The 72089-nt window shown below is 28.3% G+C and overlaps 2 protein-coding genes across 2 annotated transcripts; both read left to right on the top strand.

The window, feature by feature from the left end:
* The first annotated feature begins 17974 nt into the window (after nucleotides 1–17974).
* Nucleotides 17975–52144, top strand: LOC136072157 (solute carrier organic anion transporter family member 4C1-like). The gene is made up of 8 exons (XM_065820816.1): nucleotides 17975–18070; nucleotides 23094–23928; nucleotides 24034–24427; nucleotides 24547–24727; nucleotides 36585–36732; nucleotides 44106–44266; nucleotides 44397–44582; nucleotides 51605–52144. Exons 2-8 carry the CDS (start codon nucleotides 23239–23241, stop codon nucleotides 51750–51752), a joined length of 1908 nt encoding a protein of 635 aa, XP_065676888.1. The 5' UTR covers nucleotides 17975–18070; nucleotides 23094–23238; the 3' UTR covers nucleotides 51753–52144.
* Nucleotides 52145–59038: 6894 nt separating this feature from the next.
* LOC136071969 (hatching enzyme 1.2-like) lies at nucleotides 59039–64933 on the top strand. The gene is made up of 8 exons (XM_065818661.1): nucleotides 59039–59187; nucleotides 59332–59472; nucleotides 59547–59664; nucleotides 59941–60044; nucleotides 60146–60217; nucleotides 60375–60462; nucleotides 64498–64643; nucleotides 64728–64933. Exons 1-8 carry the CDS (start codon nucleotides 59118–59120, stop codon nucleotides 64859–64861), a joined length of 873 nt encoding a protein of 290 aa, XP_065674733.1. The 5' UTR covers nucleotides 59039–59117; the 3' UTR covers nucleotides 64862–64933.
* The last annotated feature ends 7156 nt before the right edge of the window (nucleotides 64934–72089 follow it).

Genomic DNA, 72089 nt, shown 5'->3' with positions numbered 1-72089 from the left:
GGGTAATTTATAAATTTAATTTTTTTATGTATAAATTTATTTTACAAATTGAATCAATCACCTAACAAAAGGGCGAATTAAAAAATTGTAAGATCTAGATGCCGCACTCTTTCCTACTCAAAATTTATCAAAACTATTTTTGTTAAAACTATTATGAAAAGATTATTCAACTAATAACTCAGACACTCTTAACATGCTTTGCTCAAAATGTAGATTAGTATATATATTAGAAAAATAATAACTAGAAAATATAATTATATATTTTATAATTATTATTTCTTTTCAGTCTTGAAAATTTATTTAAATTGGATGCTTTATCCATTAATCTACATACATTTGAGAAAATTCTTTCTGTTTCAATTGTTAGAAAACTAAATTTAAGGCATATATTTTCAACTTCTCGAGTAAATTATTGTTAACATTCATGAGCAGAGCTTGACCCTTTGCCTTTAGCATCTTCATTTCTGCGTACATTAAAGCAATATTTTACAACATCTCTTTTTGTAGATATCATTGCTCTTGGAAATTTAGAACCTTACCCAAGTGTTAAGTTGTCAGTATTACTGCGAGTATGAAATGCAGCAATTATACAATGAGTTGCTTTTTATCAATTCTATACTATTTTTAATTCCTAAGAACTAAAATATATACATTTATATTATAAAATATAGGGGAAAGGCGCCTATGATGGCATAGCGCCTATGATGGCATACCGGTCATATTTCCATTAAAACTGGTTTTGGTAAAAAAATGATTAGATCTACATGACTATACTGACTTTACATTAGTTTTAGTGAAAAAACGTCCCTTGTGCACAAATATTGTTTTTATAATCAACAAAAATCGATTTTGGGATGTGCTGTTGTTTTATTTCCTTCATATATTTAAGATTGTGATTTTACTATTAACTGTGCAGAAATGAAATTTTTATGCATTTTATATTCAAGTTTTGTGCATTTAGTGGAATAGTTACTTTAATTTTATCTGTTGAACAAAGCAGACACAGCTTGTTTTAATGAAAATGATGACTTTTACCCATGATGGCATACTGACGAGATGGGGGTCTTGAAATATTGACGAGTTGGGAAAACCTTTTTTTTTTATAAGAAAAACTTATTTTTAAGTAAAGTTAAAAGAAAGCGATGCTCCAAAATTTTTTTTTGGTCCAAAAAATACGTAAAACGCAATATATCCTAAGCGCATGCGCAAAATTTTACAATGCTGGTATGTAGCATGAAATGGTAAATTAAGATAGTTTCGAGTAATTTCTGGCTTTTCTGAGGGAAGACTCTAAGGTTAAATGAAATCATTAAGTTACCCTCGATCCTAACTAGCCCCATCCTCCCCTATGCCATCATAGGAGCAGTGGTTGCCTATGATGGCATACTTGTGCTTTTTTTTACAATAAGAATAACTTATAAAAAAGATAAAACTGATGAAAACTCCCAGGGTAATTATTGTTCTAGATGTAACAAGGAATGTATTCATATCAAAACTTTTATTATTGGTGTTCAGGATACTGAATAATGAAGCTTCAAAGTTAAGTATGCCATCATAGGCGCCTTTCCCCTACAACAAATATAGAGGCTCAAAAGAATTTAATCAAACAATATTAAAATTTACTATAACTTGTACAAATTGTTTCAAACCAATTTAAATTTAGTTATAGCAAAGAAATGTTGTTCAGATTAGCATAGGACATAAAACCCTATATTAAAATTACAAAAATAGAAAAATACATAAATAAAAACTAAAAATTATTACAGTAGAATCCCGTTAACTCTGACCTTCGATAAGTCGAACTTTTACTAAGCCGGACAGATTTTCAATTCCCCTTGAACTTTCTATACATGCCGAGAGCTTTGCATAACTTGGACATTCGCTAAGTCAGACTATTTATTGATTCCCCTTGAGAGTCCGACTGAGCGGGATTCTACTGTATTACATAAATTAAATTAAATTGTTAAAACATTTAATACAAGATATTTAATAAATTTTTTTTGATTTGAAAAATCAAACTATGCAGTTAAGTGAAAACTGAACATTATTTTACTTTAATTTTTCACCCCCTAAAATACAAGTACCAAAATTTTATAAGGTATTTTTAACTCACTTCTGTATTTTTGCTGCAAAACATAGTTTTACCCAAAATATATGTTCTTTAATATGTTGTACCTTTGATACCTTTCATTCAAATCAAAATCATTTTTATGTTTTACGTTCCAATAATTATTCTAATCTATTATTTTTCAAAAATTATATTGATGTTTTACGATTCAATAATTATTTTTATGTTTTACTTTTCAATAATTATTTTCATATTTTACGTTCTAAGAATACTTTTTTATGCTTTAAGTTCCAATAATCATTTTTATTCTATAAAAATTCCGTTCCAATAGTTGTTTTTGAAGAAAATTAAAGAAAAGCAGCAGCTAATACGCACAAAAAATGATAAAAAAAACTAATATTTTAGTGCGGCCGTGACGCAGTGGTTAGAACGCTTGCTTGATAAGCAGGAGATCCAGGTTCGAAACGAGCTCTGGATATATTTTCGCGTCACGGTAAGGAAGGAGGCGTGAACTTCCTGGTTAAATGCATTTCCGCGGTGCTGTGTGACAAGACCGTTAGGACTTCTTGGGGCACCTAAAATAAAAAAATAAAAAATAAAAAATATTTAGTCCAATTTAAATAAATAGAACAGCCACAGCGCAGTGGTTATAGGTCTGCCTCAGAATCAAGAAATCGAGGTTCGATGACAGCTCCAGATTAATAAGCGACATTATTAAAGAAGGTGGCGTGAGTTCCCTCGTTAAATGGTTCTCGACGGAGCTCTGTGATAAGACCGTTATGACTTAGAGCACATTAATAACTTATAAAAAAAAATTAATTAATAATTTTTTGAAATTCTAATAAAAATAAAAATCTATCAGAACTATAACGACTATTTAAAATAGAATATTTAATTGTAAATTGTTAATAATTAAAATATTATGAACTAATGAAATTTAAAAAACAATCATTTACCGCTGTTTAAAGAACAACTATTACCGCCGTTTAAAAAAGAAACAATGCCGCCGTTAAAGTGTAATTTTAGCATTAAGTAAATCGAGCTAGCATGTTAGAATAAACATCTAAAATTCTTGAAAGTCAAGACCAATTTGATATCGACAAATTCGGTTATAAAGATTTATTGGTCAGATTATTTGCAATGCTTAAAGCAAAGCGAAATTTTTTTTTCCTACTACTTTTACAAATATCTACAAACTATTAATTCATCGCGGACGACCGGTTCAACTTTTTTCAAAGTTTTTTGTTTACATTAAGTTAAATCCAAAAACCTTGGATGCGATCAACTCAAAAAAATAAAAAATAAATAAAAAAGAATCAAAAGTTCAGTTATCTACATATGGGGTCAAATGAAACAGTTAAGAGTTTTAATTTTTCTTTTTACAGAAATAAGATTAATTTAGTTTTTTTAAATCAGAAGAGAATTTTGAGATATTTAAATATTTTAGAACTAAATTAATACCTTTTTAATTTTTTAAAAAACATTATTAACTAAAATTAATTAAAAAAGAAATTTTTTTTGAAGCTATACTAAAGAGTATTGAGCCTAATTTGATTTCCTTCTTTAAGCATTGTAACATATATTTATAAAAAATTAAAATCATAATGTATATTTAATTGTGTATAATAATAATATAACACAATAATTATTTTTAAAATTTATTATAGAATAAGTAATGTATAAATATTTTTCCGGTCACTTTGAAGAGAATAATTTCAAAACAAAAAAAAAAGATAAAAGAATTTTCAAAATAAAAATTATGATAATTAACAGAACACTTAGTTTTTTTAAAAAAAAACAACAGTTCATTCCCAACAAGGCTTCAAGCAACCACTATTAAGTTTGGAATTACTACACCTTTTCAAGATGTAATTGAGAACATGAATGTTGTATTTAAGAAATCTCAATATGTAATTGAAAAACGCAACATGTAATTAGATATCGTAATATGTAATTAAGAAACACAACATGTAATTAAGAACTCGTAGTATGTAAATGAAAAACACAACATGTAAATAAGAACTTGTAATATGTAATTAGAATGTATATCAGAAACGGATGTAACCTAATTTGGTGAAATAAATGCTGACACGGATTCAACTTAGTAGTAGACTTTCAGATCATAGTGTATTGACAAATAACACTACGGTTTTTCAATTTATTATTGCTGGTGCTTACATATGCTTAATTTGACATTATTAATTTATTCAAACCCATGTTTCAGAAAACCTTCTATAAGAACCTGTAAGCTTACATTGTGAATTTGCAACTACAAATTATTCTCATTTGATTTTTTAATTACAGTTTATGTATTCTTAATTACATTATACGATTTCTTATTTACATGCTGTGTTTCTCAATTACATTTTACGATTTCTTAATTACATATTGTGTTTCTTAATTAAATATTACGATGTCTAAATTGCATGTTGTGTTTCTCAATTGCATATTGCGGTTTCCTTATTACAACTTTCTGTTTTTACATACTCTCAATTACATCTTAAAATAGTGTTTTATGTTCTCAATTACATCTTTTGATTTCTTATTTACAAATTTTATGTTCTAAATTACATCTTACGTCTCTCAATTACAGCTTTCATCTTTTCAATTACATCTTACGTTTCTTAATTACAAATTTCAAATTCTCAATTACATCTTGAAAAGGTGTAGAAAAGAAAGTATAGTGCTAAAGGAAAAATAGTGCATGGAAACAGTTGGGATGGAAACGGTTGACAGAAGATCCGAAAAGTTGTTGGTTGTATGTGACAGAAAAACATGAAGACGGGAAAAAGTTTCAATGTATTAAAGTGCGGGAAAAAAATTAGAGGAATAAAAGCTTTTAGATCATGAAGGAACACATTAGTAAAAGGATGCTACTTTGCTTAATGACAAATCAAGTGAGAATGAGTTTTTGTTGATATAGCTTGTTTGAGCAGCGGTCATGATTGTGACTCAAGCTTGGCAGATAGAGCGGGTCTAACTAAATTTACAATGCGTTTTTGGGCTTTATCTAGAAGAAATTGATTCAAGTATGACAACATTATTCCATACAGGAACGAATAAGAGAGTTGTAGAGGTAAAAAATGGAAGCAGTAGTACGAACTGATGGAGATTTTTGTTTAAACTGTTGACGAAGTTTAAGAAAGTGGTAAGCACTATAAAGAGAAGCAACCTTCGCAGGTGCTAACTTTGCAATGGATTGTATATCGTTTCTATGAGAAGTCAGTAGTGAATGATATATATATCTATATATATATATATATATATATATATATATATATATATATATATATATATATATATATATATATATATATATATATATATATATATATATATATATATCTATATATATATATATATATATATATATATATATATATATATATATATATATATATATATATATATATATATATATATATATATATATATATATATATATATATATATATATATATATAGGGGAAAGCGGGCAAGATGGCGAATGGGGTAAGATGGCTTTTCATATAGCAACTCAACAAAAAAACTTAAAAATGGGTGAAAACGAAACTATAATTACACTTTGTATTTTAAAACGTCAAATGGTTTTTTTAAATACTGCAATTTTATCCGCATAAGTTTACTTTTTTCTTTTCAAAAAAAATACTTTGCTTTCAGTTATTCATAACGAATGGTGTCCTTTGAGTGTAACTTTTTTAAGAATATTTTTTTTCGACGCGTGTTTATTTTATGTTTCTTTAGTTAGATTAGTTGGTAATTTTTAAATTTTGACAAAGCTGGAGTCAGAAATTGCATAATAAGTCATCTTGCCCCGGTCACGTGATCAGATGACGTATTTATGAACTTTTTATTTTAATTTTTATTTCAAGTTTTTCTACTTTTAAACTAAAAATTCATGTAGGCAATGAATCATTATGATAAAATGAACATACTTACAAAGCATTATTGCTTCATTACTGATAGTTTTGCAATAACTTAGGGCTTTCAAAACGTTCGCCATCTTGCCCCGCTTTCCCCTATATATGCACACGTTATATTTTTAAAATTTTATATTATTAAAGACACAAGAAAATCGAAAAAAGTTTGTTAATTTAATAACACAATCTAAACAATTTTAATTTTTATCCTTTGGATTGAAAATGTGGTTTTCAAACGAAAAAAAAGCTATTGTTCCACAAAAAATTTGCTTTGTTACCGGGAAAACAATATTTAAAAATTTGTGTTTTCAAAAAATTCATTTTTTCAGAATATTCATAAACTACTAAAAATGTCCAAAAAGTCCGCGAACTTTCTAAAATATTTTAAAACTTTCTTAAAACCTTTAGAAATAATTTTCAAAACTTTCAAAACGTTTTCAGGAAACTTTTTCAGGAAACCTTTTAGCGAAACTTTAAAAATATTGAGGGCGTTCTCGTACTGTCCAAAAGAGGTCATACAAGTTTTAACCGGAATTAATATTTCATTTCGTGTTTATGGTGAATAGAGAAATAACGAATCGCATTAGAAGAGCAATTATTTAATTTAAATGACATCAAACAGTTGTTTGATGTCATTTAAATGACATCAAATGAAATCCATGAAACGCATAAATTATTTAAATGACATCAAATGAAATCCATGAAACGCATAAATTATTTAAATGACATCAAATGAAATCCATGAAACGCATAAATTATTTAAATTACTATTTTACTATAAAAGTTCTAAACAAAAAGTTGATCAATACATGTGTACCATTAACGGCTGATCACTATATTTTGGCGCAAGTACAAAATTTAGTATAATTTTATTATTACACATTCTAAACGAAGAACAATAAATTTTTCTACACACTCTATGCAAAAAAGGAGGCTTTAAAGATAAACTGTACAACTTTATAGTTCAGAATCCTGAAATGGAAACAAATGAAATTGCAAAACGTTTTATTAGACCTTTAGCATCAAAACGTGGTACATATGTCGGATCAAGCAAGTAAAAGAAACTAGTAAGTTAAAAAGAAAAATTGCTATTGGTCGTCCAGTGAAAACGGTATATAAAAAAAATTTAAAAAATATGTACAATCATAAATCAAGACTTTCTCAAAGAATCTTTCTTGATTTATGATTGTAAAGAACAGCACACTATGCCTCAGATTGATCAAAAAATTAAGCCTGAGAATGAACAAAAAACCAAATTGTGCAAGTTGGTGCAGCAAGATTTTTTTTTTATTGCTTTTGATTAGTGTAATGAGCAAACTAAAGTTGGAAAAACTGTGAGATCATTTGGGATATTTTTTATTTTAGAAGAAGTTGATAAAAAAAAAACTTTTATTTAGATAAAAAAGAATCCTAAAACAATGATACCTCAAACATTATTTTGAAGTGTAAACAAAAATGTTTACATTTTTCTTTACATTTCAAAATAATGTTTTCTCTCCTTATGCACACTGAAAGCTTTTATATCTATACCCTCAATACCCTAATGTCTATACCATCAATACTCTAATATCACTAATATTTATGTCTGAGAGTACGAAAAGAACGTTTTAAAAAAAGTAATTTATAACTTAAAATTACCACTTTATTGCTTCTCTGAGTCATAGCGTTGTGGCAAGAAAATTTGAATCCTCTTAACCGTATATTAACAACTTTTTAGAAAAAATTAAAATACAATTTTGAGCTGAGCAAAAAAAAGAGAAAGTTTGACCCAAATGTAGACAACTTTTTCAGCATTAAGGAAATTGCAATTTTTTAATCGATGATGAATCGTACTTTACAGCTTTCAGCTTTCTACACCGACAACCTGAATAAGACACCTGAAATGTTAAATCCAATTTCAAAGAAAAATACCCCAAAATGCTGCTTGTGACTTGCTATATCACCAAAAGGATTGACAGAACCTTTTTTTTACAAATATGTTAATTGTGAAAAGACGTCTTCGGAACGTCTGAAGCCCGACAATTTAGGCTGGGAACTTATCATTTGTAAGTAGATTCCAAGGGAAAAGTAATTAATTTTTGTTATTTATATTTGTTATCTTAAATTTTTATTTTTAAAATGGAAACTAACCGATTATCTATGAATATTTCTGATAATAGTGCTTTTAATGATATTGACAAAAGTAATCTTGAACCTTTCCTAATAAACAAAATATTACTATAGTTCAGATATTTTAAGTATTACTGCTGATATAAGTTCGACTACATTATCTATCCTATACCCTAATATTTGGACCATCCAAAAAAATCTTGAGAAATTTAAACAATTGTTTATTGTGAAAATTAACTTTCAAATTATGTCTGACCGAAACATGGTTACGGGATAAGGAAATTGAAAATAATTTTCAACTTGATAATTATAAAGTCTTTCATCAAATTAGAGACTCTGAAAAAACTGGTGGAGGATTGTTTATTTTTATCTACTACTTTTATCTATTCTTAAGATTTCAAACTACGCAAAGAATATTTTGTTGTTAGGCATGATTTTGAATTGTTATCAATTGAAGTTATAACTTCCAAGAACGCATTTGTATACGTCATATATAGACCGCTTTCTGGTAATACAGGGCTATTCATTCTTCTATGCGCGTCTTTTCATTTTTATATGCATGTCTATTTATTCTCGTATGCGTATTTATTCATTCTTAGATGTGTATTTATTCATTCTTATATGGGTATTTATTCATACTTATATGCGTGTTTATTCATTCTTATATGCGCGTTTATATGCGAGTCAACTACCCATAAAATCTCTAATTTTATGTAAACAATAAATAGGCTTCTATGTTTTTATATGGATATATTTAAAATATAAATTATGTTGTTGCCACTGCTATTTATTCTTTTTTCTTTCTTCTGGCACATGCACAACACGCTTTCTTGATAAATCCAAGCATTTGAGTTTTCTTGAAATAGTAGGCTGAGACATGTTGAAGCCTGCTGCAGAAAGATTTTTTTTTATTGCTTCTTGTGTACAAAGATTGTTTTCTTGTACGCATGATTCAATAATATTTTTTATTTGATCGTTTATAGGTCTTTTACCTCGTTTTTTATCAGAAAATGACTTGAATGCAGTCATGTCGTCAAATTCTCCTCTGTTTAACTTAACAACAAGACTTTGAACTGTGCGCTTAGATAAATTAAGAGAAGTGGAAATGCTTGTTGTAGATTCATTTCTTTCAACTAAATGCTTAAGCATTTCAATGTGCTCTTTTGTAACATTTTTCCTTGTTTTTCGATTGGCACTACTATTTTCTCTTCCATCCATAGGGTAAATATTTGTGTATTAATAATAATTATAAATAATTGAATTTAAATCTAGAAAAATGAATAGTTAGGTAAATAATAATTTAATAAATCAATAAATTTAGTTTTAAAATTAAACAAAGACCTAATACTTAATTAAGTAAGAAAAAGAGGCTAGTTTGTACCTTAAATAAATCATCATCGAGTGCAAAAAGTCTTCGTTTTAAGTACTTTTAATTCATGTATTTTCAAAACAATTTATTTTGAAAAAACTGTGCTTTTTTAAAACGCATATAAAAATGAATGAATACGCCAATAAGAATGGACAACTACGCATATAAGAATAAATAAATACGCATGTAAGAATGAATAAATACGCATATAAGAATAAATAAACACGCATATAAAAATGAATAGACGCGCATATAAAAATGAATAACTCTGTAAAAAAAGCATTAAACAAAAAAATTAAAAGCTCAACTATAAGCGAAGAACTAGTGGCAAATGCGTTTACTCTGTAGGCGATCTAAATTTAGATTTGCTCGAATACGACAAGAACAAAGATGTCTGAACTTTTTTTTATATTATATTTCAAAATTGATTTATTCCAACTATAAACAAACCTACTCGAATAACAAAAAATACTTTAATTGATCAAATTATAATTAATAATTTCAAAAACACAAAAGTTTAAACTGGAATATTTATTACAGACATATCTAACCATTTTTCGGTTTTTATAACCGCATACAAATCGGTAAATCAACTTTATGAAAAAGTAAAAACTAAAAAATGAGTAATTAAGGACGCTTCTCCAGCGACTTTTATTAGCGAACAAAATTTTATCGATAAAAAAACTGGGAATTTGTTTTGAAAACTAAATGTTAATGAAGCTCATGATAAACTTTATCATATATTTGAATGTCACTACAATAAAGCATCCCCAATAACAACTAAATTAATCAAAACAAAAACTCTACAAAATTCCCGGATAACAGCTGGAATCATAAAATCTTTCAAAAAAAAGCAACAACTGTATAAATAGTTCATTAAAAAAGAACATTTGAAAATGAAACAAACTATAAAAACTATAATCGTCTTTTTGTGACGATTGTAAAGCGCTCAAAAAAGTTTTACTATAGTAGCCAATTAATAAGATACAAAAATGACATGCAAACATAATAAAAGAGGTTATAGATAAAAAACATATGAATGTTAGTTGTTTACCAAAAAAACTAATTATAAATGACTGTAAAATTATTAACGATGCAGTAATTGCTAATTCGTTTAACCATGCATTTGTTAGCACAGGTCCAATTTTAGCATCAAAAATAAAAAAAAGTAAAACTTTCTTCAAATTATACTTAAACTCTAATAAAAAATCAATGGACAACAATATGCTAATAGAAACAGAATTACTTGATGCTATGCACTTACTTAAACCAAAAAAGGTAATGGAGTTGATGATGTAAACAGTAATGTAGTAATTAAATCAATGCCTTATTTAAAAATCCCGCTTTTGTATATAATTACTCTCTCTTTAGAACAACGAATCTTTCCTGATAAACTTAAAGTTGTAATGGTAATGCCTATACTAAAATCAGGAGATGAGACTAGTGTCTCCAATTACAGACCTATCTCCATACTAAGTATACCATCATGCTTTTCAAAACTATTAGAACACGTTATGTATAAAAGATTGTATTACTTTTTAAATGCAAACAATATTCTTTATAGTAAGCAATTGGGGTTTAAAAAGAGGCACTCTACTGATCAGGCTATTTTTCATCTTGTTCATGATATCTTTAAATAATTTGATGAAAATAAATATACATTAGGCGTATTTATTGATCTCAGAAAGGCTTTTGACAATGTCGATCATTATATTTTATTTAAAAAATTAGAAAACTATGGTATTAAACATAAATATTGCGTGGTTTAAAAGCTATTTGTCAAATAGAAAGCAATACATTTCTTATAATGAAGGTAAAACTACCAAAATGAACATAAGATGTAGGGTTCTTTAGGGGTCTATATTAGGACCACTCCTATTTCTCATTTATATTTATGATTTAAGCAAAGCTTGTACTGAACTAGATACAATTTTATTTGCAGATGACACAAATCTACTTTATGCACATAATGATATAAATATTCTGTTTAAGCCAATAAACAAAGAGCTATTGAATTTTACTGAATGGTTTAATGCAAACAAATTATTTTTAAATGCAACCAAAAAAAAAGTATACTTTTTTCCATCGTTTTTATGACCGAGATAAAGTACCTTTAAAACTTCCAAAATTTTGTATTCTGCGTACTTTTGAATTTGCGTACTTCTTGATGAAAATGTGACGTGGAGAGATCACACACATTATCTCGAAAATAAAATCTCAAGGAACATAGGCCTGCTTTGTAGAGCAAAGCCTTTTTTAAATCCAACTTGCTTAAAGCTTTTATATTTCTCGTTTATTCAATGCCATCTTAATTGTGCAAACATTGCTTAGTGCAGTACAAATAAAAATAAAATAAAAAAAACTATTTAACAAACAAAAGCATGCGATAAGAACCATTTCCGATGTGGGCCGTTTTACACACTCCCAAGCATTATTTGTGAATTCAAAAATAATGAATGTCTATCAAATAAATGTTTATCATCTTCTTATATTTATGTTCAAAATTGATAAAAATATATCCCAGTGGACACGGTACGTTTTTATTAGGTTTAAACCAAAGAAAACTTCCAAAGAACGTTTAAAAAACGTACCGTGCCTATGGGTTTCTTCTAAAATATTTTACCCGCTATTTAAAATAAATCAGAACAATTATAAGTTTGTCATTATCGGCTTGACGAACTTAGAAAAGGATCGTGCCACTTGTTATTGCTTCAATTCTTTTTTTATAAAAATTTATTATTTATAAGAATTACTCAGATATTTCAAGGTATATGCTGGTGTAAAAAGAAAGCTTCAGTATTAAATATTTTTTTTTTTTTTGTATTTAAATTTTTCTTAACCAATATAGAAATAAAAAGTTTAAGGTAAGACATTAAGACATTAGATTTTTATCGTATAAAGTCTTTAAAAAAATGTTTTATACAGTGTTACGTTTTTTAATTTTTGTTGTTTTATATTTACTAAGGGGCTTGGTGATTAGACAAACTATGTCGTCTTCTTGCCCCTGCTATTTGTATTTATATTATGTTTTACGACTTGATTAAATTTATATGGCAAAGAAAAAAAAAAAAAAAAAAAAGTTCATTTTAAATTTGTGCCAAAACTTTGTTATCATCCGATATGAAACTAGAATAAGAATCAAATTAATTTAAATAAATTATAAAATAAATTAAAAGATAAAATAATAAGATTTAAATACTTATCAAAAAAACAAAACAACAAAATAATTAACAATCAATGATGGATCTAGGATTTTTGAGCAAACTTTCAGACACGGAGCAGATTTCAAACAATTGTATGTTTATACTTATGACAAATAATGAGGCTTTGCAAAAAATTACGATGATTAGAGGCTGGGATCAAAAAAGCCTTATAAAACGTAAGGGGCAAGAAGTTGATAAAGTATTTTTTCTACTATTCTCAACTAGACTTGTATATATCAATAAATTTCAAGTTTTATAGTATTATCTCTTAGCGTTCAAAAATTATGACCATATAAAATTGTAACCCCTTAAAAAGCCTCATTATTTGACATAAGTATAAACATACAAATGTTTGAAGTTTGCTCCATGTCTGGAAGTTAATCTCAAACACCAAAAAATCCTGGATCCGTAACTGCAAGCAATCTATAAATTTATGTACTTAATTGTCCTAAAACCTCAATAAAGTATAAAATAAAACTACATACTAAAATTTAAGAAATATTTTTGTTTATATTTAACAGAAATTTACAAATGTTACACAATGTAATAACATTATTGTATATGTACATCTTTCAATGTTTCTTACTAAATTAACTATGTTTTAAGCAAGTACCCTTTATTACATCGTTTCCACGCAATTGTAAACTTCCTGTTTTTAAGCCACCTCCTGATTGACAAGAAGTCGATGAATGCGTAAATTAGGTCTCAAATCAGAGCTTTTAATATCAATTTTGAAGAATTAGACTTCATCAAACTCTGTACAATATAAAAGCACCAAAAAAAGACATGCGTAAGTAATTATACTTAGTTCTAATGCACTTTATTATTTCAATGATATATATAATTCCTTGGTAGTTATTTATTTGATCACAGTTCTAAAGATTGGTGTTTATTACTTAATAGCTCAAAAGAAAGTCTTAAACAGAATAACTTTAAAAACTCTTTTCCATCCATTCTATTCACTCCACGGTGGGAAAAAAGCTAGAGGCTATATAGCGAATAGCTTTATAGCGATTTTTGAACAATTTTATTTTTCTCACATTGTTATTTCAATTTGCCTTTTATGTTTTACAAAATTTTATTATAAACATTATAATTTTAAATTTCTATCTAATATAATTGTGATAACGGTTGTACATTGCGATTTTATTTTACGACATCGCAAATCGTAGTAATATTGATAGCTACAAAGCTTGCTATCGCAGCTTTGTAGCTATCTATTGTAGCTATATTATTACAATATATTGTTAGCAGTAGTATTTTAACCAGCTACAACATAACAATAAATCTGCTGGTAGTCGATGGATACATACTGCAACTTTGTAATTAGCTACTACATTACGACAATTCTATAACTACTTATCGCTGTTGCAATATTTATAAACGTAATCATAATATAAATACGTGTAAACATATGCAGCTGCGAATGCAGTATTTTTTATGTTTGAGATGTTAACTTCCCGACATGGTACAAAATCCAAACATTTATATGTTTATATTTAAAATGAGGATGCTTTGCAAAAAATTTTTTGCTTCATTTGGCATTTTGTAAAAAAGTTTCCTGTAAATTTTGTATGTTTAATTTTAATCAAAGTTCAAAACAAAACAACACTTTAAATTTCGATAAAATTATAATGCAGTTTTTAAAAACAAGTTGTTAACTCCAAATCAGAAAAAATTAAATTTGAAAATATTGATTTTCATTAATAAGTATAAATTAATTTTTCTCCCGCGGACGTAATAGTTTAAATTTGGAATCTGTATCAATGTGATCATCTATTTCCGTACTACCATACCTCAAAATGTTTTTCTCGGAACCAAAAGTATAAATTAATTTGCATTTTGTGACACTATGAGGACGTTTGTAATAATTTAAGTTGTTGAGAATTTTTTCGGATTTTGAATTTGGTTACACAAAGTTTAAGTTAGGCAAAGTATTTGTATTTTACTTTTTTATGAGAAAGTAAAACACTACTTTGCGAAAGAAAAAAATCCAATTAGGCATGTCTCAAGTCTGATTATTTAAAGTCTAATAATTATCAAGACAAATTTTGCTGTTATCACTTTTTATTGAAAAATTTTTCGTTTTATTAGTATATTTCAAAAAAAAAATGTAGAAAACTTAATGGGATTCATCGATGATGGATAATTAAATCTGGTGTTTAGCATGTGATGATTATTTATATAATATTTATAAACATAAGTTTTGTTTGAGAGTTCGCTTTTGACTGGAGTTGCAAATGATTTTTTTAGTGTTTTAGTGTAATAAATAAAGAGTATTCTCTGATCAATTAGCTTTTGCAATAAATATTTTTCCCGAAATGATTAATGATTAAAACCGTGCAGGTCTCTAACAACAAACATAGTTTAAGCACTCTTGCATCTGTCGTAGGGCATGGAATTATTACCGTTTTTCATAATTACCGGTAACGGTAAAACCCCGGTTTTTGCCATTTTTATTACCGGTAATTTAAAGTTTTTTCAAAGGAATAAAAAAAGGCTTGAAATGCAGCAAACCGACTTATAATTAACACAGATTTATATCACATAAAGTTAATCTCATATTAAGCTCAAAACAATACATCCACTTTCAGATATTACAGTTAAATATCACAAAAAATTAAACTTAAACAGCTTTAAATAAACTCAAAATCTTAAAAACTTAAATTCTTCAAAGCTTAAACAGTTTAAATAAACTCAAATTCTATAGATTGACTGATATAACATTTAACACAGTTGTTAGGCATTCGATACAGAAATTACTGCTGATTGCTGAGCTTTTTTCAACAGAAAATAAGCTCGTAAAATGCATAAGGCATCAAGAGTATTATCATTCAAGCTTGATCTAAGTTTTGTAACAAAAAGACCACTGGCTGAGAAAGAACGTTCAGCTTCTACACTAGTTACTGGTATAACCATCAATGCATTATACAGCAAGTTGTTTGTGCGAGTTTTTGTCAGCTCAAAAACGGCCATTTGCTTCAACAGTGATTTGGAACTGGTGCCCACTCTCATCCTCTTTGAACTAGAGGGACACTTCAGAGCACCTTTGATAGACTGTTCCAATTGTTCTGCCAAGGAAGATTGTCCTTCATCAATATTGGGTATTTCTTGACATTCTTCTTCCGATTTATCTTCATCTTCGTAGCTCTCCTTAAACAGACGACAGAATAATTTAGCAGCAGTATTTGCAAGGGCATTTCGTTTCATTTGTGGAGTGTCAAAGATATCCGTACTTTGCCCTTGCTTGTCCAAGGCCTCTGAATTGTTTAGATAAATCAATAGATTTATTATATCAGGATTTCTTCTTTCCTTTATTCTTTTGACTAACATTTCTAATAACTCTTTGCTGAAAGTTGAATTCTGCATGCTCAATTTAAGGCAAATAAACTTCAGAATCTGATCACTTGAAATCAATGTTGCATCTCGTCTACATAAAGCTCCTGTTCCACCTAGTTTTTGAGTCAAGTATAAGTGATAATTCTTTTTTAAACTCAGCTAGAACGTGCTTTTGAAGAATATCATCTTTTTTGACAGGAGACTTGCTAAACACGCGTACACAACATCTTACTTTTAAAATAATGTGTCTCAGATTTTACGGACTTCGGGGGGTTGATCATCTTCAATTACTACCTAAAAGTGTCAGTAATTAAGATGATTTTTTTAATAAAATTAATCTTATTTAGATGCCTTATACTTTTGAATAATTATATATAATACTTACCTGTAACCCAACACCTTCTTCATCTTCGTAATCGCTTTCATCAGAGATGGAAATATCATCAAGTGCAAAATCTTCTTCTTCGTCGAGATCAGGAATGACTTCTTGGACCGGAGTTGTTTTGTATAAAACATCACAGACTGCTAAGTGGATGCCATGTGCCTAGCACAATTGATGGGTTGGTAAAATAGCTTTTCCGAATTTTTTTATTACAGCAGCTCCATCAGTTGTTGCTGCAACAATATCAGAGTCCAGACAAATTCCAAATTCTTCAAGCTTTTCTCTAACAATGGTCACAGCTTTATCCGCTGATATTGAGCCAAAAATTCTTACCATTTCCAAATTCCAATGCCGATTCTTGACATGAACATTGATATTAATAAACCTTCTGTTACGAGATGATGTGTATTCATCAAGAGTAATGCTAAAACAAATTTTGTCTTTCTTCATTTCTTCAAACTGCTTTTTATAAATGTCTTTAACCTCAAGACAGTGCTTCATATTAACTACTTTGATCGATTTTGCATCTTTTGGCAAGTGGTATCCTTGAGCTCCCAATGCCGCTGTTAAACGTTGACTTTTTGCCAGTACTCGAATTGGTAATCCATTAATAGCGACTAACTCGGACAAGATAACTGCCAAGGAATCTTTTTGAGTCACGAAGAAGTGATCAATTTTTCCAACTTTTTGTTCAACTTTGGCTGATACTTGTTTCATAGCATCGGCCTCGATATGATGCATTAATTTGAGATGAGATCTCATACCACTGGTAGATCAACCTTTGCTCTTGATTTTTTTGCTACAAGTTTTGCTGCAGATCCTTGCTGTGTAAGAAGTGCTTCCATACCTCGGAATTATTGTTTTCTGCAACGAAGGTCATCTTTGTGTTTATTGCTTTTTCATCAAAGAACTGCTTTCTCTCACTGTGTTGCGTCTTTTAGGAGTTGCCAAATTAAAATGAATGCAAAATACCAAATTATTTAATTAACAAAATATCATTTTTAAAACCGCGGTAATAGATTGAGAAAAGACCGGTAACGGTAATTTTTGGGAATAAAAATTAACGGTAACAACCGGTTTCTCATTACTGGTTTCCATGCCCTAATCTGTAGTATATTGATTTTATATTTATTAACGACGAATGCATTGGTTAGTTTCTTTAAAAATAATTACCTTATCAGAACTAAAAAAAAAATCAGTTAAGCAATACGATTATGGAAATAAGCAAATGGAATTAGCAAAATAAGAAATGAATAATAGAAAACAAAGAAATATTTTTAGAAAATTTTTTAGTTTTAATTTAAAAAAAGACATATTAACACGATTATATATGTTTTTGTATTAAAATTTTTTAATTTTTCAAATTGTTCATGCATATAAAACTGGTTGCTTATTCAGATTAACAAATCGGAAAAACGTAAAATTACACTCGTCATTTTTAACATCATATGGAAACGTTATCGACAGTAAGCCGATAAAAAATGTATACACTTTTTGAGCTGATTAAATAGTTCTACACAAATTATAATTTAGTAGAACTGAATAAACTATTCATTAATTTTTTCAATCCATATGACGATTCAAGTATTTTTAGCTGTGTACATATTAAAGAATATTTTAAAATTAACAGCATTAAAATTTGCATAGCCGTTGTAGGACCGTTTTGTGAGTATACGAAAGGTTAGGTTACTTTAAATTCTTTTGTATCAAGTGTTTTTGATAAAACTTTTTTATTTTATAATTATTATTATTTTACTACTTCTTTTTTTTTTTTAATTTTAATTTTTTGTTTTTCAAAGAATTTTTTGCTCTGTTTGTACAAAATGCAGTGAGCTCCAAAAGATGCTTCTTGGTTATCCAGCTCTGAAAGTCCTTGGTTATCCAGCTCTGAAAGTCCAACTCCTATGGTTCCACTTAAAAATTCCGTGCATTTTTAAGTGGAACCATAAGACTGTAAACCATAGCACCAATTTTATTTATTTGTATTTATTGTATTTGCATATTTATTTTAGCAGAATCATTTCACAAAAAAAAATTGAAATGTTTATTTCAATTTTTATGTTTCAGAGCTTTTAACATTTGTTGCGATTTATTTATACTTTTCCTTTTATTAAGTTAGTAAAAAAGTGAATGAATTCACTTTTTTACCAATTCATTATTATTGTATTACTGCCTGACTGCAAATAAACTATTTACAAATTTTTGTATACATAATTAACCACCACGACATATTCATGCGTTCCACTAAATAGATCGTAATTTCAAATGCAGAATTTCCCATAATCCACCGAAGGACAACATAACGTCATTATTACAAATAAAACTGCTAATCGCTGCTGAACAGCTTAAAAGCTTAGAAGAAATCTTCAGCACTGCTGTAGATGTCTTCTAAGCTGCTTCTAATGTGCTGTAACAGCAAGTTAATAATAAAAAAAGAAAATAGAAATAAGTCTTTAGAATAAATAAAATTAAAAAAGTGTATTTTCAAGACTTAACGCAAGTGCAAAAAAGTGGTCAAAGTAGACTTTTAAAAGTATTTCAATATAGATATTTTTTGTTATTTAGAGCGTATATTTATCTAATATCTGAAAAATAAGTTAAGCAGTATTTTTATCATGCGTTTTATGAGTTTTGCAAGTAATTTTTTACGCATAATAAGAAAAAATTAGAAAAAAAATAAAAAAGCTCAAATTTTTTTTTTTTCAGGTTTACTAAATTATCACATCATTATACGACATTTGACGACTTTTAATTTTATTATCCTGTGTTATTGTTAACACTATTTTTATCTTTTATCTGAAGTTGGTTGATGATTTCTACAACAACAAAAAAAAGCAACAAAAATTAATATTTAAAGGATATTTTTTTTTTGACAAGCAAAGATTCAATATTTCTAAATCTAAGTTACCAGCACCAATAGATTTAGTCATTTTGAAATTTTGAAGCTGAAAGGTTTTAAAGTTGAAAGATTTTGAAGCTGAAAGATTTTGAAGCTGAAAGATTTTGAAGCTGAAAGATTTTGAATCTGAAAGATTTTGAAGCTGAAAGATTTTGAAGCTGAAATTTTGAAGCTGAAAGATTTTGAAGCTGAAAATTTTTGAAGCTGAAAGATATATATATCACTATGTAAAATTAGATATTGGTTTTTCTTTGCATTTTTTCTTTAATCTTTACAAGTATGGTTTAGTCTTGCATTTCAAATATTGTTTTTTTGTGTGCTTTCATAGCCTTTTCTGAACAAAATGCTTACGGGAGTTCAAAGCAATCAGAAACTTATAGCCATGTTCTATAAGCTTGTGTACAGTAGGTGGCATTATGTACCAGTTAGGGTAGATTAGGGTAATATGAGCACCTTGGTAATATGAGTATGCTTAAAGATGTAAGAGTGAAGTTCAAGTTGCTTTGTATTTTTCGAATCGACTTTTTGTGGTGATAACAGGAATCAGTACAATTAGCGTAAATTTATATGCAGTAATTAGCGGCTATCATCTAATTAAAACTCTGTTAAATTTTTTGCGTTGTTAAAATAATGTCCTCACGCATGGTTAAATCTGTGGCGCGAAATTTTGGTGCTAAAATAATGAAACTAATTTTTTTATAAAAAAGAATATGTTAGCTAAAAATCAAATCCAGTTTTGTTTGAAAAACAATGCAAAGAAACATTTTGTTTTGACTTTATTTAAAGATGCTATTTTTGTGTAATATGAGCATGCTCAAATCACCCAGTGTTTTTCATTGAAATTATCTAGTTTAAAGTCCTAAAATAGTAGTGGTTTTAATTGCTTTTTGAATAAAAACAAAACATAGTAAAAAATTTTATTATTTTAACAATATTAAATATTTTTCTGTAATTTAAATTCAAAAAATTTGAATTTTTATCGTTCAAAGGTTTGAGTTAATAAAACTGAAAAAATAATGAACTAATTATTTATTTTTTTATTTGCGGAAAACATAGTAGTATTTTCAACAAAAAGTGGCTTAAAATTTGATCTTTTAATGATAAGTTTTGTTAATAACGAATCATTAAATTCCAAAAATTAGTTCTAATTGTCAGGTTGGTATTTTTTTACTTAATGTTTTTTTTTTTTTTTTTGGAGCTTATATAAAGTGCTCATATTATCAAGTGGTCTGGGTACCAAGTGGTCTGGATAAAATGAGCATTTTTGCTACTTATTTAAAACCTCTGTGTTTTTAGGAAAAAATTTCGGGTGCTCAAATAACTTAATGGATCATGAGTAGGAATCCCTAAAAGTTGTTTATTCGCAAAAATTTTGGATCCAGCGTAATTATTTTTGAAAATATTCTAATTTTTGCTTAAGGTGCTCATATTACCCTAATCTACTCTAATTTACCCTATATTTATCAAGTATTATTTCAGAAGAAGCCAAAATAAATTTTTGAAGGTCCTTAAATCAATACGAAACTCACTGTCTACAGTTCAAGTGGTATTCATCAGTTGAACAACAAAATATATTTATATTTTAGGTAGCTGGTTTTTTTTCTAATTTGTCTGCTTTATTTAAGTTTTTATTAAAAACAGTGAAGTATAGGAGGAATTCACTGTAAAATTAGTAATCAATATATACTTTTGTCTTGAACTGTTAAGAAAATTAGATTGAGGGGCCTATGACTAGAATAATCAAGTTACATATTATTCAATTTATTGTTATGTTCAAATGTTTTTCTTTGTAATATGCAAAAGATCCATCGAGTTTTCATATTCTTTAATTTGAAAATAATTAAAAATCTAAGTAATTGCTAGATTAATTGCTAAAAAAATTAGTTATTAAAGGCAAATTAATTTTTAGACTAGGAACGTTTCTCGCCTAATTTTAAATAATGTTAGGATTCAATAAATATAACTTCAAAGAAGTCTGGACTGTTGCATAAACTATACAATGAAATTAAAAAGGTTTTAATTATTAAAATGACATCGGGAAGGAAGAAAGCGGAAACTTTCTCATTAAAATATTCTGCTGTTTCACGAGAAAATCTTTTACTTGAAAGTGAGAAATGTTGTTCTCAATATATTTAAATGTAGTAAATTCTAATATATTTAAATATATTACTAATATATTTAATATACTAATAAACTAATATACTAATATACTAATATATTTATAATACTATAATATAATAATATATAATATATTTATAATACTATAATATAATAATATATAATATATTTATAATATAATAATATAATAATATATAATATATTTAATATACTAATATACTAATATATTTAAATGTAGTAAATTCCGAGTGAAAAAAATAAATATCTTTTTCCCAGGAGAGATATTAAAATATAAAAATTGGTTTGAGCGTGGGCTTTAAATCATTTTTTAAATTTAATTGCCCTTTAAACGCTATTTTATCTACCTTTACCTGTGTGAAAAAAAAGCTTATTTTTTCTGTTATAACATCATATCTGATAATCTTTTTGAAACGCAGAAAATTTATTTTTGTTTAAATAAAATAAATGTCTTGCTAATAGTTTGAAGGGGTTGGATTTACTATCATTTATCGAGCCTTAAAACTCCTTAACTATAAAATTGATACAGAGGTGTTGTTTTGTTTTGAACACTTTATTTAATTCATCTCGAATTTTGCTTAAATAAAAGTTATTTGCGATTGTTATATAACTTTCGTATTATTTTTCTATAAAAAAAAAGTATAAATAAAAGTATAATTAAAGATTAATAGTATTATAAACATTAGTTTATATTATTTTCATTTTTAAATTAGGTAAATTTTAAAATCAAATTTCTAATTAGTTTTGTTATAATATATTTTTTTTCAAGATAAATAGTTATGCGAGCTTTTCATTAGTTTTCAAATTCTTTTTAAAATGGCGCCCCTCGCTATAATCTTCATTATCAATAACGAATCGTAAATTGAATAAACTATTCAAATAAAAATTTGTTGAATGGAAAAATAAATAAAAAGAAAATATTTTTTTATTTTATTTTGATTTGTAGTATCAAGTATACTCTTTAAATTTTTTAAACTTTTAACCGCAAACGATGGCAGTAACAAAATAAATGATGTCAAACGTGGAGCATTTGCATTTAGAATATGGAGCACAGTAGCTGTTACTAATTTATTGCTCTGTTCTATTAAGAACATCTCTATTTTGTAAATTATCTTTAAAATTATTCACTCACACACATATATATAAAATTTGTTTTACGTTATAGTAAATTATACAAGTTCTATATATATATATATCTATATATATATATATCTATATATATATATATCTATATATATATATATATATATATATATATATATATATATATATATATATATATATATATATATATATATATATATCTATACATCTATATATATATATATATCTATACATCTATATATATATATATATATATATATATATATATATATATATATATATATATATATATATATATATATATATATATATATATATATATATATATATATATATATATATATATATATATATATATATATATATAGATATACATGAGAGTGAGAGAGAGAGAGTGAGAGAGTGAGAGAGAGAGTGGGAAAGTGAGAATTTGTTTTACATAAGTTAAAAACACAAGAAGTGTAATTTCAGTTTTTATCATAAGCGTATCTGTTATGTAAATTGATATTTAATTTTTTTTTCTACCAAAAAAAACTTAATAATAAAATTTATTTTTATTTTTAGATATTAATAATTAATTCAATCTGTAGTTATAACACAAAACAAAAGTTAAAAAACGAAATAGTCTAGACGAAGTAACTTTGCGCAAAAATTTTAAAGACTTTAAAATTATTATCTCATTGGAAAGATAGTATTGAAAAAGTTTAGAATGTTTCATGAGCTAAATGACAAAGATATAAATGCCAAGTACTTATGTTATGGGTGGTTCTCTTATCGTCCAGTGTTTTTGCAGAGTTTAAACCGTCCTCGATTTTTCTTAATATGTGTTTGCTGGCTAACATTTGCACAAGGTTTAGTATGCAATGGTCTTAACAATGTTTTGTTGACATCAATAGAAAAACGTTATGGTTTTACTACTATCCAAGTTGCTTTGTTTTCCACAATGTTTAACGCAACGGTCGGATTCTTTTCTTCACTAGTATGTTACATTGGTCACAAACATAGGCCATGCGCATTGGCTGTAGGGGGAATGACCCTATCAGTTGGAATGTTTGTACTATTAATACCTCATTTTATTTCGCCAAAATATGAAGTTAGAAAACCACAATCAACTGATCTATGTCATTTAAATGTGCCAACAAATACTTCATTTAATATCACATCGTGTAAACCACCTAGTAATCGTCTTTATTTAGCTATATTTTTAATTGGACATTCTATCAGTGGATTAGGAAATATTCCTGTACAAAGTTTAAGCTACGCTCATTTAGAATCTATTACGGACAGAAGTTCTGCTAGCATGTATTTTTTGGCCATGAAAGCGATGTCAATATTAGGTCCCGCATCGGGATATATTCTGGGAAGTCCAATACTGAGAACTTATGTAGATATACAACAGGTATGTTTTATCAAGTATGTACTGTTCAAAAAATATTTTAATGCATTTTGAAAAACTATGTATATAAAAAATGGTTTAAATAGTAGATGATATTTTAAAATTTAGCCGCCAAACTCAAATCTAAAGCCAAACGATCTAAACTGGGTTGGCGCTTGGTGGATTGGTTATATGATTGGAGCTTTACTTTTACTCACCACAGTTATTCCGTTTTCTGGTTTTCCCAAAATGTTTTCAAATTCAAATAAAGTTTTTGAACTCAAAAAATCTTATTTAGATACAATAGAAGGAGACCTAAAAATTAAGTATGATATAAAATCCCTGTGGCCATCAATAAAAAGCTTACTATTAAACACATCATATATGTATTTAACCTTAGGAATTGCATGCGAGAGCTTTGTAAACAGTGGATTTTCCACTTTCTTTTCAAAGTTTGTTGAGACTCAGTTTCATTTTTCTGCATCTAAAGCATCTTTGTATAGTGGGTTGATAGTCGTGCCAGGTAAGTGTTTAACCATAAAAGAAAATTACTTTCGTTTTTTTCGTTTTTTTTGGTAGTTTTTGTTAGTTGCTTTTATATAAACATTTGTTGACTTTTTTTTTGATAAAAATTTTTTTAAGCCTGTGGTGGAGGAATTGGTTTAGGTGGCTTCTTGAGTAAACGTTTTGGGTGGGATTGTCAAAAAACTTTAAAAGTTATATGCATTTTTGCTATCATGTCTACTATATTTATACCTATTGTATTGATTGGCTGTGATGAACAAGAGGTAGTGGGGGTAGCAGTTCCTTACCTCGATAGCAGGTAAAGAAGTTTTAAAATTCATTGTTAAGCGTTAAAGTTAATAGCGTAAAAAGAGGTGACTTTGATAATTTCGCTCGTTAGTTACAAAAGTATCGGCCTTAAAATGTAGTTTCAAAATAAACAACCAATTCTATTTTTTTTTCTATTATATAATTATATTTTGCGTATAATTTTGGAATTTAAATGATTGTGAAGTAATTCTAATTCGTGGCAATGTTTTGTGATTAACCTGACTCAAACAACAAAAATAACGATTTTTATATTTGTCTTTCCGAAATATACACTTGTCACCGAAAAATGCCCTAAATCTAATGATTTTAATTTTTTGGGATAAGTTGCTTTATAAAATCCGAACTTAGATGTTCAAGTAGTACATTCCAGTTATAATACAACTGGAATATACCACTCGTCAGTTATTCTCATCAGTAATATACTCTTCAATTATCAGATACAGTTTGCAAATGTGAAAAACATTGATAAAATGTGATTAGTGTATCAGATATGCTATCATCAGATAGAACATTAGTATCTAGAATTTCAAACATTGGTTTATATATATATATATATATAATATATATATATATATATATATATATATATATATATATATATATATATATATATATATATATACACACATATATATAATAATAATATATGGTATTGCTATTTTTAGCATATTAACATTAAATTGTTTTTTTTTGTGTCCAATTTGTGTTGTATTCGATAACAAAATTGTTTTCTAAATTGACAATTTTACCACTAATATATTATAAATTTGCTTGTATATTGTGTCCTACTTTATTAAAACTTCAAAAAAAAGTGTTAATGACACTTGTGAAGAGGGTTAAATTAATAGGCCATAAGAAAATAATAGATTATCAAAGTCACCCCAACGAAGGGGTGAGATTGATAATGTTTTGTACTTAAAAAAAAACTAGTACGACCAAAAATGAAAAATATTTGGTCGTACTAGTTTTAATTTTTGGTCGTGCTAAAAAAAAAATTTATGAAATCCTAAAAAGGAAAGATATAATGTTTTATCGGCAGAAAAAAAAACAACAGTTAAAACAAAGAGTTTTTTTGCAAAAATGCTATCAAAAATCAAAAATGCTATTAAAAAAACCTATCAAAGTCACTCCGTTTTACGGTAGGTGAAATTAATTTTCAAGAAGTTATTTTTAAGTTAATTGTTTATCTATAAAGTTAATCGTTAAAGTTAACCGTTAATCCTTAAAATTAATCGCAAATTGTTAATAAAATTGTTTTAAAGTTAATTGTTTATCTATAAAGTTAATTGTAAATCGTCACTAAAGTTGTTTGAAGTTGAAAGTTAATTTATTATTGTTAAAGTTAAACGTTAATAGTTAAAGTCATTCGTTAATTGTTCACAAATTAGCGTTAAGTTATTATTTATTATGCTTGTCAATGTGTACGTAGGTTTGTAAACCTATATGCAAATGAGTATATATAATACCCTTCCCAACGTTTAAATAACAAACTTATTTTTTTTCTAAGTATGCTTTTGTCCTTGTTTAATAAAGTTAAAAAAGACAACTTAAAAAAAAAGTTTTCAAAATAATAAACTGTCTGCCTAAAGATCTTAGGCACCTACATTTTGCTGCACTTATCGCTAAACCAGTGGATGTATTAATAAAAACTAATTGATTTTCTCAATTATATATAAATATACGTCTGAACACGTTAAAAGATAATACTGTATATGGAACGTTACAATGTTTGGATAAAACCTGTAAACATAAAAACAATTTCGCTGTTTTGAATAAGGAGTCTAAGTGATCCAATTTAGGAAACCGGTTGCTTTATTGGAACAAAATGGTATCTTGACAAAACCAAATTTATTTCCAATAACAGTGTATTGATCAAGTCAAACTATGGTTAAAAATGTAGTAGGGCTGTCTGTTTGTATTAATCAAAGCATGAATTATTTCATAGTTAAACCATTTTTGATTAAAAAAATTTTAATTCTTAGGTGTTCCAATTTTGACAACTTCTCCCGTGTATATGTTTTGAATACATATTTGATAATATGTAAATTAACTTGAACCTAACTATGTTTTATGTAAAAACAAAAAAATAGTTAAATAAAACATGAAGACTATTTTTGAAATCAATAAATTTTTAATGTCTAAATTAAAGATCTTTTAAGTTTAAAAAAAAGTTAATTTTTTGTAACGAGATAAATTATTAAGGTCTGTTCGTTGCAGACGATTCGGCGGCAACAAGTTGCGATTCAATTTAACGCAAATGAATTTTTGGTTTAAATAATACATTTCATCTAAACAAATTTTTTTTGAGAATTTTGAGTCTGTACTTGAAATACATATCGTCGTGCTGGTTTGACAATGTTCTTACTGAAAAATCTTAAGAGAATTTAGCAAACAATTATTTTTTTTTTTTTTAAATGTGTTATTAAAACCATTATTTTTTATTTATTTAAGTATTTGTGTATATAATATATAACAATAAAACAAATAAACAATAATGACATACATAGTTTTAATTAGTCTTTTAATTTAAAAAAAAAGGCATGTTTACGTAATTCTCCAAATATTAAAAATTTCAGATCAAACCTTGTCGAACCAGCACGACAATATACTAAATAATTTGACTTACTTTAATTTATATGTATTATATACTTTTATTATAAACAAATTAGCAAAGCGCAAATATATATATATATATATATATATATATATATATATATATATATATATATATATATATATATATATATATATATAATATTTATTTGCGTTAAAACAAAAGAAGTGTAAATGTTAAATCTTTGAATAAGTTTTCATCAAGTCAAAGATATTAAAATTTTAACAAACCAACTTACCCACATTTAGGCGGGTAATCCTTGTTCTTTAAGTACTTTCGTTCCCAGTTTTCGTTTTTTGGGGGCAAAAATATTGTCATTCGATAAACTTTTTTATTTGTCTGAACAGTTCAGTTCTGGATCTTCCTTAGCTTGGCTTACTTTAATTTTTCCCATAATAAGTGTATATATGTCAACATATATGTTACTTTATGTCCATGTTTAATAAAGTTAAAAAAGACTTTTGTTAAATTTGCAAAATTGCAAATTTAACAAAAAAATTTATTTTACAAACTATAGGGTAGACAGGGGCGAAAGTGTGATCATAAAGACAAGGGGCGATTTCGCCACTTTTGCTTTAATGTTGTCTGCTCAACCTGATACGCTTTTTCCGTATACCATTAACTGAATAACATTGAATAAACTATATTTAGTTCGACTGTATTCGGAAATCGGTGTTCATGAGTATAAAAAAGTATTTTTACACTCATGAACACCGATTTGTATTACACACTTATATGGGGCGATTTCGCCTTTTATGCGGTTATTTTGCCAATGTAAAAAGAGTTAAAGCTTTATTATATTTTGTCGAATTAAGCACATTCTGCGTACATACCGATGCAAAAGAAGACATTACATGCCTATATATGACAAGAGCCAATCTTCTGATAAAATCACCCATACAAAACACCTCACACACAGCAATGAGTTGTTTTTTGCTGTTTCTGTAATAAGTTTTTGTTTGATGGAGAACTTTTTCTTCTTCTTCGAGTTATTTGAATTTGAAAACACATTCAGAGATTTTTTATTTTTTATATAAGCGAGTAATCTAAGTGAGATTTATGCAAGGCAGTGGGCAAATCTTTTTGAAGTAATCAACGACAATGTAGTTTTTTAGAAAATAAATAAGTATTATAGCTCAACCACTTTGCCATCAATGGAAATCCACAATCTGCCATGTAAAAAAGCCTGTTTACTAGCGCTTGTTCCTGTTGCTTTGTAAACGCTGTTTTTCCTCCCACAGATCTTGATTGTCGACGTCAATTTATCTAATCTTTCAGTGTTAATCTCGGTACTCTAAATGTTTTTGCTGCCGTTAATATTTCACCGCCATCTTTAACAGCTTGAAGAGCCAATTGGAGATTGGTATTATTATATATATATATATATATATATATATATATATATATATATATATATATATATATATATATATATATATCGTCAATAAACAATCATTTTACAATGTTTTTTGTAAAAATTGAAAATTAAATCTTTATATTCTGACTGGAGCAAGTAGAAGACAATGCTTCTTATCGCCCTGCTGCAATGTTCGTGAAAATTTCAATAAAGTTTTACGTATTAAGTAATTATTCTTAAAACTTTGTACATATTACAAGTTTTATACATATTATAACATATTACAGTTCATAAAATATAAATAAGTTATAAGATGGATATATACGTGTTAACAAATCAATATTTCAGTGTTTTTAAAAATACAAAAGAATGTTTTTATTATTTAAATTTATAAATATCGTTTAACTGTTCTTCTAAATAGTTTTATTGAAGTTATGTTTTTCATGTCTTCAGGATATAGTTCCACAAACATGGTCCTCGACATGTAATTGAGAAGTCTGATTTTTTAAGGGATGGTATAGGGATAAGAAAATTGCTAATGGAATGTCTTGTAGAGTATTTGTAATTAATTAAGATGAAATGAGGCTGAAAATGTGTAGGAAGCATGTTTTTATGAATTTTAAACATAAATATTAAACTTTGATAGATGTTTAGTTCATAAATATATAAAACATTAATTTTTTTTAAGTATAAAGGCTCGGCATATCTATCTGCATTCAAAATTACCGGCTTGCTTGCTTTTGTTTCCTATAAATTTTTATTAAAGAAGATAAATATTACTTACCCACACTATGTTGCAATAACTAATGTGGCTATGAATAAATGAAAAATACAAGCTTTTTTAGCACATTATACTTAAAAGGTGCTTCGTTTTGAAAAGGATCCCAAGAGCCTTTAAAATGTTGTTTTCCACTAATTGGATATGATTTTTCCAATGTAAATGATCGTCTAATATTATACCTAGGATTTTCATTGAATGAACTCTTTTTCCTTTAAAGTTGTTTATAAATAAATCAGGAAATTTCAGGGGTATGTTATCAGTTTTCGAAGGTTTTGTGAACAGAATGTATTTAGTTTTATCAATGTTTACGGACAGTTTATTGGTTTTAAACCAGCAATTGAGATTTATAAGCTCTGTGTTTACAGTAGAAAAAATAAATTTTAAATTAGACCCCGAAAAAAAAATACTAGTATCATCAGCAAAAAGAAAAAAATTAAGGAATTTAGAGAATAAGTGGATGTCATTAATATATAAAAGAAACAGCAGAGGACCAAGTATTGAGCCCTAAGGAGCACCACAACTAATGACTTCTAACTGCGTACAAGTTAAATCATACGCCACACATTGTTTACGATTTTGTAGATAAGACTGTAGCCATTTTATATAAGAACTTTGAATTCCATAATTTTTCAATTTATAGTGGAGGATTTCGGGATTGACAGTGTCGAATGCTTTCGATAAATCAACAAAAACTCTAAGTGTATAATTATTGTCATCAAATCCTTTCAAAATATTGCTAACCAAATCCATCACTGCAAACTCAGTGCAATGATTTCTCCGAAACCCAAACTGTTTAGGATATAAAATATTGTTTTTATCAATGAAGTTATATATTCTATTATACATAATGCGTTCGAGAACCTTTGAAAAACAGGAAAGAATTGAGATGGGTCTATAGTTTGATTTTAAAGAATCGTAGCTTTTATAAATTGGAATTATTTTGGCAAGTTTTAATTGATCAGGAAATACCCCATTTTTAAATGAAAGTTTAAAAATAATGAAAAGAGGCAGTTCAAAAATATCAAAGACACTTTTCAAAATGTTTGCATTAATTTCATCAAGACCTGGACTTTTATTTGTCTGAAGCAAGTCAAAAGCTGAACGAAGTTCTTCAATGGAAAGTTCTGAATTGTCCATAATAAAATCTGATTTTTTCAAAAAAGACTGGAATGTTTTGCTACTTGGAGAGATTTCTTTGGCTAAATTTTTCCCAATATTTATAAAAAAATTATTCAGTCTCTCAGGAATTTTTTTTTATTAAAAATTTCACCTTTATCAGTTTTTGATAAAGATAAAATTACATTTAGCAACCTTCCTAATCGACTGGATTAGGGAGGTTGCAAGATGTATTTTTTGTTTTCCCTGTTATTTCTTTTATTATAGTTTCAGTTTTTTTAGCTTTTCCAAATGATTTCTGAAAAAAATCAGAATAGAAGTTTTTTTTAGATTGCTTTTTTATTTTTTTGAAATAATTTTTTTTCTTATATTTCGTCTCGTTTTTATAGTTTTTGTTTTTTAAAAATTTTTCACAAAATTTTTTTTTTTTTATGCTGATGATTTTAAAAGACCTTTAGTCATCCACGGGCTATGCACACTTTTGGATTTTACAATTTTCTGAATTTCGGAAAAGCTTTATCATATTGCCTTGTGAAGACGCGGATAAAGAAATTGTATGCGCTACATGTGTCATTGCAATCAATCAAAAATTACAAATTGATTTCATGCAAAAGCTGTCTAAAGATCGCAATCGAGTCTTTTTTTACATGCCTTTTGTATACTGTTATGGGTTTTTTATTTATACAGCATTTAGTATTTGTTGTTAAAAAAACAGGAAAATGGTAACTGATATCCGTTTTTATTATACCACTGTTGATTGATACTATAACTATTAGTGATAATATTATCTATGATTGATGATGTTTTTCGAGTTACACGCGTCGGCTTGTTAATCATGGGGTAAGCACTAAATTGAGAAAGAGGATTTATAAGACTTTTCACGTAATTATCAGTGTTTAAATTTATCAAGTAAGTATCGATTTCTTCGAGTAAGTATCGATTTTTTTTTGAGGTTTGAATTAATATTCACCTTAAGTCGTTTTCAAATTGATTGTAATTGCCATTGGGTGGTTGATATAAAGTTGTTATAAACGAATTTTTTTCTTTTCGGTTTACTATCTCTATAGTTAATGATTTACAATTCGAGTTATTCACACTTTAGCTATCTATTTTTTTATATGTCAACGAGTTGTGAATAAATATGCATACGCCTCCACAAATACCGTTTTTTCTTGGTTGGCGAACAGACTTATAATCTGTTAAATGCAAATTTGAGTTACTCATATCTTCACTCTGACACCAGGTTTCTGTAAGACAGATTATACTGAATTTAAAATTTATTATTTAGCATTAATTTTAGATTCTCAAAGTTTTTGCTCATGCTTCTAATATTTATATTTAGTAATGACATGTAATGTAGTGATTTATATAGAATACTTGTAACCTCATGAACTTTAAAATAGTTTCTAAGGAATTATTGTCAAGAATGTTTACGTCAGGATCAATAAAAAGTGACGTACATTTTCACCAGGAAATGTATTAAAAAAATTAAGATTAATTTTTTCCGCCATATATAAAGACAAAAAAATAAAAAAAATAGAAAGTTAAATAAATAAAAAGTGTATTACTTTTACTTTGGAACATTGATTGAGTATTTTACCGCATTTTTTAAATGAATTATTTTTTCATACCTCACTACAAGGTTTTCTCCCTTTAGACGTCGTTCTTTAACTTCTGCAAACAACTTTTTTCTAATATCAACTGTCATTTTGAAAAAATTTCGTTGACAGATATATATATCCTTGACATTGACAGTTGACAATGACGTTGACAGATATATATGATCCTATATATTACCCAATAAAATCTATTTTTTTCTTTTAATATTTTCATTTTATTATTATAACTTTTTAATTTTATCACGATTGATCTTGTACGATTATCTTTTTTAATTCTAGTACGATGTGCACGTTCAATGTCGATTCCCAACAAACCAAGATTTTTCTCAAGAATATTGTTACTTTTTCTTCCGTTTGTGTCCAAGTTTCATTATCATTTTCCGGTAACGCATCAACTCTTAAGTTATCTCTTCTTGTTCTGTCTTCAATGTTTCTTTGTTGATTCTTTTAGAGTTAAACAAGTTAATTCCATTTCAAAGCTGTTGTGGCAAGCCTCAACTTTTTGATCAATAAGGTTTTCTTGAAAATTTAAACTTAACTTAACATCTGCGACATCTTTCTCAAGTATTTTAATTTTACTTATGTTTTCATTTAAAATGTTTTCAATTTTACCCAGTCGATTGTTAATTATTTATCACTATAGGATTTCTTATAGATTTATAGGTATCACTATAGGATTTCTTTTTCTTTGGGAGATACTCGCGTACCATCTGAAACTTAGGTAATATGCAGCAAGTTTTAGATTTTGGTACTTAGGTTAAAAATGCAACAAGACAATTATTACTGATTGGCATAATAAATATCTTTTTAAATATCGATGCTTGCATTTATAATGATGTATTTTAAACACGCTTATTAATATAGTGGCTATAAACAATCAGCGATGGTGAGCATTTAATAATAAGAAATGCAAATATAAGAAAGGCATTCAATTGGAACAAATGACATTTTCAAATACAAAATTAAAGGAAGATTTTTAGAAAACTATTTTTAAGTTAAATTATAGAGTACTTTAGTTTTAAATGTATATCTAAAAACTATAAATTTATTATATCTTCAAAACACTTTTAATATATTTATCATGCTATAATTCCTGATATATGTCTAATGATTTTATAAAATAGTTTATACAATAATAAATATTAATATTAAACAGTGGCGGATCCAGCATTTTTTGATCTTTGAGATAGCTAACTTCCAGACATGGAGCTAACTCCAAACATTTATATGTTTATACTTATGTCAAATAATGAGAGTTTGCAAAAAATTGCGATGATTGGAGGCTGGTAACCAAATGAAAAATACAACCCTCTCAAATTGAGGGGGGTTTAAACTTTATATGGTCATAATTTTTGAACGCTTAGAGATAATACTATAAAACTTAAAAATTATCAATGAATATAAGTCTAATTGAGAATAGTACAAAAAATATTTTATCCACTTGTTGCTCTCACGTTTAGGGCAGGTGTAGCAAAAATTTTGGGGCTTTTTTGTTCCCAGCCTCCAATCATCGCAATTTTTTACAAACTCTCATTACTTGACATAAGTATAAACATATAAATGTTTGGAGTTAGCTCCATGTCTGGAAGTTAGCTATCTCAAAGATCAAAAAATGCTGGATCCGCCACTGTTAAATATTGTTTAGAAAGCAAAAATATTGTACATTATATATATTTTTTTAACTGTGGGACTATTCTTTCATTCTGTGGCAAAATCACCGCACAATATTCTACTTGGACAAAAACCTATTTAATATATATACCACGAATGCCAGTTAAATAGTTTTAACAAATTTATGAAGCTCTCACCTTAGCAGTTATTCTCAAATGCAATTTTAATCTATTTTACAAAATTAATAATAATGCCACTTGTTGCAAGAGTGACACGATAATATTAATTAATAACATTAAACAGCAAATCTTTTTTAAAATTTACAACAACCAACCAAATTAAGCGGCAACTATGATCAATCAATAGTTAGAAGGTTATAATTTTAAAATAATAAATATTTTACATTATCTTATTATGGTGTTATGCCAGAATATCATCTTTTTCTTGAAATATTAAAAAACGGCGAAATTCCCCCGTTCTACCCGATATGTAATTAGATGAATGTTTCACATATCGCACTTTTTGCTCTTAAAAAGTTTTTCTACAATTTGTAAAGAGCTCAAACCATTGTTTTAATTATTAAATAACTAAATAAATTCTCAAAACCGGCTACCAACAGCCTGGTTAATTGATTTTAATTGCTCATTAAATCCCTTTTTTTGACCGCAAGCCGTTACAACAAAATTAATAAACTACAAAAGCCGTTTTTTGTATATTTTTCGCCGTTTAATAACTTTTACAATTTAAAAATTTATAAATAAAAACTCTGGCAAGGCAAGAAGAAGATGTTATTTTGGTCTTATTACCTAGCCCCAATTTATTAAAATTAAATTAAATGACATCTTCAACATGGTTAATTTGCGTGATTTATATTGTAAACTTTAAGAAGCCTAATAGAAAAAGAAGATTGATATTATAGTAGATAGCGAGGCTGAGGATATTTTGAAGAGCTTGAATATTGCCAATAAGAGGAAAAGGTATTTTATTAACAAGTTAAGAATGAAATGAAGGAGACAAACAGAACCAGGACACGGTTTAAGAAGAAGTTCATGAACTGGTTAGTTGGCGGTGTCAAGTCTGAGGAGAATATCTGTAGCTCTACTTGGAAATCCTGGGAATTAAATATAATTGTCATTTAGTGTTACATTTATTCAATATAAATATAATGTTGTAGATGCCATTATTTAAGTGTTATTCATTTTTTACAGTCCTCTTTAACAAGAATGGGTTAGCAGTCGATTGAAAATATGCAGCCTCGAGAGTTTTAAATTATAGATTTCATATGCCAACTACTCTTTTTGAACAAGGCTATATAAAAGTTGGTTCATTCTAAAACTTCTAAAAACTAGAATACTACAAAAGTTGAACGAAAGTCCCAACTCCAGCATCCCCTCCCAAGAAGTTTTATTTGAGTGTTTAGTTTTAAGGATCAATGTTTTATTAGAAGGTTTAAGATCAATTGTTTTTTTAGAAGGATTAAAACAAATTGTTTTAATGCCTCATTAATTTACAATAATAGGGAGACCTACAGTAGAATTTTCTAGTGGATCCTACTAGACAAGGTAAAGAAAATTCAAGGAACTGTGCAATCAAAAGTCCACACAGTTATAGAGCTGTTATCTGCTGCTATGATGCATCTAATGATGGATGGGAGATTAAAAGACCCACAGGTATTGAAGGAAGTATTTAGTTATGAAAATAGAGGAAATACAACAGAGTAGCAACTATAGTAATGAAGCAATAAAATGACGCAATAATGAAGCAATAAAATGACGCAATAATGAAGCAATAAAATGACGCAATAATGAAGCAATAAAATGACGCAATAATGAAGTAATAATTCTCTAATACTAAAATGCAAATTAAAATTAAAATGATTATCAAACGTTGCTCAATGGAGCCAAGAAAAGAGGATCCAGCAAGATGTATTCTTCGTATAATTCAGTACGAAATCTAAAAGAATACTGCATCCCTACTCTGGAATACAAGTAGAGAACTACTTAGCCAAGGTTGGACTTCAGGATATATTAAACCATACAATAAATAGTGATAAAGAATTATCCAAAGTAGCGTTCGTTGTTAAATAAAATTTTTGCGTACCGAATTACTATTCAAGCGCTGAATTGGCGGTGGCTGGATTTGGACAGCAACTTCTACTATTATAGATTATAGTGGGCAACAACTACAACAACACATTGTTTTAACGTGTCTGTTTGTTTTCGGTGGTTTATTTACTTTTATACAATTTCATAAATGTGATTGAAATCTAACAACTTTTCATCTTTGTTTTGTAATTCCAGAGACATATACAGTATTTTTTCGTGTTTGAGACTACAGGGTGAATAGGGAAGAAATATACAGTATATATATATATACATACTATCTAAGAAATATACAGTATAGGTTAATACATGGTAGCTAAGAAATACACATTATATGTAAATGCATAGAATCTAACTTACATACAATGTAAATATGTATATTGTATATTTCTTAGATATTATGTATTTATATATTATGTTTTTCTACATACTTATAAATTTCAAGTTTGGAAATTGAAGTGTTATTATTGTTTATTAAAAACACGGAAATTGCAATTTCTCTTCTTAAAAGAAACAATTTACTTGTTATGTCAGTTTTTACACACTATATAAAAAATAGCTTAATTTTCATTAATATTGTCCACAGCAGTTATAAAGTGTTTTATATATAATTTTCAAATGCTTTATTGGCAATTTATATTTTTAGCAACACTTCGATTTCATTGAATAGTACATGCAACATAAATTGCCATTGCAATAACCATGTTTACAAGCCCGTGTGTTCAATAAACGACCAAAAAACGTTTTATTCGCCATGTCATGCCGGATGTGTAAAAGCGTTACAGAAAAATGGGGTAAAGTTTCTAAGTGTTTTAGTTATTTAAACTTTTATTTATCAAGGATCAAGATAATGTGTCTTGCAGTTAAGCCGCCTAAAATAATAAATTTTTTTAATATATTTTTGCTTCTAAAAAAAGGTCGAGAGTGTAGAAACGCATTTTAATAAAATAATAGTATAAATATTTATAAAAAATATTTATAATAATAAGTTATAAACTAATTATTACAACTACTATTATCATTTATAAAAACAAATGTTTATATTGATATTAATAATGATATTAATAATAATAAGTATTTTAAAATGTTTTATAGTCTCCACGAACGAGAGCGCCAAAAGTGTAAATTAATTTTAGACGGCGTACTGAAGGACTACCGAAGTGTATAACTTTAACAAGACACGCAGATTTTAAACGGTCTGTTCAGTTTTATAATTTTTTAAGCTTTTATACAAAAATTCAAAACCCAGCAACCGGCTATATACATTTGTAAAGCATTTTTTAATAAGAGTTTTGTAAAACACTATATTATCAATAAGATATTGTTAATAAAGTAAAACACAGTTAACTCAAACACAAAGCAGCGTAAAACATTTAAAACCAACTTTAACTTATTATTTAAATCTTTTGCTTTAAAACTTTGTTTTTGAACTAAGTTGTTCTCCCTGGTTCTTTAGTTTAACAAAAGCTTTATAATAGTTTTACAAAAACTTTCAAGGTGTTTCACCACTAAAAAAATCTATTTTTTTAATTAAGATATAGTTTTTGAGATTTTTTTGATTTATAGTAATTTAACATAGCTGTAAACGTTTCTGGAGTTTGTTTTAGCATATCTTGAGTATTTTTTGAGATATTTCGCTTTATATTTATATGCATATATATATATATATATATATATATATATATATATATATATATATATATATATATATATATATATATATATAAGAGCATTTCGTGGCAACCAGTGGAACAAAACACCTACCCTAAAACACCTACCCTAGTAGACGAAAATGTTGAGCATGTTTCAGTTAGCGCCAGCAAAGTTTCTTTAAAAAAATTGATAACAATAGTAATGCAAAAAGTTATAACGTAATGATAAACTTCTCTATTTTAAGAAAAGTCATTGATAATATTGGCAGTTGTCCAGAATGACAGTTGTATTGTTGCTACAGATGACAACGGCAAAACGAAGTGGATTTTCTCACTAGTTGAACTTTAAATGTACTAAATGTAAATGTCAGAATTGCTCATGTACATCTGGTAATGTTAAAAAAACTGTACCAAAACAAGGCAGAAACTATTTTGATATCAACCTTAGAGTGGTTATTGTTTTCCGTGAAATTGGCAAAGGACACCTAGTAAATTTTGCACGAATCGCAAACACATCTTATATGAATAACAATGCGTTCAACAAAATCAACAACACTATTCAAAATACTTATAAGTTATCAGTAGAACAATCCACAAAAGCAGCAGCAATAAAACTTAAACATAAAGTAAAGAGGAACACATTGGGTCAGGAAAAAAACTAATCAGAGTTCCTTCAGATGGCTCATGGCAAAAAAGCGGACATGTTTTACTGAATGGTGTGGTGACCACAATTTTCAGAAGGGCGATGTATTGATTTTGAAGTCTTTTGTAAGTATTGTAGGGGATGTAGAATGTGAAAAAACAGCAGAACTATCCAGGTTATACTGAATGGAAGGCTAATCATATTTGCTCTTTAAATCATACAGCATCATCAGGAGCAATGAAAAGTGCTGGAGTTGTAAAGATTTTTAATCGCTTTGATTTGATTTATAAATATTTGGGAGTTAGGGATTCCTCTGCATTCAAAGATTTTCTTAACAGTAATCAAAATGGAAAACTTCAAATCAAACAAGAAAAGTTAGAGTGTGTTGGTTATATCCAGAAGTGATTGGTACAAGATTACGTAACCGAAGAAAAGATAAACATCATGGTAGTCGGTTAACTGGAAAAGGAAAATTGACAAAATGCGCATTTAATAGAATACAAAAATATTTTGGTATGGCTATTCGACAAGCTGCAGCTAATAATTTTTAAGTGAAAATGAAAAGGTATATCAAATGAAAAAGAACATTCGCCCAGTTCTTTACCATTGCACTAATTTTCCGGATTAGTTTCATCGCCATGTATTATGTCCAGTGGGTCCTGATAGCTGGTGTAAATGGAAGAAAGGAAACTTTGCATGTAAAAGCAATTACAAACCAAAAGTTAATTTACCATTATGGATATATGATATTATTAAGAAAGAGTTTGAAGAACTAAGCGATGACAATCTTTTGAAAAATGCACCCATGGTCAAACACAGAATTCTGATGAGGGTACTTAACAGTATTATATGGTCCAGATGCTAAAAATAACATATTATTCACAAAGCTTTGTTTAAGTTAGGAGTGAACTCAGCTGTGTTGTATTTTAATGAGGGAACTGCTGGTGTTCAGAGAGTAATGACTCACCTCAACCTTGAAAATGGTAGAAAATCTGCAGTTCATCATTTTGTAGGGGTCAAAAACGCATTACCAGTATGAACAAAAAAGACACTTTAGAAAAAAAAAAGTAGAAGAACGCATTTAAAAGCAATTAATAAGGGTTGGCAAAATAAAGAACAACAACTGGAATCTTATAAACCCTACTCATCTGGAAGTTTTTGATATTTTTTTTAGTTATAAAATGTTTATTGCTATTTTCTAGCATTCCCTTTTTTGCATGTTTAATAAATAATAATAAATAACAGTATGTTACTAGTATAATATTAAAGTTGTATTTTACCATCAAACGCTTTAATATTAAATTTTAAAATATTTCAAGGAAATATAATATGATAAGACTATAAGATAATTATACTTCTTCAAAATCTATAAAAATAATGCAAATAGTAATACTATGTTAAATTGGCATTACCTCGCCAAGGTTAGGGGTGTGTGTGTGTGTGTGTGTGTGTGTGTGTGTGTGTGTGTGTGTGTGTGTGTGTGTGTGTGTGTGTGTGTGTGTGTGTGTGTGTATATATATGTGTGTAAATTTTACATAGTCATAGCATTAATATGTCAAAAATTTTTTGTAAACATTTTGCAATAAATTATAATCTGAATAAAAAAATTCAAATTTTTTTTGAAAAAAGTATCTATAAGAAAAGGGTCCTATTGTTTAAGTTCTTTGTTTGTTTGTTGTAGTACTTTTGGAAGGCATTCTCATTTGTTATTATTTATGAATATTTAAAAGTTTGGAATTCATTTTATGCCTTAAATAACACAGGTCAAGAAATAAAAATTTTTTTTCTTGCACCGAGCAAACAATTTGTTTTTTGTATAGTATTTCTCATTTTTATTTGAAATATGCAACTCATTTTTCACGTCAAGTTGTAAAGATATTTGGGTTCAAATCTTTAGCATTTGAGGTAAATTCTCTAATTTGTCAAAAAAAAAAAAAAAATTCAAAAGTATGTCAACCTGGGTCTCAAAAGAAGCGTATTTTCATAGAGATTTTCTAAAACATAAATATTTTTCTTAAAATTTTTTGCCAAAAAAATTATGTTAAAAAATGCTTAAGATTTTTAAAAAATTTTAACATAATGTTTCTCAGCAATAATTCAAAAATGTCTTATTTTTATTACAAACGAATATTATTTTTAAATATCCTTATGAAAATGCGCTTCTTTTACGACCCAGGTTGACATCTAAAATCCAAAATTCGTTCAAGTTTTTAATAGGGCGTTATAAGGGTGTTATAAATTATATATCAATTTTTGTCATCTGGATGCTGCATATGAAAATTAAGTTATTTGAAAATATGTATTTTTGTTTCTAACTTCAACAACGTTTTAAGCTCTTTAACTTAGTTAAGATAGAGCATATACTCATATAGAACTATATATATTATTTATATTGAGGTTGTGTTTTGATCAAGCTAAAAACCTACGTATCTTGACGATTTACTTTTGAGAATTAAAAGTTTTAGATAATTGATCAGTGTTTATCCACTGAACTTAAATCTATATGCTCTAATAACATATACTTCTCATAACTCTTACTTACAGATTTTTTATATTACCCAGTGGGCATCAGACGTCCTAAGATGTCTAACAGACGTCCATTGGACGTCTAATAGACGTCCATTGGACGTCTAACAGACGTCTATTGGACGTCTGAACGTCTGTTAGACGCCCGTTGGACGTCTTAAAATGTTCAATGCCCACTGGGTAATAATATCTAGATTAGAGATGTCACGAAAAGTGATTTTGCCAAATACCGAATATTCAGCTAAAGCACTTAATAATCGGCGACACTTAACTTTTTTTGAGAACTCCAACCTGCTTCATTGAAGTGCATATAGTTTAATATTTGCTGTAGGCGTTTTTGTTTTATTTGTAACTAGACTGTGTTGCAGCGCACATTTTTTGTTGATAATGATATCGAACTGTTTTAACTGTAGTTATGTATAAAAATATCATACTCTTCAAACAATTCAAGAAGATTACAAAAATAACCAGCTAAGGTGAATCTTTCTTTTTTGAGGTAATTTTATAAGTGGTTATAAATAGATATAACTTAAAGAACTCCATACTTATTAAAAATGATATATTCATTACAACCTAAAGCATGATTTAACTTTATTGAAAATATCAATTATACGGTTGCCTTTTTTTTTTTTTTGCACGTTGTAAAACTAACTTCAAGGCTTTAGTTAAAATATCAGTAGCAAAACAAAAAATAACAATTTTAATGCTCTGAGAAAGATTAAGCCTGTAAAAAGAAAATCTTTCTCAATTAAAGTCTGCTTGACAGCGATAAACCATCACCGGTGTCTAGTAGCACGGGTGATGGTTCATCTCCACTTCGTAAGAAAAATAAATGTAAATGAAAACGATCAAACCAATCTTTAAAAAAAAAAAAGCTCAATTATTTAGAAAAAAGAAAAATCCTATTCCAAATAAATTAATTTTACAAGAAACTGTTCGCTTAAATTGGACAACAAATCCTTACTAGTGGTGGTCAGCAAACGCAAAACATTATTGTAACAGAACTTGCTAAAGTTTTCTTAATATTTGCCGTTGGCAAATACATAGTACATAGTAAATGGCTATTTTAGAAAGTATGTCTAATTTTTGAGAATCATTTTAATTTAGGCTGAAATTATTTAATTTGTTATTTTTATTTATAATTTATGCGCAGTCATTTGCTACCATCAAACAATGAAATGTTTTTGTTATAATTCACCACTTAGAGACTTTAAGTATCAAATATGTCAATAATTTATTTAAATAAAAAAAAATAGTAAGAAAAGTAGCCAAATAGGCCGATTACCAAATAGTCATTACCAAATAATCAATATTCGTGATATCTCTTAACTAGATGTTGACTTTTTAAACAACCGGTAATAAGTTACAGAAATACATAATATGTAATTGTTGTATAAACAGTTAATAATAATAAGTAACAAAAGGTAATTAAAACAACAAACAACCTCAAAACATATACTTCATAAGTACTTAACAGGTAGACAAGAATATGTTTTCCTTTTTCCAATTTATTCAATGTTCTTAAAAGTTTTCCTACATGAAATTTTTAAAATATTGTTTTATTAATACTATTATTATGGGCATTAGCATTTCTTTCCGATGAAAATACTTTTTTTGATAATGATCTAATTAAAAGCTTCATATATATTTTTATTAAATTTAAGTGTGAAACTTTAAGTTATGCAATTTAATGTATCTTACAAATTATTTAGTTTTCACTTATAAATATTAAAGTCTACGCGATTTCGGCGCGACTTATAAATATATAAGTCGTGCCGAAATCGCGTAGTTGTCAAAGTCGCAAAAAACAGCAGTTTTTTTTGCCGGCTTTTGCATAACTGGCAATGAATATTATATACTCAAAAAACAAAAAGTCGAAAAAAAACAAAACTGCCCAAACACTTACCATCAGTTGATATATGTTCACTCTATTGCATGTTCTCCTTTAGAGTCAGTCAATGTATGTACACTCCGCATGTTTTTCCAAAAGGTCAGTTAAAGTATAAAAAACATTAAAAGTGCTGCCGATTACGCGATTTCGGCGCGAACAATGTTTACAAGAGTAAAATAAAAAGCGAAATACTAGTGACTTCTTTTTTGGTTTAATTTGACTTATTCCTTAATAATAACAACATATTATAAGCCCAAGTATTGAATATACATAGGAGCTCGCAAAAAAATTTTCAAGGTAGGGGGGGGGGCAAAATATTTTCAGTAATTTTTATTTTTATTTTTTTATTCTTCTTATTTTCTTCTTGCGATTTAATACGTTAAATTTAAGAAATATATACAATAAAGAAAAAAAAATATTTATATTTTTTGAAGAACAATGAAGACAGTATAAATTGTTAAGGAACTGACAAGACACTGTAGTAAATAACGGCGCACTAGTACACCGTAATGTAATATTGTCTTTTTTTGATGACAGACGACTCCAATTCTTTTTTAAAAAATAAACTTGATTTTAAATTAATGTTGTATATTTTTTGTGAGTACTGCGTTTACTATATGCATTCATTGTGCCATTAAAAAAATTTCTGTAATAGAACGTACTATAGTAGCAATTTATGGTAAAATTAATGTATATAATAAGCGTAGAACTCACAAACTTACTACATCTATTTAAAATCAAATTTATTTTTTAACAAGAATTGAAGATTATATATTCTATTATCAAGATGTTATTAATGCAACTTCTGTAAATGATTTTAAAAACAAACTAAAACGCTTTAATGAAAAACGGCTGTTATGAGTCTAACATCTGCTGTCGTTAGACTCATTTTTCTTGGTAAAACAAGAAAACAGCGTTTGATTTATATTATATTATAAATGCACGCAACCATAACATTATAAAGAACAACAAAATCTTAACTAAAACCAACTGCAACTGCCTTGATAAAAATACCTGTCCTTTATCAAACCAATCCCAATCAAAAAACATTGTATACGTAGCTAATGCAAGTTCCAATGAAACTGCTTGCACTTCTGTCAATAAATTGTACATTGGTGTAAGTGAAACAGCATTGTGTTGATGGCCCATGTACTTCAAAATGCCCACTTTACCCATACTTTGTGCTTGTATCACTTTTCTTATTGTTTGTATCTTTTATGAATGCAGTGCCTCTTGTTAACGCAACATTTTGGTAAAAATGAAATCTTTTAAGACATATTTTTTTCCAAAATGTTAACACTATTTTATAAAATTACCCCATTAAACTCTTCTTTTAAATAATCTTAAAATGTGTAACATATACACACACAGTTGATTAAAAGAACTGGTTTTATTAAATAACAACACTTTATTATTTTTTTCTTAAAAATTGATAAACAATAATGATTATTTTAGACATACCACAACTGCGCATGTTCATCCTTTTTAGACGAAACATTAGTTGATGGCCCATGTATTTCAAAATGCACACTTTACCCATACTTTGTGGTTGGATCATTTTTCTTATTGTTTGTATCTTTTATGAATGCAGTGCCTCTTATTAACGCAACATTTTGGTAAAAATGAAATCTTTTAAGATTTATTTATCTATAAATTGCACTTAAACATTATTTTTGCCATATGTTTTTTATTTTGATTTAATACGGTCCTTATGAGTTTTATTATATGGCGCGCTATCATTTATAGGACGTTACCGCTCAGTTTGGGATCACTAGGTATAGGATTTCAACAAGTTTTTTTGCGTTTTTTGGGCATGATACCATCGTCTGCTGTATTTGGAAGGATTATTGATGCAAGCTGTTTAACATGGAACAGTAACGAGTGCACAGGAGAAAACACAAATTGTTTAGAATACAGTAACAAGTATTTTAGGTAATTGTTTTTTCAAGCTTTTTATAATTTTTAATCTGAATCAGTAATTTTTTGAACCAAATTAAAAAATAAAAATTTTTAATAATAGTTAATGTCATTTTCAAAACCTCCTTAAAAAAAAGAAAATAATTTTTTAATAAAAAAAATGTATAGTATTTTAAAAACTCTAAAGCCTTGCTGCACCGAGGTTGCAAGGCGGCGGTGGGAGTGTTTGCATTTGAATTGTTGGTAGTTAGTATTTTAACTTTCACAGTGCTGGTGTGTGTAACATTAATAAAAGTCAAATTAACCAACACTTTGTAGATATACTAGAGAGTTACATGGTTCCATCAGTAAACATGTTGATTGATTGAAGCGAATGGTCGCAATTTCAACAAGAAATAGCATTTGCCCACACAACATGTACAGTCAAAACATGAATAAAATAAAACAAAATAAATCAATCATTAAATTTGAATCCAATCAAATTTATATGAGCCAGGATTGAAAAAGAATCCAAACAAGGACCATAAATAGCTTAAAGAAATAACTAAATACATATGTAACTTGTGAAAAAGTATGCGGGGTATTTTGCTATGTTGACAATAAAGTATTATTGTCAACATAGCAAAGAGCTTTAACTTACGTTTGTGGGCACACTTGTCCAAGAAATATTACTATAAATGGTATGACAGCGAGAAAAAGAATTAAATAGTTGAAGTTTTTTTTAACGCTTTTTTTCAAAGCACCAATATTTTTTATGCAATTTTGTTGCATAAGTTACCGATGCAATTTTTTCATGATTTTAGTCTCTAATGATACCTAAAAGACTTGTAGACATTACTTTTAAAAATAACCGCTTTATAACTATTACAAATATTTAGTTTAAATACTATGTTTTTTGAAAGCTGGATAAAAAAGTCGACTTGGTTTTTTTCAATAATAAACGAGTACTTTTTTGATTTAAACCGGTTGGAAATTTTCATTTGAGCATTATTTCCTGTGCAACTCAAAAACTCTAACAAATCGTATAAAGATTTATCCGTGCCTTTAACAAGTTCGTGTTTTGGAAAGAAAAAGTTTTTTAAGTAGAAATTGCAGAGATCGAGTAACCCTCTTCGTCTGTTGTGTAGCTCAACTCCGAAGCCTTGGGGAGATAAATTCAATAGTATACGCAGTGGGAAAAGATTACTACATCTGTCCAACAACATCCGCGGAGTAGTGAAATAACATCCGCGCATTTTTGTGTAAGAACATCCGCTTTTTTTCTTTACTGAATTAACATCCGAGAAATAACATTCCAAATTTCATCGATGCATAATATCATCTTTAGAAAGATGTAACTACATCCGGGATTTTTTCTCGATGTGTAACTACATCCGCCTAAAATAATCCATTTTTAAAAATAAAATAAAAAATAAAATGAAATAAATTTCCGGACGTAGTTACATCCGAAAAAAATCAGATGTGTAACTACATCTGGTTAAAAAATGCATTTTTAAATTACTTTTTTCCCGGATGTAGTTACATCCGAAAAAAATCAGATGTGTAATTACATCTGGTTGAATAATGCATTATTTAAAAAAATCCGGATGTAGTTACATCCGAAAAAATCTGTAATGTGTAATTACATCTATTTAAAATATTGCAATACTTAATTATTTTTTCTCCCACATATAGCTTAGGGATCGCTGTTTACAGTATACGGTATTGTAAATTTACCGTACACTTTACCGTATGCTTGGTATAATAAGAGTTACTATGCACTTTATTATACCCGTTTTTTTTTTACTTGTTAAATATTAGGACTTCTTAGAGCACCTTAATAACTAAAAAAAAAAGTTACATATTCGAAGAAAATATTTGAAAGTGTAACTGCATCCAGTTAAAATAATGTATTATTAAACAATCTTTCGGATGTAGTTACATCCGAAACTACATTTCGCATCTAGTTACATCCGAAAAAAATTAAATTCGTAACTACAACTGGTTAAAATAATATATTATTATAGTTTTTTTTTCCGGATGTAGTTACATCCGATAAAAATCAGATGTGTAACTACATCCAGTTAAAATAATCTATTATTAAATAAATAATTTTCCGGATGTAGTTACATCCGAAAAAAATCAGATGTGTAACTACATCCAGTTAAAATAATCTATTATTAAATAAATAATTTTCCGGATGTAGTTACATCCGAAAAAAATCAGATGTGTAACTACATCTGGTTAAAATAATGCATTTTTAATTCTTTTTTTTCTCGGATGTAGTTACATCCGAAAAAATGAAATGTGTAACTACATCTGGTTAAAATAATGCATTATTAAAAAAAATAAAATTCGGATATAGTTACATCCGAAAAATCTACAGATGTCCGAGAAGTAACATCCCAAATCTACAATTTGAGATGTTACTTCTCGGATGTTATTATACATCGATGAAATTTCGGATGTTGTTTCACGGATGTTATTATACATGGCAAAAACGGATGTAATTGCCCTGACCCTACGCAGTTATATTTTATAAAAAAATTTTGTACAGCATACATAATCTTTTTTCTTTTGTAAACATGCAGAGACGGATCTAGATTTTTTGTTATTTGAGCTAAGTAGCTTCCAGATAAGTTGTAAATTTCAAACTTTTCTATCATCGTACTATTAAACATTTATTAGTTTTATAAAAAAGAGTTATATGCTTAAAAATACGCTGATTAGACAATAAGAACAAAAACACCCTAAAATTTAAGCAATATCTTTTTAAATGTAAGAGGGTGAAATTTTTAATCCCAAATAAATATTTATTTTCTTAAACAAGACTTTAATATATAAATATATGTATTTAAAGTTTCCATTAGTTTAACTAAATAGTTTGCCGACCAATAGTTAACTAAAAAGTTTGCCGAACAATTGTTAACTAAAAGTTTGTTTAATCTTTTAGTTAACTAAAAGATTAGTTGACTTACTTTAGTCGAACTAAAAATTTAGTTGACTAATTTTAGTCAACTAAAAAATTAGTCAAACTAAAAAGTAGAGATAAGAATCGAACTTTTTCTCGTAAAGATAGGGTTTAGTTTGATTTGGTTAGATCAAATGTTCGAGTTTAGTTGGCCTTCAAGTTTGGTTCAATTTGGTAACAACTAAAGTTTCGGGTTTGGTTCAGTTTTATGAGTTTAGATGATATCAAAACTAAATATTAAGTACCAATGCAACTGTTTATTTATTATTTACAAACATACACATTACAAACATTAGCGTGACAACAAAAAAAAATTTTTTTATGAAATCACTTGCAATCGAGGAAAGTTTATGAGTATTTGAAAAATATAAATTGCATTTTTGATTTTTTTAAAAAAAGCTCTCCTCCTTTTCGGAAGAAAAAAGTGAAAATATATATATATTTTTTTAAATGTTATGCAATTTTTGCTTTATTCAAAAGAGTAATAGTAATAACTAAGCAACTTTTATTAACAAATAAGATACAGAACAGCTAGCAATTTGTCCGAAATGTACAAGAAATGTTTAAAAAATAGTTTTTGCTATGAACTTCAGGTTCAAAAATTTAATTTTTCTTGATTTCGCATGAAGTTCCTCCATCAGTTTTACAGCACGTTCAGCAATTTGGTTAGATCTGGGAATGTCAATTAATGACTCTTCGACTGACCAATGCGTCTCCAAACACTTAACTGCTTTCTTGCATTTTATCTTCATGAGTGAGGTAAACAGTTCATTGAGGGACGCTTCATTGTAGTGTTGCGAATGGAACCAAGCATTTGCCCATTCGTAGCAGATGAAGTCGTATGCTGGAGCAAGGATACTGCGCCACTCTGGTATCAGAAATAATGCTATAGTAGCATATATCGCACGTGATTTCCATCTTGCCTAGTGTAAATTTGGGAGTTTCTTCTAGCTGATTCTAGGCCAACGTGAAGTTGTTTTGTAATGACGATATGCCTGACATAGTTCATATAAGAACTTAAAATCATCTCGCCATCCAGGGTTCTTGCCTGTGTTAACATCATCTGTCGCAACGAGGTGGTAATCAGCCTGAAGAGAGACATAGTTTTCTGTTAATGAAGGAATAGTTGAGTTCTGGTTCGGTCGTTGGCTCTTGAATAAAAAAATCCGTGACATGCTTCAGAAGGAGGTCGAGCACATGGTGCTGACAGCCAATGAAATGTGGCTTCTGAAAGCCCTTGCTCAAGACATCATCCTGTATGAGCTTTACAATCCCGTGCAAACGACCAGTATTTACTGCGGTGGTGTCGCAGATTATCATGCGAATATTTTCCCAAGCATCGTATTCATCAATTAGCTGATGTAGTTTCTTGTGACTCTCACATTTAAGAATACCGAGTTTGATTTCGGTTGTCAAATTTTTCAGCAGAACAACTTGATACTCTTCCCCTTGCATTCTTTTACCATAAAACTGGAGACAATAGGGATCTTTGCTTTGAAGTTTTTGAACAATTTTGGTTTTCATTTTCTGTCCTTCAGAGATTACTCGTTTCCAGACACCCGCCTGACTTGGAACCGGCACATCATGACCATGTTCAGCAATGGTTGCAAGAACGTCATGTGCTTTATAAGTAGAAAGGTTGCTTTCAGTACTAGTAAACCCGCTGTTGTAGTGCTTGATCTTTAGTATTTTGGTTTGTATTCAGGAGAAGATGACGCGGAAGAAGAGGTTGGCAACTCGGGTGAAGAATCAGAGGTTTCAGAATCCGAAGATTCTGAGTCACTTTCATGTGTTTGTGTGAATTGGGATTGAGAAGAACTGGCTTGAGGTTGAGTTGTTGATAGTTGGATTCGTTTTCTTGGGTGGATTGATTCCAAAGGGGTTTGTTTGACCATTGAATAACCAATCTTTTCTCCACTCTTAACTTGCCTCTGGTAGAGCTCTTTATCCTCCGTGCTTTTCCATTCTCCATTAACATTAGTGACATCAAATAACTGAGAAAGTGTTGCAGTGAATTTATCAGACGGTTTCTTTTTGTTTTTGTCATATAGATCAATCAGACTATTGAGCTTCTTTCTGATGAGTGCACTGGATAATAGTGGAAAGTCTAGAACTTCCCTCCAGAGCAATTCTTTATCCGTAATCATAATTTTGATTCGATCCAGTCGCCGTTTTTCCGTGTTGATCAGAAAAGTGAAGTTTTGAAGAATTTGACGGTTTGTCGGCATCCGTGTGAGATTGGTTAGCTTTTCAACAGATAGAATACTTGAATCCCTTTTCTGTTTAGAAAAGGGGGTTAGATTCTTCATCCAAATATACCTGTTTGACTTTACACTGTTGCTGTAATTTCTATAAGACATTTTATTGACAATCTTGCACTGAAAACAAAAATATTCAAACAAGTTCACACTTCACACGGTATAGCTGGGATCAAAACAAAGATAATAAACAACATCTATCAACAAACTACTAAACTAACAACCATCTGTAAATGTCTTGTTTATAAACAAATGGAAACAGCTGACTGGAATGTGCTTAAAAGCAGTATAGAACGTCATATAAAAAATCAGTGTGAAATTGAAACCGATAGTCAAACTGTGCGATGTGTGCACAAAAAAAATAAAAAGGTGGGGGAACTTTTTTTAATTTTTTAAAAATTGATGTTGCTACTGTCATCTACCTACAATTGTTCCTCTAATGTAAAGGGTTTCAGTTTCGTAACAAAAAATAATGATAATAGTTATTACCCTAATATACATTCACAATGATAAAATACAAACAACTTAAATGTTTTAGCTACTTCAAAATTTTAAAAACAAAAACGCTGCAGTCAAAGTACTCAAAACATCAAAGCAGTAACTTACTTAATACAAATAACGACAACTTAAGTAGTCTACTGTCTGTTTTGCAATCGGATGTTGAAACATTGTGCAATGGATAAATAATATATTTTTCATCCAAACTGGACAGAAATACTGTCTTCAAATCACACATACTGTCACTGTCCGAACTATTGGTCTTGCATATTGACAAAAGACGAAATAGCATTGGCCATACATCAAAGGGATGTTGGCACATTGGCATGTGACAATTGCACAGCAGCCTTGAGAAAAGAATGCAAAAGTTCTACGACATCATACAACAAGTTTTCATTAACGTTGTTCAGTTGCTTAAGTTTGATAAACAGTGTATCCTTGACATGATCTAACTGGCACAACTATGGTTGCAAAAAATTGACTGTTTCATTGAGAAGAAAGATTCTGTCTGAGAGTGTACCTAGTACCTGGTTTTTCAACTATGTTTAAAGTTGCCCGCCATTTTCTTTGGATTTTTGATTATATCATAACTATATGAACTAGCACCTAGGAATTTCAAAACCTTTTCAACTAAAATCAGATAATCACTTGCACATGTAAGTTTAACATCGTTGCGATAAGCCGACTTCATATTATTTCCATTATGAGTAACAAATATCAAATTGTCATTCGTTATAGTCTGAGTAAAATGTTTTTAAGTATTTCAGTTGTCTTTGCTTTTACCCCAATGCCAGTCCTAGACTAACAAAATTCAAATAATCTGGCACACTTACTTAACAGGTAATAACTGCTGGTTATGTACTCTGCATTTACTTAATCATTAAAATATGAATAAAAAAACAGAACATTAGCAACATCTCAGTATCAACAATGTTTACAAACACCATTTTCGTTTTGGTTAATTGTGTTATGTGTTGTACATTTTTTAGTGATGCGCAAATTGCAAAATTTGCACTACTGCAAATCTCTATTTGATTTAGTTAGGGTAAAGACGGTTCGTTTCGTACCCAACAGTTTCTAATTTCGGTTTCGGTTCGGTAACAATTAATGTTCAGGTTTCATCCGGTTCAACTGTTTGTAAGGTTTTTATTTGGTTCAGATTCGTTACATTTCCCATCTCTACTAAAAAGTTTTTTTCAGTTAACTTAGTTATTAATTTTAGTTGTGTTTACAAAGCTAGTAATGTTTTTTAAAATATTATAGTATAATACTTGCAACTTGTTAACAATGGCTAATTGTTTTTTCAAATTTTTAAATTTATTTACATTTAGGTTGTACATTTTCCTGGTCACGTTAAGTGTGAAGACACTTTCGTGTGTTTTATTTTTTTTGGCGTACAAAACCTATAAATTACCTAAACGTAATAAAACATTCTGCGAAATTAATGGAATTGAAAACTTTGCATTTGAAAACAGCTAGTGGAGTTTACTAATAATACAAGACATGGAGAAGAATTATACTTCAAGTTATCGTTTGCAATTAAAAAGACTCTTTTTGCGAACTTTTTTATTTTATGAATGACGTTTAAAAATCCGAGTTATTGTTGAGTCCATCAATATTACTCTAAAAATTTGCGTCACTCAAATACAGAAGGGAAAGATGCGTAAGACTCACTCTATAACGCAAGGAAGTGTATGCTGTTATCAACACTTGCTCGTGTTTGCTGTTGTCAACACTTCCCGGTCTATGCTGTTATCAACTTTTTATAATTTTTTTATTTGTTACTTCAAAATTGTTAATTTATTTTCCTAATTTTTTAAGTATTTCCGAGGTTACCCCCTGTTATTTATAAAAATGTTTTTATAAAGCAATGCTCATTCTTTTATTTGAACATAACTAAAATTTTTACTATAAAAATAATTTTTTTGAGAAATTTAAGTTTAAGATAATTTAACAACTTAAATGTATAAATAAAAAGTTAAATAGAAACTTTAGGTTTAAATAAAAAATTAATTTAAAAGAAAAATTTTGTGAGAAAAATACAAACGAAAGTTTTTATAAACGGTTTTTAATCAATTTCATAAACTGATCAGGGCGGGTTCAGAAGTTTTTGGTATTTCAGATTCGTAACTTTCAATTAAGTTTCAAAGTCCAAAATTTTTAATGTTTGTAATTATGTCATATAAGAATATTTGGAGCATGGGGAAAAAAACACCCTAAAAGTTACAGATTACCAAAATATGAGAGAAATTGTTTTTTTAAAATATCAATAATAATTTTTAAAACTAAAATTAAAAATGATTGAACCATTTCAAATTTTTACAATGTTTAAATTGTCAATTTAAACTTTGTAAAATATAAGGTGTTATTACGAGTTAAGGCAATTTTTCTTTAAGCAATTAAAAAAACATTAAACATATATAGTTATACTAATTTATTTTATTCAATACATTTGCTTTCGGTGCCCCCCACAAAATAAATTTTGACTAGGAGTTTTGTGTCTCTTTTCTTACGAGTGGCGCAAAATACCTCCAGAACTCATATCAAACCCTGAATCGCTTGCTTTTAAAGCAAGCGCTCTAAGCATTGTGCAACAGCTGCTACAAAATGTGTGAAAGATTGTTACATATATCTGCCTATTTAAACTTTTCTGATAATTCTTGTTCCACAATTGAGTTTATTTGGTTTATACAATTATAAGTAGATTCCCTGTCGTCATTGAGCATCATTATCTGCTCAGCACTGTTTACAAAATTGTCCGAGGGCATTACACATTTTGTTTTTTTTTTCTTTCAGGGAAGACCTAATATAAATCAATTGCAAGCTAACTGGTACTTTTTAACCCTAAAGTTAGATGCAAATGATTCATTCGCATATGCCTAGGCGTTAGAACGCATTCTCTCAGAAATTCCAACTTTAGTAAACTATTTTACAATAGTTTTGTTCTTCTTCTTCCGCCTAGCAGCACCAAGTATTTCCATTGAGAACTTCATAAAATGTTTTTTTTTATCAATTGCATTCATCAATTCTTGAACAGACAATAATCTAAAATATGCTTTAAGTAAACATAACCACGCATCAGTTCATCGACTTTAGCTTTGAGATAGTGTTTGGGCGTAAAAAGATTAACTATACTGTTATTAATGATTGAATGAGCTGAACAACAATCAACTAATAAGACAATCTATGGTCCTTCCCCAGATAAAGAAGTTCTCTAGAATTTCTATAAACTTTTGGAACATATGGTCTATAGAAATTCTATAGAACTCTATAAAATTTCTATAGAATCTCTGTTATTTTCTATAGAAGTTCCAATAGAACTTTTTTTTCTACCTTTTATTTTATAGAAAATAAAGTTTTATAGCAATTTCTATAGAAATTAATAGACATTCTATAGAAATTTTATAGAATTCTATAAAATTTCTATAGACCATATGTTCCAAAAGTTTATAGAAATTCTATAGAACTTTTTTTCCTGGGTCTTTCGTACACGACTAATCAATTTCAGAAAACTCTTTCCTAAAATAGCGTGTCCTCTTTTGACTGCGATAACAATAGGGCAAGTGCATTGGATTTTCAGAGTATTTAGGAACTAATTTTCTAGTAGGAGCTTAAGCCAAATTTGTCAGCATTAATCGTTGGTAATGTGGTTTTCTTCCATAGTGCTTCTATTTTACTTTGCACGCATTTGATTCACCAAATACCATTTTGAATAATATCTTATATCATTTCTTCAAACGGTTTAACCAACTATCTAAAACATGAAAATTTTCAACCTTCATTTTCTTAGCAAATTTCATGGCTTTAGTTTTGATTGTTAAAGCAGACACCGTGACATATTTACTACGAACAATTAGAAGTCATTCGAAAATGTAATTAAAACTTGCAAATGACCATATGCGCTGACGTTTTGAGTTGTTTCCTTTTTATCACAGCATCAAAAAATTTGTCTTTGTTACTCAACCTGGTGAGTGAGGTATTTTTTGGTATACTATACTTTAAAGGATCTTTGACTTTCGAATACTACCTCACACTTCTTTCCTTTGCATTTGATATACAGTTTTTTGTATTTATATTTGATTGCATTTGATTTACTAGCTTTTTTTAAAAAAAGCAAGAAGTTACCCAGTACACTCGGAAGAAGTTACCCAGTACACTCGGAAGAAGTTACCCAGTACACTCGGAAGAAGTTACCCAGTACACTCGGAAGAAGTTACCCAGTACACTCGGAAGGATAACATCTGTAAAATATTTAGTAACAAAATGGTTTATTATTATTAATACTATTTTGTAATAAAACTGCGTCTAACAGATGGAAATCTTTGTTTAGGTAATTCATAAAAATAATAAAACTATTTTTGTTATTGCTTTTTTAACGGTATTTTATAGTTTTATTTGCAATATAATATAAAACATATACAATATAAAACTTCAAAATTCTGTTATTAAATGCATATTTACATATTTAGTAACAGAATTTTCATATTTTATATTGTTACCTAACAGTTTTATTTTACGTCTGCTCCATTCAAATTGAAATATAAAAATGAGTGAAAAAAAATAGTAGGCCGCTTTTAATTATGGTTTATGTAGAATAACTTTTTGAAAAAAATTTTAATTAAATTATTTTTATTTTATTGCAATTAATTTAGACAATTCCACAGTTCGAATTAATTAGACGTTTCCACTGTTCGAATTTACAAGTGCACTTGTTAAATCGCGGTAAATCAAAAACTTAAAGCAATTGTAACTTATACAGTTAAAATACACAGTATAGTTAAATCAAGGTCAAAGACTTACCTCAATTTAAATGTCATGGTTATCATGGATCATAAAAATGCCAACCTAGCTGACCCAAAAACGCCACTTATATGGAAAGATGGTGTTCACATCAAGATACCCTGCGAACTTTGAAACCTTTAATTTTGTTCGTGGAAAAAAAATTTAATTTTAATGTTTAAATTAAGTGAAATTTTGACTTTATAGTCAAAATTTCACTTAATTTGAAACACCTGTAGAATGAAACACCTGTAGAATGAAAATCAATTTCATAACTTGATGGAAATTGGTGTGAATGTAGCTTTTGGCCACATCAAACACTGGATAAAATTTCAGTCTGATTGGTTATTCTAAACTTTATTTGTTTTTTGCTACTTATACCTTAAAAACATTACTGATTGCTTTGATATTCGGCAACTATTTTTAAATAAATGGTTACATGAATGTTCTGAGAACACTTGAATCATTTTATTAATTTAGAATTAATGGGTTAAATAAAACATTAGCACAATATATAAAATTAAAACTCTTGCGAAATTTTTTTAAAAACCTCTTATCCAAGAATATATCAGTGTATGATGTCACTCAAAATGGAACTTATTTATTATTAAAATGGAGTTAGTCATCATTGTGGAAACATAAAAAAGGCTCGACGTAGACGTAGAGGTGGTTTTATTTGCTAATTTTAAGAATAAAACCTTGACAAGGGTTTTCAGGAATGGTCATTAAAAGATTTGAAACCTCAACGTAAAAAGATCTATACAATAACCATTTCCTGATGAGAATCTGGTATTACGCTAATAAATTTATAATTTATTGAACACTGATGTATTTCTCACCATATAAACTTGATTTATGCGTTGAGTTCTTATTACTATTTAAATTATTTCGCATTGAGTTCTGGATTATCTTACACTAAGTTTTTAAGCGTTTTTTTCTAAAAAATAGTTCTAAAATGACCTAAGCACTACACACTGAGCTGAAATCGTTTGTCGGCAATTAGATATCTCGCTGCGTCTCTTCTAATTCAAGTTGGCTGTGGTGCCTTTGCTATATTGAATTGCAGCTATTATTTCTTGAATTTATAGTTCAAATGGGTATTCCTAACGAAACCACTGGTCGTAACCGCTTAAGGATTACCATTCAAAAATAAAAAATATTTTGATTTAGTTATAAAAATAAACATGATACAAATAAGAAACGCCTTTTACGAAAAAAAATTGTTAGTCAACGCAAAATATATTCTAACTCAAAAATTAGTAAAAACACTTACCTAATTTTTTCTTTCTTATACATAGTGTTTCTCCATCCTGTGTAGAAGAAAGAAAAAATTAGATAAGTGTTTTTACTAATTTATTATTGCTCTGTTCTTTAAGAATATTGAGCACTCTGTTTCTAGAATACACTAACATAATTTATATATATATATATATATATATATATATATATATATATATATATATATATATATATATATATATATATATATATATATATATATATATATATCAGGCAACCAAAAAAGTGAAGGTTTAATGTGAGTGATGAAACTATTCGTTTACATTTGCACCAACTTGGAAAACGTTGGAAGTTGAGCAAATGGGTACCTTATGAGTTGAGTGAAACAAACAAGCTACAGCGCTTAACCATCTGTTCTTCATTGCTTTCCCGTCACAATTTAGTGCCATTTTTCGACCGGATGTTGACGTGCGACAAAAATGGATTATGTACTGCAACAAAAAAAAAACATATCATCGGCTAGCCAGTAACGATCCAGTACGATGACTTCTAAATCAAGCATTCACCAACAAAAGGTTTTACTGTGTGTATGGTGGACTACAGCAGGTATCGTTCACTATGAGTTGCTACCAAGTGGACAAACCATTACTGCTGAGATATACTCAGCCCAATTGAACAGAGTTTCGGTTGCTCTTCACCAAAAACAAGCAGCTTTGGCAAACAGAAAAGGTGTTTTATTCCACCACGACAACGCCAGACCGCACACCGCAAAAATTACGCGGGAAACTCTAACATGTTTACAAAGGGAGATTCTACCTCACCCTCCGTATTCACCAGACCTTGCGCCAAGCCACTATCACCTGTTTTTGTCCCTGAATAATCATACGAGGAATCGATAGTTTCGAAATAGAAAAGATCTCGAAAATGAGTTAATTCAATTTTTTAGCTACCAAACTCAAGATTTTTATAGAAATGGAATATACCAGCTTGTTTAAAGGATAGACTTTGACTGAGTAATCAAAATAAAATTGGATATTCAGTCAAAATATTTACTAATTAACGCAAACAGATACACTTCAAAAGAAACAAAAAAGTTTACATTGCCAATAAAAACAACAAAGTTTTTATGATTTTCTGTTTCTTACTATTTCTTAAGAAATAGTGAATCGTACCTATATTACCCAAAAATCGTACCTAGTAATACCCAAAAATATAGGACTCAAAACAATAAATAATCCTGTCACTTTGATAAACATATACATATCTCATACTCAATTCAAACAGTTTTATTGATCACTCGATTAAACGCTTATGTGTACTACTTACTATTATTTAACAATGATCAAAAAAATAAATCAATAAATCAATAAATTAAGGTACTTAAATTGCTATACGACAAGACTCCCTAGTCTTCTAGGGAGTCTTGTCGTATAGCAATAAAACATAATCAGTGCAATAAAACCAACTTGGATTCATTAACCTCAAAGAAACTAACCTTTTTTTTCTGAAAGTGAACAAATTCAGATGGGCAAATAGCAAGAAAATAGAAATACATGAAAAAGAAAAAGGAGACAGCAGTTGGTCAAAACTTATCAAAAACTCTAAGCAAGAAGAAAACTATTAGCACTTCTTCGTCAATAAAGATTTTTACCACAACAGCATGCATCACTTCCAAAGAAGTATAGACTTTCAAAAAGTGTCTATTGAGTGCGAAGATATTTTTATAACAAGCTCTAATGTTGAAGACATTTAATAGTTAGAATATGGTGTGATTAATTGATTGAATAAATTGATAAATTGATTGAGTGAAACATTAAAATTAAAATTAATAAAGTGTGATTTTTTCTGCTAAATAATTTTTTTTTGTTCGAAAATTGTTGTTTTTTCGATAACAAGATAATATATAATGTAATAATAAATAAGCATTGTAAAAAAATTTACTACTTTTCGAAAAAAGTTAAATTTGCAAAGACTACTTATTTTTCGACTACAGGAAAAAATTTCTTAAAATTTCTTGACTATATTTCATTTTATCATATTTTATTTTTAAATTAAATTGTAGTTACTCTAAAAACTCAATAAATTTTCCTAATAGTTTGAATGAAATTTTTTTCTCAAAAATATTTGTCAAAAATTAAAATAGAAAAATTTCTCGTGCCGTTTTGCTCGATGTTTTCGTTTTCAAACGCCCTAGTTTTGACCAATCCTTTTGAAGAAAATCCACTTTTAAGATTATTCACGTTTGTGAGCAAATTATCGACGTTCAAAGACGGTTCGAAAGATTTTCGAAAATTTGAGGGAAAAAAAAGAGGAAAAAAAATCAGAACAGCATTAATAGACAATTGCCTGTTGTGAGAATTTATGGCAAATAAAATTTACAGAATAAAAATTTTCGAAAAGTAGAAGTAGCAAGTGAAGAAGAAGCTTGAAGAATGCTTAATACGGCAAATTTAGTCAAAAAAAAGTTTTATTTTTTTTTAGACTTTAGCAAAATAAACATAATATTTAAAATAAACAAAAAATGGCTTTATTTTGATTTTGATTTTTTTTTCCAATCTTTTTGAAAAAATTTTTTTGTCGGCGTTATTCTTAAATCGCTCGAAAATCTTTTATGGTAGTAAAAACGAATCTGTGTGTGCACAGTTTACTTATTAGTAAATAATACGAAAATGAGAAATGCAATCCTAATTAAAATGTTTCATTAAATTATTAAATTTATTTTCAGCTGAATAAACGATTGAAAATTATTTAAACCCTTCAATTTTTTTTAAATGTACAATTAATTCACACCTTCTAAAGTTGATTCCAGCTAAGTGTTTTTGAAAGATGTTGCAGTTTTTACTCTTAGCAACTGTATTTCTGCGTACGACTGAAGCATGGAATAAAGATATGGAAAGTAAACACAAAATTTATCACACCTTAATTTTTTTTTTTTTTATATTTTAATAAAGAAATGTTTGTATGTATATATTATAAACATTATACGCGCATCTACTAAAGTACCGAAATATTTCAGAATGAACTTGTTTTATGTTTTCAGATCCAAAACTTTATCAAGGAGACATTCAGCTAACACCCCAAGAAGAGGAACGGCTAAAAAACAAAATGAGTCCTTTTGGATCAATTAAAGATAAAAGATGGACAAACAAAATAATTCCATTTGTAATTGACAACACTTTAAGTATGTAAAAAAAAATTTTGTTTTAGATTTTGAAAATATTTTAAAACAAAGTAAATGCATATAACCATATTTAGACCAGACGACCCGCAAAGCAATTAACGATGCTATTGCTGACTATCACACCTATACTTGTCTGAGATTTGTTCCTCGAATCAACCAACCAAACTACATTCGATTTACCGATGGTAACGGGTAAAATTATTATCTTATATTCAACAGGTTTTATATATTTTTGTAGTTTTAAGTTTTTGCGTATAATTAATTCATTTATTGTTATATTCAACATATGAAGTGAGAGGTTTGGATGTGAGATATTTAAAAAAATACCGACCAAAGTGAAAAAAACACCGACCAAAGTGAATTCAGTTTGTCTGAATAACTTATACTGTGTTTGATGACACCTTTAACAAAATTGTTTCAAAATTAAAATATGTTTAATAAAACAATTTTTCAAATGATATGGTTTAGATGCAGTTCACCGGTTGGAATGAGCGGCGGAGTTAACGTTGTTACACTTGGTAAAGGATGTGGGGATAAAGGAACTGCTTTGCATGAGATTGGTCATAGTGTTGGTAAGTGCAAAGAACTTTTTTATAATCAAGGTAAAAAAAATGGTTAAAAATCAAAAGGTTTATTCCACCAGAATAGTACTTAATACAGTGATACTTTATAGGACTACATCATGAACAGTCACGTCCAGACAGAGGAAGATATGTTAATATAAATTTAAACAACTTAGACCCAAGTAAGTATAACTTTAAAAAAATTGTGTCAAGTTTTCAAAAAATGAAAGATGCAAACAGTTTATTGTTAACTAAGAATCATAATAAGAATTGTTAAATAAGAGCTATACCAATAAGTATTGGTATGCAAATTTCTATTATTTAAAATACTTTTTATAGAATACAATGCAGCTTTCAACTTTGATATTTCCAGAGAAATTGATTCTTTAAATACAGAATACGATTTACGTTCAATGATGCATTATAGGTAATATATTTACTTAATCAAGGAAGCATTTTGGGTATTATACTTACATTCATTAATTCTATAAAGAACTTCTTTTTTAAGTAAATAACTGTTAGAAAATAAATAATAATTTTTTTTAATTATTATTATTATTACATTAATTCTTTTTAAAAAATCAATGAGAACAACATTTAAAAATATTAACCTCAAATTCGGTTTTAGAGTTAATACTTTTAAATTAAAATAGATTTAACTTAAAACAAATGTATTCACGGAATAAAAATAGGCAAAAAAATAAACAAAAAAATACGTTAAAATTTTTGATTTTAATAATACCCTCACCCCTAATAAAAACTAAACAAGAATTTGTTATTCTGATATGAAATACAAACACATGCTTTTTGTTTTTTTCATATCAGAATTTAGAAGGAAAAAAAAAACTAGCTAAATCAAAACTTGCGTAAATTTTGTTTTTAGATTTAAATTATAGTTTTACAAATATTCATTCATTTTAAACTATTCTATTTTCGTAACTTTTTGTTATTTCTATAGTACTATTTTAATAGTACAATATTTCTATAGTACTATTTTAATAGTACAATCTTTCTATAGTACTATTTTAATAGTACAATATTTCTATAGTACTATTTAAATAGTACAATATTAAAACGTGAAAATTTTAATTTAGCTATTTTTTTTTCTTATTTTTATTTAGTTTTGCTCTTCTAAATTCTGATATGAAGTGTTGCATTAGGTTTTTGAAGTTTCATAAATTCTGACACGAAGTTAGTGTTGCATTAGGTTTTTGAAGTTTCATAAATTCTGATATGAAGTGTTGCATTAGGTTTTTGAAGTTTCATAAATTCTCGGAAGACTTTATTATTTCTTCTATTTTTTTTTTTTTTTAGAACTTTTGAAAAATAGAATCAGTTTATTAATGTATTTTTAGATTAAAAAAAAACAAAAAAAAAATAATATGTTTTTAAATAATTAGTTTTTAAATAATTAGGGGAGAGTGGGGAGAAATGGTCCACCATTTTTACTTTTTTACTAAAAGTTACATAAAAACATAAATAACAACAACTCAGAGATGTTTGTTATATTTCTCAAAAGAGTAACCATTTATTTCAAAATATAGTTTGTAAAAAAAAAATAAAAATTATCATACAAAAGAAAAAAAAAACACCACTCCAATATGGGGAGAAATGGACCACCTGTGGGGAGAAATGGACCGACTTTGGGGGGAAAATGGACCACCTGTGGAAGACACAAGAAGCTTTTAAGATATTAATAAAATTTTTTTTTTTTAAAGATATATCATATGAGATATATCTTTCTGTTCTTTTTGTACCTTTGCAATTTACTGGTGGTGGCAAAATTGTTTTAATTTGTCCTATTCTGACTGTCCCAATGTCTTCTACTGTCGGCCAAAAAAACTTGTCAACTATTTTCCCACTCTTTCGCAAAAAAGAAACTTCAATATCACCATCCTCATCTTCTTCTTTCATAACCTTACCAACTAAATATTTTGTTTTCTTTCCTACCTCAAACTCACACAAAACATAGTCGTTAACATTCACACTTTCGACACCAACCATTCTGACATCAATACTTTCATCACTACTGTCACAAATACTTCTGTCCTATCATCAGTCATGTCAGTATCAAATAGATTCTTTTTTACATTGGATTTATCTCCAGATTTAATGCACTGCTTTAATTTTATTTCCTCCATGATGTCGCGATCATACATTTTCCACGTTTTTTCCCTCTGTTGGTTTGCTTGCGAGAAGCAGCTTTAAGATAGCCTACAAATATTTCAGGCGAAGCACACATTTTTGGTGAAGCTGCATCCAAAGATACAGTATGGACCAACACATTAACTGATGTGTCTCCTTGTGAAGCTGCGTCGCAAGATACTGTCGACACTAACAAATTAATTGACGTGTTTGCATGTGGAGTTGCATCAGGAACAAAATGAGTGTCAGTATAATTCTGGGTCTGCAACCATAGGCCTGTCTGTAACGTCCGAAGGCAGAAATTCTTCATCAGAAAATATGTCTTTATCTAGAGGCCACACACCACTAGTTTTAAAACCAAAAATATTTTGTTTTGTAGAAGCCTTGGGAAAATCTGTGCCTACAAGCTCCGCCAGCTGATAAATGGACAGAGTTTACCCAGCATGTTTTATTTGCCAAGAGTCAGCAAGATTATTGATGGCAGCTTTCATTGGTCCAAATACAGAACAGTCTAGTGGCTGTAATATATGGCTTGTATGAGGTGGTAGGGTAATAATATGAATTTTATTATTTTTAGCTAATTCTAGGACAGCATATGAAAGATGACTTTCATGGTTGTATTAATATCACTGGGTGGTTTTCAGTTGGTCTAACACATTTTATAAAATGGCGTATAACTTGAAGAAAACTGTCACTGGTCATTCAACCAAGTCCAAGAGAGCCTTCTGGTGATCCATTTAACGTGAAGTTTTTAAATTGCTTTCTTGGGAAAATAAAAACAGGTGGTAAAGTGTTGCTGGTGGCTGAAACAATGCAACACATTGTCACAAGCTCGCCAGGTTCTCTGGAGGTAACTTGACCTATTTGCTTACTTCCACGAGGTGTAATTACTTTATGAACTTTTTGCACAGTCGTCACACCAGTTTCATATAAATTGAAAATCTGCTCACCGCTAATATTTAGTTTTTTGAAAAATTCTTTCAACAAATAAAAAATGTGTTGATATTGAATTTGTTGAACGCTGTAGCTCGTGCCAGTGATGTGGCTTCTGGCTGTCTGAGTGAAATTTCTTGATGGCGTCTCATAAATCCAAAAAGCCACTCTCTTCCGGCAATTGAATTGGTGATCTATGACGCAGGGCATTTTAATGTTATTCACTGTAGCCATTTCGAGGGCAAGAGCACGAACTTTTTTTATTGCTAGGCCACAAAACATATTTGAGTACCTGGCCAGGTATGTTGCTAAACAATTTTTTTGCTCTGCAGTAAATGTCAGGCTGTGCTGATAGTTGGGACACAGGCTAGTTTGTTTACTTTTTGTCTTTTTAATGTTGTTAACCAGTGTTGATCGGGCAACGTTAAATTCTTTTGCCGCTTATCGAACTGTCATGCCCTTCTCAACAGCAGTTACAGCATCTATCATAACTAACTCTGGCATTTTGTCTTTTCTCCCTACTGGTACCTGATTTTTTTAAAACACTATAAAAATTTTATTTATTAAATTTGTAAGGCAAAAGTTATAAATTATTATAAAGAAATGTTGATTTTACAATAATACAAACTTAACTTGAATTCTGATGTAGATCCAATGAAATATAGACGTGCAAATTGGTTAAGAAAATACTTGTTTTGTGACTGAAAAATCTCCGTATGCAAATAAAAAACGTGCATACGAATTAAGGAAAAGAAAATGGTGTTTTAAAAACATCTTATGTTACTGAAGTTTTTTTATTCTGGTCCAAAACAATATGGTCCACTAGTTCTAAAAATAGCAGGGGGTGTCCATTTCTCCCCTCTGTCCGTTTCTCCCCACTCTCCCCTATTTAAAACCATAATATTGTTTATCTTATAATTATTATTATTATTATTATTATTATTATTATTATTATTATTATTATTACATAATATTAATAATTTTCTCTAAATAAAAACTGAGCCGAGTGAATAAATACACTAAAAACTACTTTATTTATTTTTACTAATTGTAATTTATATATAAATGTGTAGATATATACATATTTATATATTAGATATATACATATTTGTTTATAAATATGTAGATATATATTTAGGAAAATTTTGAACAAAGTCACTATAAAATATAAAAATTTCAAACATAAGTTAAAAGCTCACGTTTTTGAAAAGATTTTAGTGCAATAATGAAAGAAATTAAAATTTATTTAAGATTGTTTGTATTTTTTAAGCGGTATATATACAATATCAAGGCATAAAAATTTTTAACTTTGAAAATAAACAAAATTATTTGAAAAGTTAAGTTTATATACAACTTTATTTTATAATTTATTATACTTTTAAAGCTCCGAAGCATTTGCTAAACCAGGTATGAAGACCATAACAACAGTAGATCCCAAAAATATGAAATATATCGAAACATATAACCAAATTATTGGTTTCAGTGTTGTTGATGTTCAACAAATAAGGCTGATGTACTCTTGCCCAGCAGGTAAGCTTAGTTTAACTATTAATATAAATAACTAATAAATAAGTTAAATTATAAATGTTGTTTAAATTTTTTTTTAAACTGTAGGCGGACCAATTCCTAACAATTGCATTGATAAAGATAACACAGCAGATTGCGTTGGTTGGGAAAAAGCAGGATATTGTAATACAAACAAACCCTACATGTATTTTAAATGTCGCAAAACGTGTAATGTTTGTTAAAAACATTTTTCTACTCTAAAATATTTTGTTGTAATGTTTTTATAATAAAAGTGATCTTCATTTTTATATTAATTAAGTTGTTTTAAATTTTTCAAAACTATTTTGTTCCATCTAAAAGCTCCACGAAAATGGAATGCAGGGTTTGGCAATATTTGATTTAAATCTTGGTTGTTATATAATTTTTTTTTTTTACATGAATATAAATCCCAAAAGAAACTAACATCAGTTAACTTTACATTTAAACATTAAAAAAAATGCGTTGAAAATAATCACCTCAAATATTAGAAAAGTTCATGCTAAATAAGAGTGACTTTGAATGAGTAAAACGATCTTTTAAATAACAAGGCGTGTTTTATGCTTTAGTTTACTTTTGTGGATATTTCCCTAGGCAACATCGCCATAACTAATAAGACAATGAATCTAAGAATAATAAAGTTGAATTAAAGTATGTTTTATTAGAATGCTTCTCTTTTTATAATGAGCCTAAGTACTTTTAACAACTTTGCATATCTGTATATAAAAAGAAATTTTTAATTTGAGACGCTAGATATCAGCAACTATAAATTTATAATATATATAATTTATAATATCCATCTAACTACAGACCTATATGTACTCTTTCCTGTATTTAAAGTTGCGTATTATGTATAACAGAGCGTATTATGTATAACAGACGATATAGTTATCTTCAAAAGCATAATATTTTATTCAGTAAACAGTTTGGTTTTCGAAAGATTTGACTCATCATGCAATAACTGATCTAGCCAGTCAAATTCTAGATAGGTTTGCTACCAAAAATTGCTGTAGAGAAAAGTTATCTTTAAAAATAGAAAACAAGAAGTATATTTCAACATACACAAAGTTAGAAACAACAAAAAGAAACCACAAGCTGTGGAGTTTCTCAAGGTTCTATTTTTGGATACTTACTGTTTTTGACTGATGTTAATGGTATCTACCTATCCTCAAACATGATTAGCTTTGTCCTTTACGCTGATGATAGTAATCTTTTTTTTACCCATTCCAATATAAAAACAATTTTCTCCACAGCAAATCGAGAGCTGGAAAACTTTAAAGACTGGTTTAAATAAAATAAACTCTCTTTGAGTATCAGAAAAACTATATATGTTTTATTTCATCACCAATCTGATGACTTGCCACTGCAACTTCCTCAGCTAACAATAAATATCAATATAGTATACAGAGTTGCATTATTTAAAATCCTGGGAATAATATTTGATGAACAATAATGGTTATATCATATTACGCTTATTGAAACAAAATTTCTAAATCTATAGACATTATACATAAAACAAAACACCTACTAAGTAAAAAATGTTTAAAAGATTTATATTACTTTTTTATCTTAAAAATTAGGAAAAATTTTAAAAATTAAAATTAAAAAAATTAGGAACAAGTTTAACTCATAGACGTTAAAGGCTTTAATTTCCTGGAGTAACAGCTTGGAGTGGGCATATTTATGCATATTTCATATCATTCTACTGGCTTGTTTTTGTTTCATATGTATATATATATATATATATATATATATATATATATATATATATATATATATATATATATATATATATATATACATATGAAACAAAAACAAGCCAGTAGAATGATATGAAATGTGCATAAATATGCCCACTCCAAGCTGTTACTCCAGGAAATTAAAGCCCTTAACGTCTTTAAGTTAAACTTGTTCCTAATTTTTTTTTCCAGTTTAAATATTAAAATGACATGCTTCCAAAATCATTTAATAATCAACTTGTAAAAATTGATTAAAAATACTTAACGAGATATTCTGTCTATAAATCTAACTTACCTAAGTCAAGTCTTGAAAAATCCGATTACTCAATTTCATATAGAGAACCTATAGTTCTTGATGAAAATATGAAAAGTATAATCTCGATCAATTGTCTTAAAAATATAGTTTAACAGTATTTGCTTGAATTAACAGACGCAAACATATTTTTGTTTGCGTCTATTAATTCAAAAAAAAAATATTGTTATATTTCTTACTTTATTTATATTTAGAGGACAGTTTCCAAATTGGGAAAAACTGATTGTAAGTTTAACTTTTCAATGAATTCAAACATCTGTAATTCAATTGACACATCTTTCACCTAGTCTGACATATTATCAAAAAAAATTGTTTAAAATGTAATAATTCGCCAGTCAAATCCATATTAATATAACCTTTGTATACAACTTGCAAGTTAATTTCAGCTGTCGAAATTTCCTGAACTGTCAAATTATTCAATTTATTTAGGAAGCCGAATAAACAACCCAATTCAGTATAAGCATTTTACCTATTTGTTAGTTGTGTTTTTAATTCATCAACACATACAAAAAACACATTAACTTTAAAATGCTGGTCTTCATCAAAAATTTCATTAGTGGCATATCCGACTCCGTCATCATATTTTCTACTTTTTTTATTTCCTTTTTTGTTGAACTTTTCACACCCTGTTAATTTTTTTACCACTTTCTACAAAACTATTGTATTCTTTTCCGAAATTTGAAACAAATTCAGGGATTTTATAAGTGGGATTTTAGAAGTGATGCAGCAGCATTCAAGTCAAGGTTCAATTTTTAAAGACATTTACTGCATTTATTAAATCTTTCCAAAAGCGAATTTCAAAAACAAATGAGGATACCAGTTCCCAAGGTTAACAGATGATCTTTTACTGAAATTGCTTTTACTTTTGTTATAGGTTTTTCATCAGAATCAGAACCAATTTTATTTAAAATATCAGTTATGTTAGAGAATCCCTTTAGCACTGCATCTAGTATTGCTTAATGATTTCAATGTCAAAGGTAATCAACAGTCTCAACAGCAGAGTGTCCAACTAAGTTTAAAGAATATCCATGACATGATATATATTTTACAAATTATAATAATGTGTACTGGAACAATGATGTTGACAAATAAATAAAAAGTCAAAAGTAAATCACAAATTTAATTAATTTTTGGAAGAGCAATATTCAAGCAAAACTTACCACCTAATAATTAAACTTTTTTTATGCTGCGATACGCATAACAAAAGTCATATGATAGGATTGTTTCAGTTTGATCGGTTAGCGCTTGCCTCTACCCTTAGTTGCTTAATGCACGGCTAGAGGGGAAGTTTACTATTTATGACCAATTTTCCCTCCCACCCCAAACATTAATAAGGCCCTTTTCCCCCTCTCCTACCCCTCGTCCTTTTATCATTCTTTTGTTTGTTATAACATTTTGTTTGTAAACAATTGTTTATATATAAACAATTATATACTTATACAAACCTAAATTTCATCAAATAATTGTAGAGATTTTTCAAATTTTGTTTCAATAAAGATTACAACCTCGTGAAAAATGAAACTATTGAAAGAAAAATTGTATAAATTAAGAAGGAAAATTAAGGAGATATAAACACCCTTATTTTGCTTTATGAGAGTGTTTATGTCTCCTTCTTAATTTTAAACCAACCTACGCACAATACACAGTGGGCCAGAATTCACTTTTAACGGACAAAATTAATAACTTATTAAATATTACGTTTTTATTTACTAAACTTGGTATAAGTACTAATATGAGGTCTGCGCTTCCTATGAAAGTGATATTTTTTATATTTAGTTGGCTTGGGTACCTAATTTTGCTTAGCAACAACCTATTTTTGGTAGTTGCAGATGTTTTATGTGTGTTATATACTTTCAAATTAGTTTGTACATTAATATGAGGTTCCTATGAGGAAAATATTTATCATTTGGTTGCTATGGTTACCTAGTTGGTTATGTTATGGAAGTTAGGTATGGATACCTAATTTACATAGCAGTAACCTCTTTTGATAGTTTCAGATTTTTTATGACAGCTATATTCACTTATTTTGACTTGAGTACCAAAGCGAGGTCATACTTTATATGAAAGTCATAATTTTTTAATTTAGTTGCTACGGATAACTATATTGCTTAACAACTAGATACTTTCCTTAGTTACACACAGACAAATGAATTTTTGAAAAATATTTTATAGGATTTTAAACCCTCCCATTTTAAATAATTATTGTGTATTAAATATTCAGGTAATTAATTTTAAGTAAAGATTTAGGTCATTAATAATAAAAACAAAAAATACTGCAATTAAACATTGATAATTTGAAACACATTAACAATTTATAAAACATATATACATGCATAAAATAAGAAATCATATTTTGGGCGAGTCAACAGTCGGAGCCTGAAGCAAATCATTAACTTCTTCTGGGAGTTAAGATTTTAAATTTTGAGAATTATACCTCCTCATGCTGCTGATTATTGGGTCTGATGAGCACAAAAGTTGGCATAATACATCATAGTTAGTTTCCAAACGACTGCATTTCTACGTATAGTTTTCATGGAAACATTTGAAATCATTGTTTCGTGCTTCCTGTGCCTCTTCAGAGAGCATGCCAATAGGCTTGACCATTCTCCTCACAACCTCATGTCCGAGTAATAATATCTTGAGCGAACTTTGTGGCATGTAATACCATGGGGAGCTCTGTACAAACAAATGAGCCACCTAAAAGAGGCAATAATCATGTAGTTACAAAAGCTAAGTTAGCCACAGCTCAGTATAGAAATAATATTAACAAACAAACTTACCTCAAGGCAGTACTTTTTAAACGCATCTGCATTAACAAACTTACCTCAGTTCTTTTTAAACGCATCTGCATTAATAGGCAGAGCTGATGACAATGTGGTCCAGATGACATGCAACTTTTTCAGCAGTAGAACATCCAGCTTTAAAATTTCAGCCATAATACTTTAAATTTGGCACATTTAAATGAAATAAAATTTTTATGTTATTCTAATTCTATTATTCATTTATTACAGCTTAAAATAACATTAGCATACATAACTGTGGCTAAGTATTACCTTTTAAATGTTAAAATGTAATGAAAAAGCAATCAATACTGTTATTATGAAAAATAATTTAAAAAATTAGGTAACCATAGCAACCAATTAAAATTATGACTTCCATAAGAAGATTAAATTTCATTTTAATACACGTATTTAATTTAGTGTACATAGCACGAATTAAAAACTGTTAAAATGACGTTAATCTAAAAATAAGTTGTTGCTATGTAAAATTTGGTACAATAGCAACCAAATTGTACTCAATTTGTAACTTAAATACGTCTGTTTATGTCCATAAAACCAAGTGTGTTGACTTCCTTACATGTTAAAAAACAGTTTATGACCATTCATTTGCTGCCCTAACCCGCCTCAAAATAGATGCATTTAATTTGGCACATTAAATTAATAAAATTAAACTTTTGTGTTATACCTATTCTAATATTCATTTATTACACCTTAAAATGAAATTAGCATCTATAACTATAAGTATTACCTTTTAAATGTTAAACTGTAATAGGATAGCAAACAATAATGTTGTAATGCAAAAATAATTAAATAAAAGTATGCAACAAGGTAAACAAAACTATGAAAAAATTGTCAACTTTTCACCAAATGATTATAAAGCTGTTCCAGAAAGATGATTCAGGATTATTACCAACAAATTTGGTCGACGTGGTTCAGTGAATGGAGCGCTTGCTTTAGAAGCAGGATATCCAGGTTCGAAACAAACTCTGGCCTTTTTATCGCATCACGGTAAGGAAGAAAGCGTGAACTTCCTAGTTAAATGCACTTCCAAGTCTTATGTCTTCTTGAGGTACATAAATAACGTTAAAAAAATATATATGTATATAATAAAATAACTACAGAGCTTTAATTATATATATATATATATATATATATATATATATATATATATATATATATATATATATATATATATATATATATATATATATATATATATATATATATATATATATATATAACATTGTGTATGATTTTTAGACAGATTGGATCATTTCAAAATTTTGACTTTTATCCCTTTTTTTTTTTTTTTTTGTTAATTCACCTTCCCAAGGCTCAGAAGGCCACTACAGATGAGGAGACTACTTAATTATAGTTATAACCCTCTCTCAACTCTATAACTCCGAAACACGAACCTTGAAGAACAAGGCTGCTGCGCGGAGAAACAAGTTGAGCGCGGTGCTACCAGGGACGTGGTGGGGATCAAACTTGGAACCTCTCGCTTATAAAGCGAGCGCTCTACCACTACACCAATACCGCATATAAGATGGCCTACTGTGTATTGGCACGTTGGTTATGTAGGAATCAAATAATAATTACTAAAAATATAAATGCCCTGGAACCCATCTGAATAAAGTCAAATAGGGCTAATAGATTTTTTTCTAAAATGAAGGTTTTCAGACCTTTATACTTTCCTGTCATATTGGAACATATGACTGTCCAATGCAATTAATGATGTCTAAATAATGACTTTCTAAAAACTGAAAGAGTACATTGTCTAGGTATGTACCATTATGTTGCTCGATAGGAATGAATGTCAAAAATCTTTCCCAAATTTTTCTGCTTTCAATAAATCTTACTGTAATAGTTATTTGATCAATGTGATCAAAATCAGGGGTTGAATCTAATGATATAGAGAAATACTTTGCTTTCTTTAACTTGGAAATAATTATGCTGATTTCCCTATAATTTCAATAAATTTTTTGCAAAGATTTTTTCCAAGGTAGGAAACCGAGCCTTTACCTTTGTTATCACGTTGTTTGATATGAATTGCAAGGAATTCATCATACTGAGAAACTAATTCTAAACATCCAAAATAATTATCATTTTTAGAGGAATCAAACTTCTCTACAGAACCCCTCAAAAAAAGCCCTCTAGATGTTAAAATTTTGTCACATCAACTATCCTCAAGAGTACCTTTTTCCAATAGATTATTTCATTGGAAATTTAGTGCAAATAAAAATATTTCATTTAGTGCAGATAAAAATAAACGTACAAGTTTTTTCTGTTTCTAAAATTCACAGTCTCACTATATTGTTTGGAATTTTCGTGACGGCAGAAATCACGCTCAGCATGTTTCCAATCTATAAAGCCAGACAAAAAATTGTTTGACTGTTGCCCTAAGCTGAATACCACACAAAGGATGCAATATACTGATCTTTTCACTGGGGAATAACACGTACATTTTTGTAGAACCTTTTGTTTATTTTGTTTAAGGTAAAATGTTATTTGTTGAAAACATCTTATCTGCTTTTCAACAGTTTGTGCAGATTTGGAAAAATTTCAATTTTTATGCTGGAAGTTTTCTGTCCCATTGTCAATT

Source organism: Hydra vulgaris, chromosome 15 (genome assembly GCF_038396675.1).
Source record: "Hydra vulgaris chromosome 15, alternate assembly HydraT2T_AEP".
Classification (NCBI taxonomy): Eukaryota; Metazoa; Cnidaria; class Hydrozoa; order Anthoathecata; family Hydridae; genus Hydra; species Hydra vulgaris.
Note: the sequence above shows the minus strand (reverse complement) of the source record. Positions and strands in the feature narration are given on the sequence as shown.

Bases quoted from the DNA above. Each gene is read 5' to 3' on its own strand.
- LOC136071969 (XM_065818661.1), top strand. From the start codon at position 59,118: ATGTTGCAGTTTTTACTCTTAGCAACTGTATTTCTGCGTACGACTGAA. The intron at 59,665-59,940 runs GTAAAATTATTA...GATATGGTTTAG, and splicing joins CGATTTACCGATGGTAACGG to ATGCAGTTCACCGGTTGGAA. The intron at 60,218-60,374 runs GTAAGTATAACT...TACTTTTTATAG, and splicing joins TTTAAACAACTTAGACCCAA to AATACAATGCAGCTTTCAAC.
- LOC136072157 (XM_065820816.1), top strand. From the start codon at position 23,239: ATGTTTCATGAGCTAAATGACAAAGATATAAATGCCAAGTACTTATGT. The intron at 24,428-24,546 runs GTAAGTGTTTAA...AATTTTTTTAAG, and splicing joins TGGGTTGATAGTCGTGCCAG to CCTGTGGTGGAGGAATTGGT. The intron at 44,267-44,396 runs GTAAAAATGAAA...TATCATTTATAG, and splicing joins CTTATTAACGCAACATTTTG to GACGTTACCGCTCAGTTTGG.